The 63566-nt window shown below is 37.7% G+C and overlaps 3 protein-coding genes across 11 annotated transcripts in view; 2 read left to right on the top strand and 1 right to left on the bottom strand.

Moving 5' to 3' along the window:
* LOC122094126 (exocyst complex component EXO84C) overlaps positions 1-7138 on the bottom strand; it is a 15097-nt gene extending 7959 nt beyond the window's left edge. The window contains exons 1-3 of the mRNA XM_042664818.1: positions 6882-7138; positions 4590-4684; positions 1-635 (exon numbers count right to left, since the gene is read on the bottom strand). The exon at positions 1-635 is cut by the window's left edge and continues 410 nt beyond it. Coding sequence (XP_042520752.1) covers positions 1-635; positions 4590-4684; positions 6882-6977 — 826 coding nt within the window. The 5' untranslated portion in view covers positions 6978-7138. The remainder of the gene's footprint in view (positions 636-4589; positions 4685-6881) is intronic.
* Positions 7139-17258: 10120 nt separating this feature from the next.
* LOC122093578 (UDP-glycosyltransferase 82A1-like) lies at positions 17259-20695 on the top strand. The gene is made up of 2 exons (XM_042663932.1): positions 17259-17786; positions 19735-20695. Exons 1-2 carry the CDS (start codon positions 17309-17311, stop codon positions 20619-20621), a joined length of 1365 nt encoding a protein of 454 aa, XP_042519866.1. The 5' UTR covers positions 17259-17308; the 3' UTR covers positions 20622-20695.
* Positions 20696-27893: 7198 nt separating this feature from the next.
* Positions 27894-60151, top strand: LOC122093737 (disease resistance protein L6-like). Of its 9 annotated transcripts, none has more exons than XM_042664190.1 (10): positions 27895-28513; positions 40529-41624; positions 41749-42036; positions 42162-42248; positions 43774-44681; positions 49089-49259; positions 49524-49588; positions 49796-50001; positions 50792-51217; positions 51459-52806. In XM_042664190.1, exons 1-5 carry the CDS (start codon positions 28023-28025, stop codon positions 43921-43923), a joined length of 2112 nt encoding a protein of 703 aa, XP_042520124.1. In that variant the 5' UTR covers positions 27895-28022; the 3' UTR covers positions 43924-44681; positions 49089-49259; positions 49524-49588; positions 49796-50001; positions 50792-51217; positions 51459-52806. The 9 variants fall into 9 exon arrangements, with proteins under 9 accessions (XP_042520121.1, XP_042520124.1, XP_042520123.1 ...); XM_042664189.1 differs by having other exon boundaries at positions 50792-51211; XM_042664192.1 differs by lacking the exons at positions 50792-51217; positions 51459-52806 and adding an exon at positions 59305-60151.
* Positions 60152-63566: the final 3415 nt, after the last annotated feature.

The following is a 63566-nucleotide window of genomic DNA, read 5'->3' on the forward strand; positions in this document are numbered from 1 at the left end:
ATTCTTTTGTAGTCAGTGAGATTGCAGAAAACACAAGTTTAGACAATGTTGCAGAGCATGTTTCAGGGTAGATGGAACAAGAAGGCAGAAAAGCCTCAATGTTCTTTAGAAGGCGAGACCCACAGGCTTTCAAAAATAGCTGATGTGCCAAAGGACCTTTCCCCAATCTTAATAAACCAGAAAAAGTTTTCTTGAGTTCAACAATACTAGCTGATGGTTGTCCAGCAATCTCTATAAGCTGATCCTCAAGCATCGCCTTCCTTTTCAGAAAAGCAGACTTATATGAAGAAGTTTTGTTAGATGAAGCATCCCCGGCATCATTGAGCTCGGGGCAGCTTCTTTCTTCTGACACTAGAGCTTCTATAGATTCTTCCAGTTTATGCTCGGCCATGAGAATGTCAAGATTCTCCAAAAATGTCTGCTTCTGATCCTCCATTTCATTAGGCAAGGAATCCTGAACTTCTAAGACTTTCTGGTCTTGCTCTGATTCATTCATATCGCGGTTAGATTGGCTCCATTCTTCTAATTCACGACACACACCGCTCATCAAATCCTGCACAAGAATCCCTTGAGCAGATATATGCTTTTGTAGTTCAATCAGTTCTTGCTCCATTTCAACAACCTCTTCTGATATCCTGTAAACGGTTATATATTAGTGAAGAGACTTGTAAAAACTAACAGAAACACTTATTTACATAGGCACCCATAGAGAGGAATCTATACATGTATACCTCTGGGCACCTTTATATGCCAAGTGGCAGATTGATTGGTGCTCAAACTTTGTGGGATATTGGTGGCATCACCCTCTGTTTATGAGGTAAAGTTCAGCCCAAAATCCCATGACACAATCGATGAGTCAAATTTTACTCCAAAAGAAAAGGGAGGGGGGCACCCAATACACAATTTGTTCAATGGATGAAATAGAAGGAAATAAAGTTCTACAAGTAGATGCAACATGGTTAAGATTGCCCATGAAATTTGACATATGGGTAGTCCAAGGGTGTCCAAATATTTAACAATGGGGCCAACCAAGCCAGTTCACCACATGGCAGAAATAGTCTGTCTGTGTAGGGATTCCTCTCATCTGTGCCAATGAAGAAAAGCACTCACCAAAAGAAAAATTATTTGAATCATTAATAGTAAATTAAACAACAAAAGAAATTCGACGAATCAAGTTTGCAGAGCCTGAAGCAAGAAACACCTTTTCGCAGCATATCCTCGGCAGAAAATGAGAGAGATAAACAACAGTGTCAGAATGCTCCAGTAATAATTTCTCCAGCTAATGCTTGGTAATGGCTCTTTTTAAATGGAGTTTTAAAAATAAATCTTGGAATGGTATTTAAATACATGAGGTTCTAGTATTACTAATATACTCCCATAGATGCCTTTACATGATCTTTTTGAAGGCAATAGCAGGGGAAGTGCCAGAAGAGGAAGCAGACCCAAAGCAACCACATGGCACTACATCCATATCACATTATTGCTGTAAAGCATTAAAACATATTAGAGATGGGAGGTAACTTGGAATAGAAGTTGACTAAAATATAACGCTCACCAAAAACCTATTGAAGGAGATGCAAGCAACACACAAAATAGATATATCAAAAAAAAACTAAAATAAGAAACAGAATAAGACTTCCTAACCTCAAACTAGACCAACCAAAATGTACAAAATTCCTCATTCTGACCTTATATTCTCTACAAAAAATAGTAAAAACTACAAATGAACAAGTGAGCAGAAATGATCACGGGATTACCATACTGCTAATCAAAGGAAATCTGCCTCCAAGAGATAATGGTGTTTTCTTCTCTATAGGCTTCATATAGATAACAACTAATTTGAACTCATATTGCACCAATTTGGTATCAAAATAGCATTATACACTAAAAACTAAACATACAGACACAAATCCATTGGAAATTACGTTTTTCCTGTAGGCAATCATCTCTGTTAAACAATAGTAATATTCCTCTTCCAGCTTGCCCTTTATTCCTGTAGGTGATCTCTCTCCATTCCTCCATCACCCTCTCAATGTTTCCCACTCTTATAAAAGCAAAATGAAACATTGAGCATCCAGCACTGTTGACTTGATGTCAGCTAATAACCATACCACCAGAAAATGAAATATGTATTTTCTTTTTACATAACTATCCATCTTTGGAAGGTTGCTCCATTCCGACCAAGTGCTGCAGGTTCAAGTCGGGAAACAGCCTCCCTGCAGGTAAGGCTGCGTACATTATGACCCTCCCCGGACCTTGCGATGGCAGGAGCCTCATGCACTGGGTACACCATTATAACTAGCCATCTTTGGATGGTAGTTGATCTACATGACGCTAATTGTCGCTTAAAGTGTTACACTTCCATATCCTAAAGTAATTGACTGATATTCCAAGACACACCTAAGATCCAAAGGAATCTACCCAAACAAATATGAAAATTTCACCTTAGACAATTGATGTATCATGTGAAACCACCATGAAAATCTGATTCAGATAGAAGGATCTAAGAGAGCTAGGGGCAGGCCTAAAATGACTATAGGAGAAGTAGTGAGGAAAGACATGCATAGTTTAGGTCTGGCCCCATGTATGACCTCGGACAAAACTTTTTGGAGGCAGGAATCCATGTTCCTGACCCTTTTTAGGCGTGTTTTTTTTATTTTATTTTCTGTTTTTTTGTTATGGCATGCTCCTTTCCTTTCACTTTTACTTTTCTGTTGTTGCCTTTGATCGGATCCATGTAGCCGACCACATTTAGTTGGGAAAAGGCTGAGTTGTTGTTGCAGAAACCACCATGAAACATCTCAAGGTGTATCTTAATTAACTGAATAGGCATGCCTTTCAAAATCATAATTCCATCAAACTATAATAAGGAAAACTTTGAGCAATCACCTCCCTCTACAAAACCGTCCAACATAGCCCCCATCCAAGCTTTTTGTTAGCAGCTTTTAGGACCTCATGAACGAACTTAATAAAAAATGATAGCTGATGATCCTTGATTTCCAATACAAAAGCAATGCTCAATTAATTAGAAACCAAAAGAACATCTTCAACATGCATAACTTTATTCAACTTCTCATGATCCCCTATATCCATTCTCCTTGTTAATCAGTCTAAGGACCCAATTAAAGTTAATCAAAAATGTTCTCAACAAGGTGTAGACATTGAAATTTAGCCATCCCTAATTCCCCTCCTAAAGCTGGTCAGCCGCCCGAACAGTAAAGGTGGGTGACATCAGCAAGGGATAAACCGAGGTGACGAGGGCTTGGGCTGGGAAAACTGGATCACATCCCACACAAGGGCATACCTAGTGCACGAGGCTCCTGCCATTTTGGGTCTGGGGTGGTATAATGTAAGCGGCCTTACCCCTGCTTCATGGAGAGGCTGTTTCACGACTAGTACCCGTGACCATTAGGTCACAATGGAGCAACCTCACCGTTGCGCCAAGATCTGCCAAGAGTCCACAAATTCTACAGAAAATCCTATTCTCCTTTCCTAGACCCTGAGTCCACGCATTCTTTCACTATGTGTTCCATGTAGAAATTTTTCCATTGAATGACAGCCCCTTAATACCAAAGTTCCAAAAAAATAAATCACTAGAACAGCCGATGTCCCACATGGTTGTGTGACAATATCAGAATCGAAAACTAGTAACCATATTCAAGACGAGAGAGAGAGAGAAAGAGAGAGACTGAGGAAGAAGAGGCTGATAAGAGAGTAGCAATCGGTACTCACAGTAGTCTCCCTCCAACATATTTATATATCTCCACTTAATTACAAGTATACAATGAAGGTGATTCCTTGTCCAACAAGAAGAATAAAAATAGAAGTTCAAACTCACTAGGAAACAATGATCTAACCTCATTAGGAAAGAAATAAACTAAAACAAAGAAATTAAAACACAGCCCTGATAGGGAGTAGGGACACTCCTCCGATTGTAGTACATATTTTCATATGTTGAAATTGAAATATTGTCTAAGTATGCATATAGGGCTCAAGATTTTAATTTAAAATCAACAGAAATGCGAGAGATCCTAAGATATTTGCAATGAAACTTCAGGGGATGCTTATTTAAGCATACAGACACATCTAGGAATTATTAGAAAAAATCATTCCTCGAGAAATGATCCTAATGAGTTCGGTAAGCATCTAGATGGGGATGTAGTTACAGGTATGGATCCTCTCCAGGGAGCAGAGCCCAGGGAGCCGTCACATGGCCGGGAGGACCCGGGCATGTACCCCAACACATGGGCGCTTGCCCCAAGGTCGCCCCAGCTGCGGGATGACTCACTGGGCTGCATAGTCCCTAGAGAGGATCTTTCTGTTGCAGTTACATCAGTGAGTTTATCTCCAAGGAGGACCAATGCAGACGATAGAGAGAATTTGACATGAAACTATTCTCAAAAGAAAATCAGGTGCGTGATCATTTTGAGATGCTGAAGAGAAGTTTGGCCCTTGTCAACACCTTGGGTCGCCTAGATGCCGTGAAAACTATCTTTTATGGTAAAACCACAGATTTTTTTTTCTTGATAAATAACCACATGGAATTTGTAGGTGATTAATGGTGAAGAGAGAACTCCAACAATTAATACCTGAGGAAAGCTAAGTACTTTGATTGCATATTGCCACATAAATTGTCCACCGCATCCTTTAGGTCCAAGAGTTCACAGCATAGTTTTCTGATCCCCTGCATAAACATGGATACTCATAATTTTAAAACTTGCAGCTATCATCTAAAATATGAGAAGGATCAGTTACGAAATGCAATTAATGACCACCAAAGAAATGAATTTAGGTCAAAACCCTGTAAATATTGAAAGAAGAACAACCAGAACATTATACTATTATTTCAAAACAAAACAGTGAACTAAATCCAAACAGTATCTGAATGCAATTTGCAGAAATATACTTAGATACTTAAAGCATCAATTCAAACTTCCGCAAGAACTGAAACATATTTGTTAGTGTAAGCAACATGTTGTGCATTCAGGTGACAGTACTAGGAGACAACAGAAAAACTGAGTAATTGACCACATAATAATAAAGGGCAGGGCTTCTTATTTCTTCCTTTGTGTCCTCGATCTTCTTACCCTCTGGCTGGTCATCTTCTCCTTCCTCTCCTCCTCTAGACGACTTATGGTCCTGTCTCCCTCCCCCACCCCTGGGCCACCATGGAAGGGAAGGTAAATGTATTTGGCTTCCCTCCTCCAACGGGATGTTTTCAGCTGCCTCTGCTTGGTCTTATGTCAGATCTTCTGGGCCTCTAGCTCCCTGGCGCAAAATTGTTTGGTTCAAACGCCATTTCTCTCACCACAGCTTTACAGTTTGGCGCACCTTATCCAACTGTCTTCCTACGCAGTCCTTCCTCATCCATCGTCAAATTCCTGTTTCTCCCTCCTGCTGCCTCTACCCTCATGGCTCCGAGGACACTACTCACCTCTTCTTCTCCTGCCCCCTCCTCTCCTCCTCGGTTTGAAAAAGAGTCCTCTAGTTGTTGGCCCTCCAGAAGATCCATTCTTCCTCTAGATAGGGAATGGGTCTGGATTGATATGACCTTTGGTAGCTCTTCCATTTGTGACACTGTTGAAAAATTGGCTTTCTGTGCTACCATTAACCGCATCTGGATGGAGTGTAACATTCATAGATGGTCCTCCAATTCTCGTTCTACGGACAAGATTTGGAAAGCCATCTACTTCGATGTCTCCGCAAAAATTAGATCTCTTCACCCTCGGCCGATTCCTAATACCCCTATGAATAGACATATCACAGCTTCCTAGAGACTACCGGTTGACATCATTTCCCCTCCCCCTTGATGTTCTCCCCCTTCCTTTCTTCTGGGTTTTTTTCTCTTCCCCCTTGGTTTTATTTGTTGCTCTTTGCTCTGGGGTTAGTTTTGTTGTCACCCTCTCGTGTTTGATTTCTGTTGAGGTTATGCCTCCTTCCCCCCCTCTCCCCTTGGATATTCTTTCTTCTTGATTATGAATTTATTTATTCATCCATAAAATAAAAAAAAAATAAAGGGCATGGGACTCTACAATGTCCTGCACATAAATTTCTTGCCACATGGCAAGTCAGATGCGGCTAAAATTTTGTGGACAGGTAGACCCCAAGGTCTCCTGCTCATGAGTCATGAGTTAAGTTTCAGCCCAAATGGAGTTGGCCAAGTGGCAAATAGAGCTTTCAAAAAGTATAAGAGGGTGCATAACAATACGCAAACTGCTGAAAAATACAAGGATGGATGGCCATACATGGGATAGTACACAATTGAATCTTATTCCAGTATTTGACATGGGGACAACCCATGAGTTCCTAGATATCCAACTGTTCAAATTTTCAGGTCGCTATTCCATGCGACACAACTAGGAGTAGATAATTCGCCTTTCCAGATTAGAAAACCTTTTGCCTCCATAGTAAAATATGCACCTCAAGGTTCAAACACAAAACTGAAAATAAGGCAGCAAACCCATTTAAGGAAACAGAAGTTCATCACATTCTTCCATTAAAAATCTTATCTTAAGCATGTTTTCCTCAATTCCACATTTGAATTGACCTTCTTGGTTAATTATACATCAGCAATCAGCATACAAGTAAATCTAAAGAACCACGCCTACAATGCTGCCTAAGGGACAGGGAAAAGACCGTATAAGACGTCTAGATTTCACAGATTAAACTTGAAACCGACAGAACCCTACAGGAACAGAACAACCTAGAGAAAACATATTAAACATAATGTTGTCAAAGTGCCATCTCTCCACCGATTCAGCTTGAACTAAAAAGGATCCACACTGGAAAATGGATTTCCCTCAGAGATTAAGCTCGAAGATAAGTATGTTCACACCAGTCTATTAGAAATTAAAAAGAAAAAAAAAAAATAGAGGAGGAACCTTTTCAGTGTTGGATTGGTAAATGGCGTCGATCTTCGATTGTGGAGTGATCCACTCGTGAACTGGGAAATCGTCGTCTTCTTCGCTGCTCTCCATATTCCACCTCCCCTATCTGACAGAGTAACGCCTTCTTCAGTTCTTCCTTCTGTTTCTTCGTTCACAGCGTGAAGACGAGGGAGGAGAGAAGTCCACAGGATGCCATTGTAGGCTTGCACCTGTGCTATCGTGTGGGATGGGATCTTTTAACTTATGAGACCGATTTGGACGAACAAATTTTGAAAACTGTGTACGGCCCGTTTGTAAGAAGACTGAAACTCGACTTAATGTAAGCTTTATTTACGCTTGTGTCCTCTGATTTAACATTTTTCCTTCTCGTCTCTAGTTGGGGTCACGCAGGTGAGCCAGCTAACTCCCCCCATTTTTGTATTATATGGTGTGGAAAGAAGATAACAACGTTATACCTCCGTTTGTTTACATATAAAAAAGTGAGGAACGCTACCGGGTGACCACTGGGGCTTTTTCCGTTTTTTTCACCATCAGAATGGATAGAGGAATACAGAGTATGTTAAGTTTACAGTGAAGATCATGAGATGATAATGGATGAGGAATAGAGAGTATGTTGAGTTTACAGTGAGGATCATGAGATGATGAAATCCATGCGGATGGGTTCGGGTTTAACAGAAGATATGTGGGTTGAATAATTAATTTCAGCTGAGTTTTTTTTTATCTTTCGAGTCCCATCACACTAACAAACTTCAATGAATGCTCTGGAAAATCAATATCCATCTTAAATTTAAGTTGTTCTTTCGGAGAATGATCAATGATAAACTACCAATAAAGGACATTTTGATGAAATGGGTGTATATTGATCCTCCGTGTAGCCTATGTCTTACCCAGAAGGAATCTATTTTCCATCTTTTGGTTGGATGTGAATTTACAAGGAAGATATGGGCTTTAGGCCCATTGGGTTTCAAATTAGATCATCTTCCATTCGGTTCTGTTAAAAAATTAGTCTCTTTTTTGCTTTAGCTTTGGTTTTATCCCCAAAAAAGACTTAGGTGGGTTTTTCTCTGTATTTATAATCACTAGTTATTTCCTCTGAATCACAGAAATAAAACAATTTTTTGTCACAAAAACCGGATTCCCTTACCATCCTTAAGCACATTGATTGCGAATGGAATCACTCACAATAGTCTGGAGGCACAGGTGATATCTAACTCAAATCAAAATCTCACATTTACACCATTGACGCCAAGCACAATCACCCTTATCATTACAAGTGGCACTAATAAGAAGAAGACATTGCCTGCATGGGCAATAGCTTTTTTTTCTTTTAAAATCAATGTATCTTATGTGAAGCGAATTATGTTTTGACAAGAAAAAGTGGTGAGGCAGAGGCTCTAGGCCTTATGAATGGGATGATATGGGCAAGGACCAAGAAGTGGACTGTGTATGTGGTGTGAAGTGATGCAGACAACCTTAAGCTGTTTTTTGATAAATAATATGACAAACTTTTAACCTTATGGCCAAGGACTCTAATTATGCTAAGTTGTGAGATGGATAACCATCCCATGTCTCTTAGATTTTGCAGTATAACTGGACAGATTTTTAGGAGAACTAAAATCTATAGCTTATGCAACTCTTAGTCCCTTACTACTAGGAATCCCATATATAGAGAGGATATGGTATGCAATGTAAAATATTTCTACGTAATGGACCTGTTTTCTTTTGGCTGATTAAAAAAAAAAAAAAAAGAGTATAATGGATTAAGCAGTAACTAATCTAGGGCCAAAGAAGCAATGGTTGAGCCCTTATTTGTAAGGAGTGTGAAAGCCGTTAATCTACGATCACCATGGGTAAAGCTTTTTTTGTTAAATTGAAACATTGTTCATGGTAGAGTTGGTTCTATAAACGTGTGAGCCAAGATTAGTGTGGTGTGCTGGTGTAGTAATAAGCACTTCTAGGCCCTTTCTTGGCTATTGGATCACTCCAACGCTTTGGGTACTATAAACCCTCTGCCATCCATTGTAGTAGAGTTGTTTCATGAGCACACATGTGGGGGGTTAAGCGTAATTTCTTGGAATCAAACAAACTTAACACCTCGGCCAATGAGACAATGCATTTCATAAGCCCCTGTGAGAGGGCGTAGGGCATATGTCCAGGTATTGTTCTTTTTCCTTTTTATTACTTCGCCACACAAGAAAGAAAAGGAGAGCCATCAATAATTGTCAATGTCTACCCCCCTCTTTACGAATGGTTGGAATTACCCCCTAGTTTTGTAATACCCTATGGACACTATTCAAACTCCTTGACCATCGGTGGGGAAAAACTCAGTCATTTACTTTAACGTAAAACGTGAGAAAAGGTATTGAAAAAATAACAAAATTTTTATATAGAGAAAAAATTTCATGTAAAATATCATTTGGACTAAATTTTTTATGATGAAACAATTTAAGGGGAAAAGAAATTCTCATTCTATACTCTTAACTAATGCACACTCCATTGCCCATAGGATTATTATTTTTTATTCGTTTATCTCTCCTCCCTCACCATTGTGGATCCCTTATACGTGTGCCATTGGTGTGGTGTGGGAGATTCCTCCCACATCAGCAACTCGGGGAGCCTCTCTCATTGAAGGAAATTGGTGTAGTCCCTAATATTTATCTATTTTCTACTAATAAAATTTGATAAGGTGAATGAATCATGTTCTAGGTCATTTTTGGGGGTCAAGTTACATAAATGAGGCTATCCGGCGATCCAGGGCGGAGGTCAAGCGCAAGGGAAGTTCTTTCACCATTTTCAGTTCAATGTTTGTGGCAAGGCAAGGGTTTTCCAGTTTCTTTTCTAACCAATCACCATTGGAAAGCACCACAGAGAGAAAGCAAACTGAAAAAGGAAAGACATCAATCAATCAATCAAATCTTATGCCAAGGTAGAAGTAAAGGTTCTCTACTCACATATAAAGTTTCAGCATAAGGTCATGTATTAAACAAAACATTAAAAATTCTATGGGTACCAACTACCAGAAAGTTACTTGGACAACCGAGGGAAGCCTGGACATACATGGTAAGTTATTCCATTGCGTGGGATGGTAAATAGTTGAATTTGAGATGTGGGGATTGAGTGGGTTTTCTTCAATCCTTTTACAAGTATCTCAAGACCTACCTCCATTCATTGTGCATGTATATGTAGTTCCATTATGCTTACATGTGAATGGAGTTGGGAGAATAATCCTACATTGATTATCCCTAAGGCCTTCCATCCCCTCATATACCTATGAGTTCCTCCATCCAATAGTTTGAGGTTTTAAGATGGATATTTGAATGGATTACCAAGGGGATGTCTAGACATACATGATAAGGTATGTCATTTGGTGGAATTGCATTAATTACATAAAGACTCTATCACCCATCACTACCCCTAGTGACCACCAAGGGATCCTAGCTTGCCATATGAAAGTACATGTGTGTGGGTCTACGTTATCAAGGATCCCTCACCCAAAATACCAAGGAAAGTGACTCAAATATTTAATTACTAAGTTTTAGAAACTGAAAAGTCTTGTTGTAATCAAACTTGGTGAAAAAATCGTAACCTTTTATATATATATATACATATATATATTCCTTTAGTATAATACATTCTTTTTTCAATGAAGGTAAATTCTTATAATTTCACATGTGAACTTAAAAATCTTGTAAGATAATGGCAACTTCTTAGTAATGGTATAATGGTAAAATTCTCTTTTTTATCCATGATTGAAAAAAAAAAAAAAAAAAATAGAAATGAGATGAAGGATAATCAAAAGAAGGTAACAACTTTTAAGTTCACCAATTTGGTGACAACGAGGAGCTCCCTTTAGAAAATTATAAAATTGCTGCAAGGGAAAAATTAATAATAACTACAAATAGCAATGTTGCAAATATTAAGCCACTTCATTGGTTCATTTTGGGCTAAAATTGTATGAGTGCACGGGACAGTTCCAAGTTTCTTTATCATACGAACCTACCCATGTCTTGCCACGTGGTGGGTTATAACTCAAACTTTTTAAACTAAAACATATTGGATATTGAGACTCCCCTTTGTTGTCTGGTTGTGGTGGAGAGTAAAGGGTGGAAAATTATCATAAGTTTTGGAATTCTCTCTCTCTCAACCAAAGTTTGACTTGGAAGAGTTTGGTTAAGAAAAGCAAGGCCTAAATAGGAATAATTCCTCGTCTTCAGGATCTGCCATTCAAAGAGTCCATATTTGAATGTAGTGTCTTCCTAAACCTTTGGGTGGATTAGGATTTAGAGGTTGTTCTCTCCATAGTATGGCTCTTTCTGTCAAGTTAGCTTGGAGGCTTTCAAATAATTCTGGTTATTTGTGGGCTGAAGTTCTTGAGGCTAAGTATTATCAGATTCTTCCTTGTTCGACAATAATATGATGAAGAAATCTCTTGAATTGGTTTGTTGAATAATATCTGCTCAATCTTCTTTTTCCATTTGTGCTGAACCTTAGATGCCTGTATTACAAGGCATTTTGCACTCCTATGAGGTACCAATCCCCTATTACTATAAAGAGTGTGAATGAATTTATGTTTGGTGGTCACTGGAATGTTGGTCTCCCTTACTCCCTTTCCCTCCTTGTATTGCTTAGGCCATGTGTAAAATTCCAATAGTATCCCTGTTTTGGCCAGAATTTGAGTCCCCCCGCCCTTTTGGCCAGGTTAGTTGTTATGTATTCAGGCTGAATTAGGGATTGCCTATTCCCAAGAAAGAACGAAAATTTGGAGTCTCCTATGGAAACTTCGATTACAGCCAAAGTTTAGGATGTGTTTGGTTACATAATTTATTGGAGTTTTATTTCGGATTTGGCAATGAGTCCATAGAGAGTGTTTCTATTGAATGATATTTATTTTAGGATTTTTTGGAAAATTATTGGGTTACCCATCCCGATTTTTGTGATTCTTTTGAATCACTACTTAACATGGACTATTTATATGAGGGTTAGAAATTATGTGTTTCAAAAATGAGTTTTGCTATTTACCTTATTTCTCAAATGAACCACATTCAGCTTTACAAGTTTCAAATGAATTAGTATTTCTAAGTACAACCAACTCAAAAAATACCAACAATCAAAAAAAAAGAAAAAAAAAAAAGAAGAGAGAATCTCGTTTCACTAGAAAGACTTACTAATGAATTAGGTAACCAAACACATCTTTAAGGATTCTTTTTTGGAGAGTTCTATATTATGGCCAATTAGCTACTAAAGACCGTCTTGTGAATATTTTTTTTATCTACCATTTAGGGGTCATCTAATCATTATTTGTGATGGTTGTTAGATCTCCTCAATCATAGTAGTGGTTGGGCTTCTATTATCTTATTCCATTCAAAGTTTCACTATATAGGCTCCGTTTGTTTCAGCATGTAAAATTTTATAGTAAAATTGAATTTTCCAGCGTTTGTTTTTCAGTTGGAAAAATTTTCATGATGGAAAATTTTAACAATATAGATGCATTTACCGGAAAATGCCCCAACAAATTTTACGTTTATAAGGCTCTATTTGTTTCAATGTAAAATGTTACGCGTAAAATTTTACATGTGAAAATTTTACATGAGTGACAATTTTCCAATGTTTGTTTTCAACAGGTAAAATATAAAGTAAAATATCATTGAACCATATAGGGGAGGGGAGATGCTATAACTATGGTTGTCCAAACTTGCTAATCATCTTTCATTGAAGATTGTAGTCCATGACCACATAGGTGGGATGCAATTTTCGTGCAAGCTATGACGTATTAACAATGGGCAGAGCATCTAACGTGGAGATGTTACTGATTCAAATTTTGGATCAAAAAGTCAGGTCTCTTAAGGCATGAATAATATTTTCTACATTTGCACCTCCAAGCTTCTGAATAATACTATATTGTCACAGGTGTTCTTGATAGGACCGGTACATGAACTAGCTTGCAGGTGTACACTTGCTGCATTTCAAAATACTTTGAGCCTTTGAGGCAACAATGACCGAACACCTCTTAGATATCTTCTCGTCAAGCTAATCAAAGAAGGCTCCCATTTTCCTTCACTTTCTTTCATGACTATTCTACTGTCAAATTTCTGTTTGGCATTTAATCAAACAGTTAACGTATGATAAGATGTTATGTAACTTTACTCTCGAGCATTCTATCGAATATCAGGCGGGCATAATCTGCAACTACAAATGGGCGGCTTATAGTCGTTGTAAGAACCTGTCTCTTCTTTGAATACAACAGTAGATAGGACGATTCCAAGCTCCAACATCATAACCCTTTTCATTTCAGTTTCTTCATAAACCTCTTCCTTGGTGGGAGTACTGACTATTTCTTTTGCAAATCGATCCAGAGTATCTTACCTTGATAAATCATTCCTTCACTAGGGCTCCCCTCCGTCTCTGATAGTTTCTTCTGATCTTTCTCCTCTCTGAAGTTAATAATACTAACGAGTACAATTAGATCTGTCTTATAGATGAAGAGTTTGAATGGGAATTTCAAATTACAAAGTTGTGACTAAGAGAAGGGGATCACGAGAGGGAGAAGGAGAGAAGAAGAGATGAAGAGAGCAAGAGAGGATAGCCTTGCAACGGGTCGCCAACACACTATTGGGGTAGATGATGGTAGAGAAGCCTTCAGGGAAGATAATGGAAGAGATGTCCTTGATTCTTTTTCTTTCGGTTTTATCGAGTATTTCAATTTTATTGGGCAGAGTTGTAGTGTTTTACGAGCATTTTACGTCCATTTTATGTTTCTTTAAGTTGTGACTTTTCACTACCTAAGTATCAGGCAAGGTTTGCTCCAAATTATGTCAAAAGGGTTCAAGCAGGTAGAGATGTGGCTTGGATAATGATGAACTTTGAACTTAGGATTCCCACACTATTCATTCCTACCTCCACCAACTCCCAAATAACCAGCACAACCTTGAAGATAGGTGGCTTTAGCCATTACCTTTGTTTGAGAATGTGAGGTGCCTAGATCCATCATTTTTTTGTTTTCGCTAACGAGGAACCCTTTGAACCTGTTTGGCTTTGCGGTTTAGGCCCAAGGGTAAACCCCGGTTACATGCAGCCATATCCAACCTGTGTAACAAATCAGTTGCGAGAAAACTCGAACTAAAGAAGTCTGTTAAAACACAATGTCTTTGGACCAGTAGAGCAATGTGTAGCCTAGAACCACCATAGACACAAGATAGTGAAAAGATACCCCCTTAGCTGGTCTAGCACATGCATGAGCTTGTTAGATCGTTATCAATCTCTCTTCCATAGTATCTTTTCCCAATTGCAAAAGTTTTACTTTCTATATTACATGAATTGTGCTGCAGGATTTGTTCTGCTTGTTTTAGGGACCTCTCTTCCTTTCTTTTGATTAGTAAAAAAAGGTTGTGGTGGTTGCTTAGCTTTGATCCCTATACTCCCATTGTAGGAACCGGAGTGATTTCAAAAAATGGTATCGAGATTGATAATGGCATTGATCAAGTTGTCAGACGGTTTTGTTTTCTAATGTTGATTAAAAATGTAGTTTTTAAATAAATTTATTTTTAATTACAACCAATCCACCGATATAAGATTTGCGTAAGTATTGATATTGGGCAATGACTGTTTTTAAATCATGGATGAAAATGTCGATATCAAGCTCCCATTAATTTGGTAAGTTATGTTATCCCTACTCAATTTTCTAGAATCATTAATGTCTCTTCCTCAGAGTGTCAAGAATCGGTGAATTGAATTTGGTAACTGCTGATTCGGATCCGAATCAGAAGAACTAATCCCAGTTTTTGACAAGTGAATCCGATTAATTCTTGAATAAAAACATCAGAATCATTAGAATATTCTCTGAATATATTGATTCTAGGGAAGGATGTGAGTTTGAAATCGAAATTGTCTATCAAAATCAAATCGAACAATTTACATCAAAACCATTTACATCTGTTTCATTAAAATTTTTAAAGATAAAGAAGTTGTTTGAATAAAAAGTTTAAAAACATAAGAAAACCATTTAAAGCCATGATCTCCACTTAAATTAGAGATGCAGAGATGGAGGATCAAACCTGAAATCATGTGTTTATCCACATAATTTCCAATTCGTCCTAACCAACTGGACAACCATGAAAGAGGGATTAACACCCCTTAATTTTAAGATTTTTTTTTTAGATTGATTCAAGCGGATTCCAACACGTTTTTAAGCCCTGCTCATTCTCCTCAGTGTCCTGCCACTAATATACCCAATTGCTTAATCTACAGGTAAAGGTAGTAGGGGCACTTCAAATATATCCATATGGGGGCGGTAGCAGGTAGCAGGTAGCTGCAACTTGCAAGGGTCCCATACTTCCATTTGGTTTGATTTCACGCTAACCACGTGATTTTTTTCCCCCGAGGGAGAAAAGCATTCCATTCCGTGATTTCGTGCGCTTCACTTTCCAAGAAAATCTGGTAACGCACTTCCATTTCTTCCAACTAAACAATATCCAAGATTCCAAAGCTGATACATTAGACGTACGGTTCCACACTTCCTACCAAAAAAAAAAAAATATATATATATATATATAATATGGGACTTAAATTAATTGTGTTTATAAAGTAGTTTCTTGGACCAGTTTAGGAGTTGAACCCTAGATAGACCATGCTGGTTTGACCAGTGTATTGATCTTGACAAGTAGAGATGGCCCTTGCCGACCGGTTTACTGTTAATTAGGTTTAGATACTTTTGTATTCTACCACATTGGTTTTTATCTTAGTTAGTGAATGCTTGAAAGGGCAGGTTAGCATAAGCTGGTAAGGGACTTAGCTGGTTGTAGCTGAGTCTTTGAACAAATCAATTTTGGTATCAAGTTCCTAATCAAAAAGAGTTAATTATCATATCCGATATCTTAGAAGGGCCACAAATAGTATCCACAGAAACCAGAACAAGACCCATATTATTGTCAATCCTACAGAGTTCAACCATCTGAATAAATTTGGTTCAACTCGCTAAGTCCAATTATCTAACACAATTTAGTCTATTGTAACCTATCTTTTCTTAAAATCCTGTTAATATAATACACAATTTATTTCTTCTAATGAGGGTAAAATATGTCGTTTCATATGTATGCAAAAAAGTTTTGTGACAATTTCTTAAAATGTTGTAACAGTAAGTCACTTTCAAAGAATTTTGAAAATCCCTTTTTTAACGACCTAAATATTTCTTAAGAATAAGATAGAATAAGATAAGGAATACCTAAAAATAGATTACATGACATGACACCTACCCGAAGGTATCATTAAATCCTTTAAAACAAGAGGATCAACTTCACTCTAAAGGAGGCGGTGGTACGTTGCTTGCCAATACCTCCACGTATTTGCCTCTTTGATATGGAGGACCACACTCGTATATAGACTTGTTCATCAATTCACTCGTTAGGGTAGCATTGGGTGGGGCCAGCCTATTTTTTCTATCAAGTTTCCTTGGTTGCGGTGTGGCGCTCTCATTTTGTTGTAGTGTCTTGTAGTTCTTGTGGGTGTACCTCTTTCTTGTTTTTAGAGGTATGATTGCGATACTTTGTCAAGTTATTTCGATTCTCTACATATCGGATTCGCGACTTGACCCAACATGGTAAGGAGGAGAATGAAGCGGCTGATCTCAATAACCGGTCGGAACAGCAAGACCAGTGCAAAACTGAAGGTATAGTTTAATCCCACTATTGTACACCAGTATGGTACATATATAAAACGTTCCCAATGGCCTCCAAACCGTACGTATTAGTCTATTATGTGCACTGTGATAGGTGACCCTACCCGTATGCGGCCATCTAAAGGAAGAACCCACTAATACTAAACCATGCGTTTTTCATGCCAGAAGGTGGTGCTTATGGACCTAACTTGGAGAGTTGTCTTACATATATGGTCCTTGGGGTCTACCTTCTAATCATGGATCATCACAATTCTTTTATCTAACAGTGTAAAGCAAAAAAGATGTAAGGCGTGTGGGGACCACCATATGAGGATGAATCCACCATTAATAGAATCTTAAAAGTGATGAGATAATTCCAAATAAATGGTCTTAATCATATATCACTCTTTTCATTTGCTGTCCTTGTACATCAGATATGCTTACAATTCCCATCTCTATTCTGGTAGTAATGCAAAAGATTCTAATCTGACTGTTGATTTCACGGTATTATGGTGCTCCCTTCACTTCTAAGTCATTTCTCTTGATCAAATTTTTAAATTATTTGCCAGACCGGACATGACGGTCGCATTCAAGTGGGGCAACGTGACTCGGCGGTCCAGGCACGTGCAAAGTTGATCAAACCTAGAACGTGTAGAAATCTCTGATTCTCTCAGTATATATAGACCTCACTAGCTTCTTCATTCTCTCATAATTCTTGAGTTGAAGTCAAGGGGAAGAAGAAGGATACTTTGTTTCTAGAGTTTGTCTGAGTATGAAGTGCATAGAGAGGCCAAAGGTTGTTTTGGTTCCCTACCCAGCACAAGGCCATGTCACACCTATGGCTCAGCTTGCCTTGGCCCTCCGTAGCCATGGGTTTGACCCAGTGATCATCGTCCCCGACTTCATTCACCGTCGAATCATGTCTTCACAAATTGGACAAGATGATGGGATTGTGTTCATGTCCATCCCAAGCGGTTTGGACGAGAACGAACCAATCAACTTCTTCACTATTGCATTTGCCATGGAGAGTAACATGCCAATCCATCTAGAGCATATAATCTCTAGGCTTGATGATGATGAAGATGGTGGTGTTGCTTGTGTGATTGTTGATTTGGTAGCTTCATGGGCTATCGAAGTTGCGAACCGTTGTGGTGTCCCTGCAGCGGGGTTTTGGCCTGCCATGCTTGCAACGTACCACTTGATCACCTCAATTCCAGATATGATCAATGTTGGGCTTATTGATGAGTTTGGTAAGATTATCTATCTAACCAAGCTCTCTTATTTTCTCTTTAATTCTTTCCTATTTCATTCTTGTTGAAAGATGCTTTTCATTTACATCTAACAAAGAAATTTCATATGCATGAAATTTCATTCATTTAAAGTTGGAACGAGTTTTCCTTATGTCACAGTGAAGGAGGAATTCCTTCATCAATGACTATCATTCCAGTGGGATAGGTGTATGATGGTACATTTTTTTGGAAAATCCCTTTTCCGCGGGTGAAGGAACACTTTGCCTTTTGAATTAAGTTAATAGCTTTATTTCCACTTTTTCTTCTCCAACCCCCTTACGTAATTAATACAAAATGGAGAAGTGCAATAAAAAAATAGAAAGATTAGAGGGAGATGAGAGGATTTTTCTTTTCTTTGTGGGTAAATAGGGAGATGAACTTTATTTACAGAATAAAAAGGGGGCGGTGGCGGGTAACATGCGTCTGAACTGAATTTTTTTTTTTTTTATTTCTATTTAAAGTAGGTCAACTTAAATCTCATATAAGCCTCTATTTTTATCAAGTTTTAAAATCAGGTAAACTTCTAAGAATGTTATGAGAAGACCTATGGAGTATCCGAATATCCATTGTATCCGAATATCCATTGCATTAAGTTAGAGACATTTTAAATAATAATTATTAGTCTGTAGTCATATACTAGAGGTCGTTGGATATTTAATTTGCATTATATAAATAATTTGGTTTTTCATCAAGAATTTGTTATTCTTAGATACTATCCAATAGAATATTTGTTATTGTAGAGTTGATTTGAAGATATCATTTTATAAAAGCTAATTTGAGAAACTTTGTATATTTGTATAGTATTTTCTTTGATCTTCTCGAAATTTGACTTATCATTAAATCATATACTATATTCAATACCATCTCATGCAATATTGTTGATTAGTCAAAATGGTTCTAATTGGCAGGTTTAACAAAATCATAATTATGAGAAAAAGCAACCTTAAGGGCAGCATCGGCCTGCACCTACACAGAATGGGAGACAAAATGACCTTCTTGCGCCTCCTGAAGAGCGAAAATCCAGCTCATGCTGATTTTTCTATTAGTGCTCCCATTGGCCCTTACACTGTTGTAAGAACCATGTTGTCTTCTAAGAACCCTCTCTCCATAATTAATAATAAGATCTTTCCACTCTCCCTACAGCTAAGCTGTTTAGTTTTAGGACAATTTGATTGGATTATCAGTATCTTCATGGTAACATCCTCTACCAATAACTGGTTCAACCAGAAAATCTGGTATGGTCTGGTCTGTGTAACTGTTGCTTAATCATTGTTCTTTTTTTATGAGATTATAAGGCCCATGTGGAATGCCATGTTATAGTTTAAGAAACATGTGCATCATGATTTGGTCGGAAATATGGATCAGTAAAATATAAGTCTTCAAGGTTGTCAAGGCATTAAATCTTCATTTGTTTAAGCAATCACGGAATCTAATATGACCAATAATGATTTATATTGTTTGATCATGTATAAAAAAATACCAATAACGGTGTCATACACAAGAATTCAAGTTCACAAAATCATTAGTTTTTTCAGTTGCTTATGATATGGATATCAAGGTTGAAGTCAAAGGTTGCAAATCAAATTTAAAAGATGGCAAAGATAAGCCAAATGATGAAACAAAATTAGAAACCAAAACAACCTATCAGGGTTGGTCTAAGACCATCTGATAATAACATGGATCACTATATACTGAACCAGACCAGCCACATTGGCCCGGCTGGTTCAAGAGAGAGGGAGTAAGGTTGAGCTGCAAAGTGCATGCTGAACCTGGTTCGGTCCAAAGTTGGTCACACACTGGTTGGACCACTTAGTATGTTAAAAGTAAACAATCTTTTTATTGTTCCTGATCCAGACATTAGCTGATCTCATTACTTGATGGTTTTTGTGCTGATTTTGTGCTTTGGCAGGAATCCCTCAACATCAAGGTGAAGGATGCTTTCTACCAGGTCAATCTCTATTGAGTACTACAGATCTACCATGGTTAGTGGGAGATTCCGCGTCACAGAAATCGAGGTTCACATTCTGGTTAAGGACTTTTGATAGATTGAGAGCTCTCCAATGGCTCCTTGCAAATACTTTCCCAGAAGGATATGATGATCAGAAACAGAACTACCATTCAATCAAGAGCACCCAAGATTATCCACTTATATTCCAAGTTGGACCCTTAACTAGGTATTCAGGAAACAAGAACCCTAGCTTTTGGGAAGAAGATAGGAGTTGCTTGGATTGGCTAGATAAGCAAAAGCCTGGCTCAGTCATCTATGTGTCATTTGGAAGTTGGGTGGGAACAATTGGGGAAGAAAAAGTTAATGAACTTGCATTGGGGCTTGAAGCCACGCGGAGGCCATTCATTTGGGTTATATCGCCTACGTGGCGAAAAGGGCTACCTATGGGATACTTGGAGAGGGTGGCTAAACAAGGTAAGCTGGTTTCATGGGCTCCTCAAAAAGAGTTGCTTCAACATGAGGCAATAGGATGTTATCTCACACACTGTGGTTGGAATTCTACAATGGAAGCCATAGAATGTGGTAAGTCCCTCCTGTGCTATCCTGTCTCTGGGGACCAATTTGTAAATTGTAAATATATTGTGAAAGTGTGGGGGATTGGAGTGGAAATGCAAGGTGATGGATGGAGAGATGTTGAGGAGGGTGTGAAGAGAGTGATGGAAGAGGTGGAAGAGATGCAGGAAAGGGCCTTGGAATTGAAGGAAAGGGTCTTTGGTGACAAGGGTAGCTCAAGAGCTGCAGCTAGTCTGACAGCCTTTGTAAGTGATCTCTGCAGATCAATATATTGACTAGTACAATTATTGTTTTCATCAAACTTTTGTGAAAATCAAATTAAATATAGTAAAAAGTTTTCCTACACCCATTGAGGATGCTCCATTCACTATTTTAATGCTCACAAATCCCTATAAGGGTTTAGTACCTCCCATTTCCCAATACCACCAGCTCACATTTCAAGCCTCACGGTGAATGGATTAGTGTAGGCGCAGGAAAACTTGGTCCTTCCTTATATAATGAAAGACTATCAAATATGGGTTTTTTAGGGAAAGTGAAATAGGTCTCTTTGTGATCATCAATCCTATCCAATCAATTAAATTTTCTGAAAATCATTAATTATCCCATTCATTTAAATAGTTTGGGTGAAATCATAAAACAAATAATGGAACAATAGGTTAGTCACAAGTCATGTGGGCCACATATAATGAAATACTAAATTCCTATAATAAAAATAAGATTTCCAAAAATTTACAACGTAATATATAGGGATAAAAAGTGTTGCCCGACCGTAACTGCGAGCCCTCTCACATGGGACAGTGAAATGACCACTCGTCCCTCCCCTTGGATGTTTGTGTGTGCTCCCATTGGCCCCCGTGCTAGTGTAGAGGACACACACACACACACACACACACACACACATATATATATATGAATTCCATGTGCTTTGCGGAAAAAGAATGTTTCTCGGTCACGTGTCCCTTGCACCAACGAGGGGGGGGCCAACGAGGGAGGCCATGCGAGGGCTTCCAACAGGAGGGGTGCAATAGTCATTTCATCCCTTTGTGTGTGAACGTAGGGGAATGTGAGTCCATAGTTTAAAAAAAAAAAAAAAAATGTATGAGTTTTAAACAGCTAAAAATTCCAAATGGTATGGTAGAAAAAAAAAAAAGAATAGCAAAAAAACAGATCATACGGTATTAATTTCAAATGTGTAGAAACAAAAATATGGAAAATAAAAATGACAGTATTCTAATATAAATTGGTGAATTATTATATGAGTTCTACATCTAATGTTCAAAACAACTACAAATCCAATATTAATGCATATGTATTTCAATCCCCCCTCCCCCTGCATTATAAGTTTCAAAACATATCATCCAAAATATATTATCCAACATCAATTCCAAATTCATGCACCATAACAAAAAAGCGTCCAAAGTCCTATTGAAAAATGTGGCTTGGCTATGGTGGTGTTCATTGTTGTGAACACAACCAACACATATTTGAAATGATGCATGCTCAGCTGGAGTTGGGAGTCATTGCTTTAGAACCCCTTCTCAGCAGATGCATAAGTTTGTAGGTCAATTTTGAGATCCGTACATTGAAAGTAATTTGAAGGTGATTTCATGAGAAATGTAGCTAATTTGAAGGCATGTTAGAAATAAGTACCCGATGTTGATAGTCATGAAATTGATATTGTTGAGATCCATTCCTTGATTGAAAAAAGATAAATTGTTGAAGATGATCAGCACCGTTTGTTGAAGTCAACGAACTAAACAGGTTGAGTTGTATCGAAAATAGATACTCTCCTTAAGGTTTGAAACGTTCCTTATAGAAGTACAATTGGGGACACTTGCGTTTTGCCTCAAAGATAAACCAACCATTGATCATTGTCTGATTGCACACAGACTTTGACCCTTTGGAAGAGTAAGGTTATGCCTTATAGTTTAGAAAAACAAAACCAAACAATAATGAAAAAAAAAAAAAAAAAAAAAAGCACACACATTTCTGAAGTAGGGATTGTCTCTCTTTATATAGATAAAGAAGGGACACCTCCAATAAGCGTTCCAAAAAGTCATGTCTCTTCCATAAGACATGCTTCCAATAGCCACACCTATAGGCCACTTAAGTGTCTATCAGGAAGAGACAAACATCTCCAACACATTTCTATAAACAAAATAATATTTTGAATCTTTAATTTTTAAAACAATTAAAAGATTCCAATAAGGTGACTTCATGAGTTGGGAGTTGGGGTTTTTAGGTTTTGCTTCTCTTCTTCTTCGCAATTGTCTAGTTTCATGAGGTTTTCACATAGTTTTTAGGGGTTTTAGGAATAGGTTTGTGTTTGTTTATCTATCCATTCCCTCTCTATATCTCTATGTCTTCAATTTTTTGCATTTTGAAGTACTTTCCGATAGAATTGCGACTAGAAATTGTATTTCAAGTAGAGTGCTCTTTCCATTTATCCATTTGTGCTTATGATTAGGAGTTTGCTCCTTTCCGATAGGAGATTACATGCATTCCTTGTGAGGTTTCATTGATATTTTTCCCACTAGCTATGGTTCGTATTCACACTACTCGCTTTATTTTTTAGGAATTGAAGGAGATTTCATTGAATTTTCAGTTTTAGGACCTTCTTGTTTTGAGGTGCTACTCTATTTTTGCTTTAATTGACCATCGTTTTAATTTTATTGAAGATGGTTGAACACCCTTGCGAGTATCATTGACAATGGAAAGTGTCTCTCACTGTTTGCCGATTACATGATGACAAGAAAAATCTTTGAAGTAAGCACAAAGGGCTTTCTCTTTGGGTTAAAACGAGCTCGTAACAATGGATGGAATATGGAAGAAATATAGAATGATTCGGAGGAGCTAAATCACACCATTTTGGATGGTAGAACCAGCTTGTGGCCTTGGAGTGCAATTCCCCTCCTTTTGGATGTCTATGATTTTATGTTTATACCTGTTCTTTGGCTTAGGCCTGCCAACGATGTGGTCCTACTTATGTGTCACTTAGCTTTTAAATAAAAATCTCTCTCACCTATAAGTGACTGATTTGAACATTGATGTACCTAATTATCTAACTTCTCAACCAATTTTCTTTTATTCTTCCGAAAAAGAAAAAGTAAGTTAAAGCGGAAGGCATTTCCCATTCAGTGAAGAAAGTTTAAATTGAGACTTTTTCCTTTATTGAAAATAAAATCCATTAAAACATAATTAAAGGAATATTATTTTTTTCCGTCGCACTGAATACTATCTAAAAGTCTAAAAGTAACTGATAAGCAATAAAAATCATATTTCGGTTTTTATTTTTCATATTTAAAATGTTAAATGATGGAATTTATATCATCATAATTCCTAATCATATTAAAGGATCTTGCTAATATACTATGAATCGTTTCAATACAAGAGGAGAAAGCGACATACCGTTCACCGCCGATGACGTGTTGTTTCTAGCAAAGCTTGACGCAGGCATTGATGCCGTCTTTACACGAATGAACAACCTTCTTCTTCTTCTTTAATGGAGGTAGGTTTCTCTCCTTAGTATTTACTCAATGCACTCTTCTAATGGATGAGATTAGTATGTGACCAAGGGGACTTAGTCTCCTTTAATAACATAATGCTCATCTCCCATTAAGGTAGACTAATCAAAGAGCAAGTCTTCCCTATTTACAGCCAAACTAATATGGTGGGTAACCTTAATAGAATCCAAGATATTTTCAAACGTTTTGACACAATAGATAAAATATTTTCCTTTGAGGGGAGGGGAGTGAAATATTTGAAAAAATACGGGAGAACTTGATATGGGAGGGAAGTGATAATTCCTCTCTATATAATAACCCATTCCCATCATTTTACTCGTTTAAGCGTTTCATACTCCTCCATATATAACACCTCGTATTCGTCATCATCCAAGAGTGGTAGAGATCATCAATTCTTTACCAGCAGCTGCATAACTTCTCACACCTGTTCTTTTTCCTGTGTAAACAAGAAGCAATTGCGATCAATTAAGTAGAAATCAAGTCAGAAGAAGAATAAAGCATAAACTACACACACAAAACACATAGAGTAGTTGATGTTGGCAATAAAAAATAAAGAACTAATAAGAGGAAAGGAAGTACAGGATGGGTGAGTGCCGAATCGATCAATCAATCACTCCTTGCAACTCTTGATTCGAAGAAAAGAATAAAAGTAAAGCAATACTCCTTGATTATAACTTGTATCTAAGAAAAGAATAAAAGCAAAGCACATCCCAAATGATGGCTTGCCAGTATTACTTGTCCAATGTGGTTAAAGAATAGAATATGCATAGACTAGATAGATGTTGCCACTTAAAAATAAAGAAAAAAGGGTATTATTGAAGACATGGATTCTTATAGAGTAAATCATTCACTCCTTCTGCATCAACAATAGAATAAAAATTATTCACTCCATGGTCTTGAACAAGTAATCCTTCCTCCAAGAAAATAATTAAAAATAAAGCACTCCATCACAAAGTGAGAGATTCCAACTTCAACAACTTGCAAAACAGAAAAACTTTAAACCTCAGGTGATCGTCGTCGTCTTTCGGGTCGTCGCTGATGGTTAATCGCAATCCGCAAGTGAAGATGATCGTCATTATCGTCGGAGATTAATCGAAATATTTATCCACAATATTACATGGAAGGGTAAATTTCCTTCTTCAAGGGTAAACTTGTCATTTAGAAAATACTAATCACACCATATCATCACTTAATGCTTTTCGTTTAACAGAATGGATTTAAGTTTAATTTTATTTTCAAAATGAGGGATGTACTCAATATATATAAAGTTTAAATTTAGGGGTGCTATAAGAAAAATTTTCTTTTTGTTATGTTTTTACCTTTGGACCATACTTATGTATCAAGATCAGAGAGATTAGGATCAGGAATCGATCAAGGTGAATAACTATTTGATCCGGCCAATACTGACTGATCCAATCACAGTTTTAAAACTATTTTAGGAAATGATTTGGATTCAACGATCATGTGTAATAATTTCATGCCTAAAACATCTTTGGAGCTGTTTTACAAATAATCAAAACATACCCTTACCATTATGCGATTCCCTCTATTGTCCATTCAAAAGCCATAATCAAGAGATTTTCCTACACTCTACAAGGTTTGAAAAAAGCAAGGGTAGAACGGGTTGAAATCGTCTGCAATTCCGATCTTGTACAATTCCGTGCAATACCACTTTCAGGGGGTGACACGTGTATTGATACTAATACAATGGTCCAGATCTGGTGCAACTAATAAAACATTAAATCAGTGAAGAGGCATTTAAATCAGATCTGGATCATTGCATTGGTATCAATACACGTGTTACCCCTTGAAGGTGGTATTTCATGGGATTGTACGAGATCGGAATTACAGACGATTTTTTTCTGGGTAGAACACTGGAATGTTCATGAAGTATGGATCTCCAACAAGAAATTACTTCATCTCCTTCCACATCCGAGTGAGGGTGTTTGACCACTTCTATATTGTTACTTTCTATAAAATACAGGAATTATCTAAGCCCAACAAGTATGTCTATAGAAGGGAAGATAATTGTGCTATGGAAATTATATGGGGGATGGCTTGTAATATTACTAATGAAAGTAGGGGAGGTGGTAATATAGACTTAGGTGATGTACATACCCTTGTTTAATATTACTTGGTTTGCTTCATAACAAATAAATAAAAAAAAATGGATTTTCCTACACTGATCATGGCCTAAGGAAAACTTGATCCAATATTTTGGTCGGAACTAGATATGCAACCAAGTGAATCCAATTGACATAATAGGGTAACCAAACAATTTCTAGGACTGATTCTACAGAATCCAACTCAACGATTTAGGTTAACCAAACAATTTTTAGGTAGATTTGCGTAACAGATTTATGGGTAACCAAACAGTTTTCCAAAAAATCTTAAAAAATAAAACAAATCAACAGAAACACTCTCTATGGACTCATTGCCAAAACCGAAATAAAACTCCAAGGAATTATGTAACCAAACACATCCTTAGGTGACCTATGCTTTCCCATATTAAATGGGAGAAGGATAGGTATGCCGTCGATATCAAGTATGTTAGTGGATAGCACCAATAGGATCACATGTTGTGGTATCATTCATAAAGGATATGAGAGTCATTTCAAAAAAAGGGAAGAGAGAGATAGACACAATGGGTGCTAATATACTTGACATCGGCGGCATACGCCGCATACCCAACCTTTTCCCATATTTAAATATAAAAATAAAAATAAAAGGGCTATTTCAGCCAATAAAAAAAAAGGGAAAATGACAGGTATGCTAGCATAACACCTAGGAATAAGGTATACTAGCGGGATTTTAACCGTTAGATGAAACATAAAAAATCTGATCCGTTCATGTGGCGAGGTCTTACAAAACCTGTCCAATACCGCTGCTCCACGGTACTACTCCCCCAATCAGCCCCTTCTCCAGCCAGTGTGCTTGGAGCATCACCGTCGTTTCTCCGGCCAATGTGCTCGAAGCATCATCGCCAAGTTCAAATGTTCCTGCAAATCGATAGAAAAAGAATAAAACAAAAACCACTCTTGTCGATGTTCACGCCGCTGTCTGCAAATCTATAGAAGGACCAAAAAAAAAAAAAAAATGTTGCCGAAGAAACCAGGAGAAAAAAAAGTTCAAAACTTGGTGGAGAAAAAGTTCAAAACTCGGGGAAAGTAGCAGCGGGGAAGCGGCGGTAGCAGCGACTCAAACAAGAGTAGTCGGTGGAGAAACTCTTCAGCTTGTAGCAGCGAGTCATGGAGAGCAACCTCTCCTGCTTACAGTAGCGGCGACAAAGTGGTGAGATAGCAGCAGCAACGGTGATAGCAACGGCGGCGGTAGCAGCAGCTCAAACTAGAGGAGTCAGTGGAACAGCGGCAGTAGCAGCGGCTCTCTACAAATCGGTGGAAGAAAGGGAAAAAACTTGTTGGCGATGCACACGCCTCTGTTTGCAAATTGATAGAAAGAAAGGAAAAAAAAAAAAAACAACTGTTGCCGGCAAGTTCATGTGAAAACAACTCCTTTTGCCGCAGCAACGGCGGTGGCGGCGGCGGCAATAGAGATGTGCGAGCTCCCTTCCCTCCTCCACCTCTGGCCATGGTTTTCTCTCCCTCTTTCCTCCTGCACCTGATGATTTATCTCCAATACGTTCTCTCTCATGCTTTGCTTCGATTTGAGAAAACGAAAATAGATCCAACTTTCTTCGTCTGATCTAATAAAAGATCTCACCGTAGTTTGCTTTCTCCCGACTGGATCCACTAAAATGAATGTTTTTTCCGACTAGAAGAGAGAGAAAGAGTGAGAGAAAAGGTGTTGCAACCGTGGAAAAAGTTGTAAATTTGTATATCTTCTTTCCATCCAATGGTTCAATTCAAGTTGACCAAATCCTATGATCAAAATCTCGCTAGCATTCTTAATTCCTAGGTACTACGCTAGCATACTTATCCCTCTCAAAAAAAAAAAGAAAAAAAAAAAAAAGAAAAAAAAAAGAAGAGGAAAATAAAATATAACAAGTAAAGTGGCTGGAACGCTGCCGAAGACGCCGGTTTGACTCTCATTCCTTGCTTGGAGGGCTAAGATGCTGTCGAGGGGTACGATATAAAAATGGAAGAATGTGCATAGAGCATTCACTTTTGTAAAGATATCAAGCAATTTGATAGAATGGCAGTTGATCATGAGGCCTCTTCTTCTTCATCCTCTTCTGGTTGGAGTTTTGAAGTGTTCTTGAGCTTTCACGGCAAAGACGTTCGCACCAATTTCGCCGATTACCTCTTCCAGGACTTGGTTGGGGCTGGAATTCGAACGTTCAGAGACGATGAGGAGCTTAGCAAGGGAAATGAAATTGGGCCGGATCTACTCGCTGCAATCCAGCAGTCAATAATCTCCATTCCCATATTCTCGAAGAACTATGCTTCGAGTAAATGGTGTCTCAATGAGGTAAAGGAGATATCTGAATGCAAAACTACAAGGAATCAGATCGTCTACCCCATTTTCTACAAAGTTGAACCGACGGATGTGCGAAACCAGACCGGCGGATATGCGAAGGCCTTTAAGGTACACCACAAGCGCTTCGACAAGACAACGGTCCAAAAATGGCGAGATGCTCTGAAAGATGTTGGAAAATTGGATGGATGGCATTCGAAGGAAGACACGTAAGTCCAACACAGTTTCATTTTGGTTCCATATTTAAGGGTTTATGTCTTCTATATTTTGGTTATATTTCGCATATATTCTTGGATTGCATTTAATTGAGGATCAAACGTAATCTTTGATTACCAAAAAATTCTGTAATGCCAAGAGGATTAACGGATAGATGATAGGATGCATTGACATGCACGTTGGAATTATTGAAATTTGGGCCGAAATTTGGCGCAAGGCCATTCTAGACCCTTCAATAAATTTCCTCATTGCAGAAGTAGATGCACAAACCAGAAGAATTTCCTCGATATGCCAGTCTAAGAAATCTTTTGGCTTACGAACAACAAGAATTTACCATACTTGATTGCTAATTTATGCCCTGGCTAACAAGCTGATGTAGATTAAACCTAGAAACTAGCCCGTTTGATTTTGTTTCCGCCACTTCTGTGTCTAGAAACAGTAGAAACGGAAAAAACCGTTTCCGTTTCTGTTCTAAGAAACAATTTCTTTTTACCTCAAAAAAGTGTTTGATTTTTCCGTTTCAGAAAACATTTTCAGTAGATAAATGGTGTTTGATTTCACATGTTTCTAGAAACGGTTTCTTATGCATGTATCATTAATTACAGTTATGCCATTAGAATTTTGACAAAAGGGAAGACATCTAATAGAGGATTAAAAATGAAAAACACAATGTGATAGAGATTCAATAGGGAATGTCTTTTTAAATGTGACATAAGTAAATGGAGCATAGAGTTGTCTATTGCATAACATATACTCTAACAACTAACATAAAATCATTAATGGTAGCAACTAACATAAAGTCATTAAAATCAAAACATCAAGGCCCTTCAATAAGAATCATAGGCATTCCCTTCGATATAGCCATTTGATTTGTTATATTTATCCTCAAAATTGACATCTGTCTTGCTCCTCTCTGATTTGTACTTGTAGTTGGAGCAGTGAAGCCTTGATGATTAGGATTTAGTTGATCAATTACAATCTGTTCACAGCCATATTTGTCAAAAAGATCATCTTTAATAGCTTGTTCTTTGATGTAGTTGTGAAGCCCATAACTTCAACTATGATGTTGGCTTGGTCCTCGATACGGTAACCCTTCATTTTTTGTAAGATTTGGAATCTATTCTTCAATACGCCAAAGGTTCTTTCAATAACATTTTGTAAGGAGGAATGTCTGTGGTTGAACAACTCCTTTGGCATTCTTGCACCCATTCTCTCCCCATTAAAATCTGGTAAGTGATACCTTTCTCCTCGAAAGGGTATCAAATACCCAAGTTGGCTTGCATAACCTGAGTCCATAGCATAATACTTTTTTTTTTGGGTGAATAAGAGAAGAAAATACATACAAGCCCTAAGAAGGGGAGGGAGAGAAAGAGAAGGGGGGGAGACTCAGTGAGAGACCGGGCTTCTAATCACAGATCTAGGAAGCTCTTAGGAATCCACAATGTGAGAGTTTCTAGGTGAAGGGGGGACAAGAGGATGAAACTTTTGAGATCTTGGCTTTGACATCAAAGAAGATGGAGTGCCAAATCTTTCCTATAGGCCGAGAGTTGGATGTCCATTTACTAAGGTTTCTTTCTGTCCAAATTTGGTTATTGGTTGTGCAAAATGCAAGCTTGGCCAAAATATCACAGATGGTCTTCCCATGGAAAGTCATATCCATCTAGATCCACTCTCGATGAAGGAGGAGGATTCTTCTGTTGGCTGACCAGCACTTGGATAAGACCAAAGCCCAGATAGAGGAGGAGACAGGGTAAGCAAAGAAAAGATGCTCAATGTCTTCTGGATCAAAGCCACAGAGAGAGTAAGCTGGGGGAGCAAGGATCCTTCTCTGAGATAGAAAAACTTGCGTGGGCAGGCAATTCGTGAAAGCTCTCCAAACCATAAAGCTTTATCTAGGGATATGATGCCTGAACTAGATGAGCCTGTGCCAAGGGGTTAGGGAGCCCTGAACACGGACAAATTCCCAAGCTGCTTTGGCTGAAAAGGATCCGTTTGGGGAAGGAGTCCAAAGAAGGGAGTCTCTTCTCGGAATGCCATTTGGAAGGATGGAAGGCAGGGAATTCCAGATGGCAGTGAACAATGGAGAGGAAGGAGCAGGAGGGCACCATGTTTTTTGAGGAAATGATATCAGCTACCTTGGCAAGCCTAGGCAGACCTGAGTTACAGATACATTTAGCATTGAGAATACTGGAGAGGAGACCCATTGGGTGCCAGGGGTCGAGCCAGAGGAAGGTGGAAGAGCCATCACCTATCCGGGCTAAGATAGCTCTAAAGGCAATAGTTTTGAGGGAGAGCATCTTGCGCCACACCCAGGGTGCATCTGAGGGAATGCGCACAAACCAGAAGGAGTCTTGCTTGAGAATGTTGGAGTAGACCCAATTCACCCAAATGCTTTTCCTTTTGGAGACCACTTTTTAGATCAATTTGAGGGTTCCTGCATTGTTCACATCCTTGATCCTTCTCAACCTCAACCCTCCTTCCTTCTTTGGGAGACAGACCGCTACCCAACTAAGAGGCCGAAGAAATTTGGGGGATTCACACCTTTCCAAAGGAAGGCAGCAAAGATCGATTTCAATTTTGAAGAAATGGGCTTTGGCAGCCCATAGATCCCCAACCAATAAATATAAGAGGATTTTAGGACAGATCTTATAAGCTCAAGGCGCCCAACAAATGATAGAAGCTTTCCTTTCCAAAGCTGCAACTGCTTACGGATGAGATCCAACATGGGAGAGCAATGATGAGTAGTGAGTCTCGCAGGAATTAGAGGAAAGCCCAAATACTGACTGGGAGGGATCCAAGATAAAATCTAGTTTCCTCAACAAAAGAGGCTTTGGTCTCCTCAGAAACCCCGGATAGGAATAAGAGGGATTTTCTTGGATTAATGTGAAGACCAGACATCATAGCAAATTGATCCAGGCAAGCTATAATGACATTAGTAGAAATGCTATGCGCTTTGGAAAATATCATCAGATCATCAGCAAAAGCGAGGTGGGTGAGCTTTAAGGCTTTACACTTTGGGATAGGGGTGATGAGATTTATGTTCGTGGCAGATTGAAGGCTTCTAGAGAGAACTTCCATGGCCAGGCAGAAGATGTAAGGGGAAAGAGGGCATCCCTGTCTAATACCAGCTGAGGAGGTGAAATATCCGGTGGGGCTACCATTAACCAAGAAAGGGAACCTTGGGGAAGCAATGCAATGGAAGATCCAATTAGTCAAAGTAGGAGGGAACCCCATCTTGTTGAGAACAAAAGTGATAAAGTCCCATCTTAGAGAATCAAATGCCTTGTGGATGTCAATCTTCATGAGAGCAGCAGGGGGATGGCCTTTCCTATCAAAACCTCTAACTATCTCATGGCAAAGGAGAATGTTATCACCAATACTTCTTCCAAGGATGAAAGCAGATTGAATGTCACTAATAAGAGAGTCTACCACTTTCTTCAGGCGGAGGGCACGGATCTTAGCAATGAACTTGTACTTGCTTTCAAGTATTATGGATAATGTTTACACAAGTGAGTATATTAGTCCAAAAAGACACATAACGTACAAGTGATTTGTTTGTTGTGAATTACTTGGAGGAGGATGAGGAAAATCTAAGGTATCATTTGATCTTGGCTCTTCAAAAACCCGAGCATCATGTGCACTGCCTTCCCAGTCTGCGTACACAAATGTGTAGCGTATGTCGAAAGAACAAGCACACATAGCATTCTGTGTAATCAATGCCTTCCGATTTCTGTATCGGGTTTGCTCTTATCTGAGTACTATGGCACTAATATGAGTGCCATCAATAGCACCAATGCAATCCTAAATGAAACACACAATATGGATATCTTTTAAAATTCACTCATTAACTAGTAACTGATAGTATTTGCACTTAGCATAAGTCATACAAGGTTACCTGAAAGAAAAGGGCTAAACTTTAGTTTATGTTGAATCTTTGACGGGACCACATCAAAATTAGGTGGCCTGATTGTTTCATTTGCTAGTTGAATCATAGCGTGCAACACTTTCTAAAATACAACACTAATTGTCTGTCCAGATCCTAAAATTTCTTTGCAACCTGTCTATTACTACTGCTATGTGCTACTATCACAATAAAAATTGCAAGTTGTTCATCTACCCGTATGTAACAACTATCATCTAACCATCCTCTATGTATCATCATATCATGTAGATTAAGGAATACATGTCTCTCATTCTAAAGTCATTGTAACAGAGATTTGAATGCCCATTCAATGTCTCTGCGACCATGACAACTCCTGTGTAGTTAATATCCATACGTGGTTTCCTAATCCGAAGGTAATCTAAAAATGTTTCGAACATATATAGGATGATGTCATCATCACTGGATGAATCATCTTCGAAGTTGGTTGTGTTCATTGCCATACCTGTATGGCTATATATAAATGAATATGGATAACAAAATACTATATATGTAAGAACTAAAAAATGCATTCATCATTAAGACAATAACAAATATCCATGTCATCCTTTAAAAAATCATGTAAACAAATCAACATATGGAAGAAACACCCATATCCTACTTTTAAATCAAACCATCTATAAAAATGAACCATCCATCAAAATCAAACAAACAGATATCCATGTCATCCTCAAATTTAAAAAGAAACCTATTGTTTTCAAGAAACTCCCAAATCCTACTTCAATGCTCTAATCATCCACATCCTTTTTCAGCAACAACTTCTACAAATGATATTCTCCAAGCAACACTCCTGTGTATCTTTTGTTGAGCCTTCACCCACATCTCTTCTGTTAACTCTGTCATGTTGTTCAACAATACCTAACATGCTTTGATACTGTACATTCCATCCACCAGATTATTGACAGTTGGAAGAACTGTTCTGGAAGTGGGAGTGCTACTAACCCCCCTTTCCATTTCCAGGCCACATATGAGCTGAAGTCATATGCAGATTTGGTAATGACTTGTGTAGTACTCTTCTTCCTTTGGTCTGTGGGAGTTCTATCAAGCTTCCGCTTTGTTGTAGAATGGCTGACCACTTCGTCAACATCTGTAGGATCTATATCATCGAACCCTACTACATCTTCAGGGGAATCATGTGTATCGTTCTCATCCTCAAAGTCAAGATCAATGTCGATGGACTTTTGCTTCCAACAGTACATTGATATACTCCTCTATCTCCTCGAGCATTTGAGTCTGAGAAGACCTCTAACAACTCTGGCCACCATAGAAGTCCACTCTTTTGGAATTTGGCCCAAGTTGGATTTGCCTATAATCCACAATAATCCAATATTATACATGGTTGGAAAAAAAAATAGTATTTATCCATTAACTATTGCTTCAAGGAATGGATTACCTTTATAGCATTTTCCCGAACAGAATCTTCAACTGTAGCAGTCTTGGTATTTGAATCCCAACCAAATCCGTTGGTGTCGAGCAACTGCCTGAAACTATTGTAGTCACCTCGTTGCTTAGTCATCTTATCACGCAGCTGCTCTTTTCTAAATGGACGCTGGAAAGTTGCTTCTAGTCCTACTTTAATGTTATTCCACCCAACCTTACTGAATGTGGAGTTGGAATTTTGACCATTCCTTACAGTGTCAACTATTAATTTGATGAATTTGTTCAACTCAGTAGCATTCCAAAGGATTGTGGTTGGAGTAGGAGTAGGGTTTCCACTATATGACATATTGTCTTTGTCTACACAAAGGAAACATTAATCATGTAGAAGTTAAGAATCATCAGCTCACAATCATGTATGTATATTGAACATTCACAGATTGGCATTCAACAATGACAAAAGAAAATCTCTCAAAAGAAACAACCAAAATTTCCAAAGTGAGTGTAAACAGTAGCAATAAAATATTCTACTAAGAAGATCCAAAACCTTTCTTAACTAAGCAACAAACCAGGACGAGTGAACAAGAAAGTTTGCCATCTAAAATTTAATTTACCAATTTTGTATGACTGATGCTTGTTGAAATCTTTTGATTCCTTTCACAAATAGTGAAGCTATTATAGAACCAACAAAATGGGAGAATTCATATCCAGGCCAGTGAAAACAGAAAATCAAACAGTAATACTTCGTAGATTCAAATTTTAAATCTATATAACCCTCCTTTCCCTCACCCAAATAGGATATATCCTTTCATATTTACAACCATACATTTCTATAAATATGAGTACGCATTTCTGACCTTCCTTCCTAAAGGTGATTCTTTGTGTTAAATCTTATAGAACCCTATTATCTTTAGATACATTTTGCGAAGCACTAAATTCTTTCCCCTCATTGTATTCTTCCTGCCCCTTATACCTGTAATTCTTCTATAGCATTGGTTCTATTCAACCAAATTCCCATGTTTATGATCCAATTTCACCCAAAAAAAAAAAAAATCTATTGTTGACTGATTGCAAGCTTTGACCTTCAATTTTTCCCTTCTGCCCCCCCCCCCCCCCCTTTTCATTTTCTTCTGAAGAAATACCAAAGAAACAGAAGCACAACAAAATGGTAGAAAGCTGTCATTATGGCTCATATTCATGTTTGATCAAAACCTCTGTCCAAGTTCTTATGGGTCTAAATTTGCCTAAAACGGACTGACTAAATTTTCAAGAAAATGCAACTCAAAATTATACAGGACCTACATGTGTTCAATTGCCTCCTGAATTCTTGGACAAAGTTTCACCAAATGTTTTATCTACCATAGTTGGGTCTCCATGGCCAGTCACAACCCCACAGCCAAGTGCCTATACAGGGTGGAAATGAATAGGCTTGAAAGGAATCTGATTAGAGAAATACTACACACACAGAAACACATAGAAGACTATGAACAAAGGTCCTCTTCAATCAGAACGCAATAGAATCAAAGTTTGAACTCAAATTAGAATGTATTCTGCATAACCCAGTTGATTCTAAGCTGTAAACATACCTGAAAACAAGAGACACTGAATAGTTCAAAGTTTAATCCTCAGCAACGAAATGGGTTTGAAGTTTTGGAGAAGGGATCGTAGGGAAAGCCAAAAAATTAATGGGGGAAAATGGGAAGCTATTCCAAGTTCTTGAAGATGAAACAAAAACCAGGATAAAGAGGGAAAAAAAACTAAACATACCTGAAAACAAGAGAAACTAAATAGTAAGGTTCAATCCTCAGCAACGAAAATGAAATGGGTCAAGTTCTTGGAGATGAAGCAAAAAAACCAGAGAAAAAAGAAAGCTCACACAAACACTGATACCCTAAACCCCAAGCCCTCTGCTAACCTTTATTACATCTCCCCTATTACTTGTCACATAGAATTAAACACTGATACCCTAAACGTTCTAGTAGGAGAGCACGGGCAAACACCACAGAGTTCGCTGAGAAAAAACCCCAGATCCCACCATTACAGAGCTGGAATCAGTGAAGAAATTAGGGTTTATCGAAATTTTACCTTGCAAGAACTTTGGAATACATTGAACGATGAGAGGGGAGTTGCAAGGGACCGTAAGGAGCTTGAGACACCTTCGAGCTTGACGACTTGAACCACGATGGAGGAGCTTCACCCTGAACAGAGAAGTTGCAGAGAACCTTCAGATTTGCAGCGACAGTAGCAGGGAGAGATCATTCCCTTGGAGTCGCTGATCATTGGAGAGTTTCAGCGAGAGTTGCAGAGAGTTGAGCGCCAGATATGGAGGAATACCCTTTCTATTGGGTTTTTTGTGGGAAGGGTTTTGGGAAGTCACAAAACCATCGGGGTTTTCATATTTTTTCCCCTCACTTTTTGTTTCAAGAAACAGACAAGCAAATCAGAGGTGTTTCTTCATTCCTGTTTTTGGAAACAAAAGTAGACATAAATTTCTTCTTTTTTTATTAAATAAATGAAACGGAACAGAAAAATCAAATGGAGAAGGGGTGTTTTTCCATTTCTAAGCACAGAAAAACGGAAAAACCGTTTTTGGAAACAAGATCAAACGGGCCCTAAGTTTCCCTACGAAGATAACAATGCTAACTTACGGTAGACACCAATTACACCTAAAGGCTGTCTAGTTAGGGAGGCAGCAGCATACATGAGGCGAATACACATGGGGAGCAATGATAACAGTGAGCAGTGAACAATAGAAATCATAGGCTACATGCATTAAACAAAACAATATTCAATTATATGCTATGAGGTCAGAAATCAGGCATTACTTAATCAAATACTAGCATGCAAGAGCTTTCAAGAATCCCAAAATTATAAGACTAAGCCATAGTAAGGCTGCGTTTGGTAATGTTTCTGTTCCAGAAATGACGTTTCGTGTAAAAAATGGAAATTTCAGTTTCTGTGTCAAAATGCTCTTTTTTTTCGGAACGAAACTGGAACGACTCCGTCAATTCTCGTTTCTAGTATTCTTTTTTCACTTTTTGTTCAAAAAACGAAACACACCATAAATGCACTAAACGCCTTATTCCGTTTAACGCCTTATTCCGTTTTTTCATTCCCATAGAACGAAAAAACTCCATAAATGTTTTTCTGGAATGTTACCAAACATAGCAAAAGTGGTAGCCAACATCTATGCTAGAAAAATAACAAACTCAATGTAAAGTGCTATGATGGACAATTGGTAGATGTATACTTAAGGGAAAGTGGGTAGAAGTACTTAAACACCAACCAGATTTAGGGGATACACCTAGTGACCAGCTTCCATATATAGGGTAGATCTGTCCATTAGAATCCATTGTACTACAGAGAGAAGAAAAAAGAATAAGGAGAGCAATACCATGGGGTGTGGGGGAGAAAAAGACAACAAAATAAAAGGGAGGGGACAGGTCTTGTGGGGGAAAAAGAAGAAAGAGAACAGAGAGAGTAGAATGTTGGTGTGCGATGTCTTGTATACCGCCGCAGTTTAATCCAGGGAGTACTGGTGCAGGCTCCTCGACAGAATGACGGTCCTGCTTGCCGGTAAGCAGGCCGTGGGGGTTGAAAGGGGGGCAGGAGGCCCCCTTGCATAGCAGGGGTGTAGTAGCCCCCCGCCCGAATTTTTTATTTGTACTTTCCGATATTAGGGTTTTTCGCTATATATTTGTAGCGATAGTTACTTTCTTTGTAAGCAATTCTTCCCAGATACTAATGACAATGTTGTAGTACTAAAAAACTGATCCTATCTTTTTACTTCATTGTAATGACCTTCTGAAGTAGTTGATTGACCTTAGCTAAGTCACCCACTCGGTCAAAATTTTTGGCAATACTGTCTCAAATGTCCTTGGCAGTCTCTTTTCTCATAAAACTCCTTCGAATTTCAGGTTTTATAGAGAATATCAGCCAAGTCATGACAATAGAGTTCTCAGTCTTTCATTTTGGATACGTTGGGTCATCTTAGTTAGGAGCTTGGAAGGTACTTGTAACATACCCTGGCTTTCCCCTACTCCACAAGGAAAGCTTCATAAAGTGAGCCCAATCTAAAAAGTTGGTGTTGTCCAGCTTCACAATAGAAATATGAGTATTTGGATTCTCAAAAGTCATCTGAGTAGGATGAGCACTACTCGATTCACTGGTAGAAACTTCACCAAGTCCATTGTCAATAGACATATTCTATAAAAGAAACCTTACACAAGATGGGGACTAGACACTCTACCCAAGTCTTCCTTTCCAATACTCATAAACAAACCCAACAAGGGGGGCAACTACACCACACAAAAAAATCTAACTCAAATGCACATTTCAAGATGAACCATTACTCCATAATACTTCAATAGTCCAAACAATACATCTCATCAACCCAAGATTGTTGGAATCGACCACAAATTTCATTTCAGATTCCCAAACACCACAACACAGGGGAGGCGGTACCTTGAAAGAGAGCAAGATTTGAGTTGTGAAGTCACAACTCTATTCTCCTAGAACCGAGGGCATACATGGGTGTTAGGTATGCCTTGGGCGATCCAAAAGAGCCATACACCACCTCCAATGGTGGTTGGATGAGAGAGAGAGAAGAAGAAGTTGGCGGTGGACTTGTAGAACCTAATTTTTGTTGATGTGAGCTCCAAACAGCTCCAATCTTTTATGCCTTCACATATAACTTTTTCTTAGGGTTGTTTGACCTTCTTATAAGCTCATTTAATGAGTTCTTCAAGTTTTTCTCATAATGGTCTCTTCCTTGGAACCCCTTTGCAATTTAGGGTTCTAAAGAGAGGAAATGGAAGTAAGAACCTTAAAGAGTGACAACTAAGATTGTAGAGCTTTGATACCAAGTTAGAATATAGAGATTAGAAAGAGAACAAGAGAATAAGAGAGGAGAAGAGAAGGTTAGGGACGAAGGTGGAAGGACATTAAGGAGAAGAAGGAGAAGAAGAGATATGGAGGTAGAATGTTGTGTTATGAGAGAATAATCTCGCCAACACGTACTTCACTAATATATTATATGGAATTACATACACCTCCCTAGGGAGGTAAAAGGGAAAAAAGAAGAATTATAAATTATAATATAAGGGTACAAGTGACATAATTAATTCCCAAACTACCCTTAGTACACACACTCTAACATGCTAATAATGTTTATAGGGCTGCAGTGACTTCGAGTATTACTTCCTGCATACAATGACATGGCCAGCCTTTGTGATTCAATCAAAGCAAAACATGCTTTGACATCAACATCAACAATATGGTAGCTATATAATATAAACCGGCACTCATTTCAGTACTAAGAGCCTACGTCTCTAGGATAAGTCTAATATATCTACATGTGTTATGTAATATGTACTATATGACCTATGTTGTTATGTGGCTTATCTTATGTCATTTCAAATTTCAATGTATGTTAATGTGACTCATCAGTCATTAATGTTAATCGTTAAACAATTAAGTAATTATCTATGATGGCTTTTAAATTCTTATGATTATGTTGTGTCATCTGTTAATCGTGGAATGTGGATTGTGGAATAGAGCATACTAGCCTAGGGTCCGAAGAGTCGGAGACTAGTTACATAGGGTACGAAGTCAAAGTACCATTTTATGTTTGATTTAAAAAAAAAAAACTAATGTTTCCATTGTGTTTAGAAGGCCTAAAATATGGTAAGTGGCAAGTTTCAGGGGCGACAAAGACCATATGGCCACCGAGACCAACCACTGAATCGACTAGGGAAAAAAATGTATGATCTCAGATCTCGCTTTTTTGGATCAATGAGATTGGGGGTGAGATCAAGATCTTAAACCTTGCGTAGAGGATGATGTTTCACAGAGAATTTAAGTTGGATAGATGAAGTGGAGAGGTGCATTTGGAGTGTTGTGTGACAAGCATATACCTTCAAAGCTTAAGGGAAAATTCTTTAGGACTATTGCGCGTCTAGCTGTGATATATGGGGTGGAATGTGGGGAAGTTAAGTTCATATAGAGAACTGTGTAGTTGAGATGAAGATGTTAAGATGGATAAGCGGAAAAACTAGGAAGGATAACGTAAGTAATGAGCATATGAGAGATGGGAGTTGCCCCAATCAATGACAAGCTCCATGAAAGTCGTTTGAGATGGTATGACCATGTTCAAAGGAGGCCCGAGGATGTCCCAATTAGTAGTGATTTGATTTAGATTGAAGGAGCTAAAAGAGCTAGGGGCAGGCTGAAAATGACCATTGGCGAAGTGATGAGGAATGACATTGCATAGTCTCGGCCTTGTCTCAAGTTTGACCTTGGATAGAGCCTATTGGAGGGCAAAGATCCATGTAACTGACCCCATTTAGCTGAGATTCTCCTGTCTTGTTGGGTTGTGCCTCTTTCCTCTTATTGTTATCTATCTACTCTCATATTTTCATGTCCTCCCCCCCACCACCCATTTTTTTTTTCCATGGATCCATGTAGCCGATCCCATTAAGTTGGGATAAGGTTGAGTTTGTTGTTGTTGTTGTTGTGGATATGATAAAATCCTTTAGTTCTTTCCATATTTGTCTTTTGCAGATAGTTTTCTAGGAGTGCTGAATGTCCTTGATCTATGTTTTACATACCTTAATTTGATTTTTTTTTATCCTTTTCTTATGTGCATTATTCATCACCCAATATTTCTCCTTGTTTTATTTGAATTATGCAGGTATGAAGGGAAATTGGTAAAAGAAGTTGTCAAAAAAGTTTGGAATACATTGAACAAGAGACTTTTGCATGTTTCTAACAAGCTAGTTGGAATCCAATCTCATATAGAAGAAATGGTAACGCTATTAGATATTAAATCTGGCACCAAAAAAATTGTGGGGATCCACGGCCTCGGCGGAATCGGAAAGACAACAATCGCTAGGGTTGTCTACAACACAATGCTTGCTCACTTTGAAGGATATACATTTATTGAAAATATTCGAGAGAATGCTGAAAAACATGGGATTCATTATCTGCAAAACCAACTCATCAAAGATGTTCTGAAACAAGAAAATCCAAATATTACTAATGTGGATACTGGAATTAAAGTGATTCAGCAAAGATTCCACAAAAAAAAAGTTCTTCTTGTTCTTGATGACGTGGAGCAAGATATTCAAGTAAAGTATTTGGCTGGGGACCGTGAATGGTTTGGTATTGGAAGTAGGATCATTATCACGAGCAGAAATAAGGATATTATAATTGCTCCAAAATCGGATGCGATTTATGAGCCCAAGGTAATGGCTCCAAAAGATTCTCTTAAACTTTTTAGTCGTTATGCGTTTGGAAGGGACTGGCCTCTAGAAGATTATTTGGATCTCTCAAAAGCTATAGTAAAAACTACTGGAGGACTTCCCTTGGCTCTTCAGGTTATAGGTTCATCTTTATTTAAGAAGGAAATATCAATATGGAAATGCATGTTAAAGAAGTTGCAAAAATTTCCCAATAATGATGTTATGAAAAGCTTGAAAATAAGTTATGATGGATTAGAAGATGCGCAGCAACAAATGTTTCTTGATACTGCTTGTTTTTTCATCGGAATGAATAAAGAAATTGCATGTCATATATGGGAAGGGTGTGGTTTTTATTCTCAAGTAGAACTTGATGTTCTTTGTGTGAAGTCTTTGATAATGATAAGTGAAGATGGTAAGCTAAGGATGCATGATATTCTTCGGGATCTTGGAAGGGATATTGTTCGTCAAGAGAGCATAAAAAAGCCAGGGGAGCGTAGTCGAATATGGTTTCAAGAGGAAGTCTTGGATGTATTGGTTAACCAGATGGTAGGTTTGGATACACATTTGTTATTTTTTGTGTAGAGAGTGTGAATTAGGTCTTTCATGGCTTTGTATTGGCTTATTAGAACAACCTTAGTTTGGTATTTAATCAAGGTTATCTATTTTATAGGGAACAAGTAAATGTGAAGGACTCAGTATTGACTTCAGCAGTGGATCAAGGAGCCAATGTTTGATGAGTGATGGATTTGCTGCAATGACTGAACTAAGGTTACTCCAACTTGATCATGTACAATCTTCTGGGAACATCACCAACTCTTTTTCAGAACTAAGATGGCTTAGTTGGAGAGGATGCCCTGACCAATTTGCGCTAACCAATTTTTGTCCACAAAATCTGGCTGTTCTTGATCTATCAAATAGTGAGATTACAGAAAACTGGATGGGTTGGAACTGCATCAAGGTCTTGAAGAACCTCTCTCTTTTATTTACTTTGATTGTTTCATATAAGTCTTTTAAAAATAAAAGAGTCAAATTTTATTTTAATTAGTCCTTCTTAAGCTAATTAAATGAGTTTCTATTTTGCAGAAGGCAGGAAAACTAAAAGTTCTAAATCTGACATCTTGTCATCAACTTTCAAGTATTCCTGACATTTCAAAAAATGAACTTTTGGAGGTATTGATTCTTGAAGACTCTGAAAATTTGGTTTGGCTTGACGCATCTATTGGTTATCTTAGGAACTTAGTCACATTAAATATGAGTGACTGCAAGAGACTAGTGGATCTCCCAATTGAAATTTGTCAGCTGACTTCTCTCGAAAAATTCTATTTAATGGGATGCGTAAGTCTAAATAAGCTGCCGAAGAAATTGGGCTGCATGATCTCCTTGACAACACTCCATATAAGTTCCTGTTTCAATCTTAAATTGCTTCCAAATCTTCCTTCAAGTTTAAAATGTTTTGGTGCTTCTGGGTGCACATTGCTAAGATCATTCCCGATCCTTTCAAACCTAAAAAATTTAGAGCTAGTGTACCTTGACCAATTCATGGAGCTTGTAGACTTCTCAAGTCTTCCCTCAAGTTTGACAAGCCTTAATATCAGTCGGTGCGATTCAATTAAAGACATCTCAGGCCTTCCCTCAAGTTTGACCAGCCTTGATATTAGTGAGTGCGTTTCAATTCGAAACATCTCAGGTCTTCCCTCAAGTTTGACCAGCCTTAATATTAATCGCTGCGATTCAATTCAAGACATCTCAGGTCTTCCCTCAAGTTTGACCAGCCTTAATATTAGTGAGTGCATTTCAATTCAAGGCGTCTCATGTCTTTCCTCAAGTTTTGCCAGCCTTAATATTAGTGAGTGCATTTCAATTCAAGAAATCTCAGGTCTTTCCTCAAGTTTGACCAGCCTTAATACTAGTGAGTGCACTTCAATTCTAGACATCTCAGGTCTTCCCTCAAGTTTGAAGAGTTTTAATATTAGCAGGTGTGATTCAATTCAAGGCATCTCAGGTCTTCCCTCAAGTTTGAAGAGTTTTAATATTAGTCGGTGTGATTCAATTGAAGACATTTCAGGTCTTCCCTCAAGTTTGACCAGCCTTAATATTATGGAGTGCAATTCAATTCAAAACATCTCAGGTCTTCCCTCAAGTTTGACCATCCTTAATATTAGTGGGTGCGTTTCAATTCGAGACATCTCATGTCTTTCCTCAAGTTTTACCAGCCTTAATATTAGTGAGTGCATTTCAATTCGAGACATCTCAGGTCTTCCCTCAAGTTTGGCCAGCCTTAACACTAGTGAGTGCACTTCAATTCTAGACATCTCAGGTCTTCCCTCAAGTTTGAAGAGTTTTAATATTAGCAGGTGTGATTCAATTCAAGGCATCTCAGGTCTTCCCTCAAGTTTGAAGAGTTTTAATATTAGTCGGTGTGATTCAATTCTAGACATTTCAGGTCTTCCCTCAAGTTTGACCAGCCTTAATATTATGGAGTGCAATTCAATTGGAGACATCTCATGTCTTTCCTCAACTTTGACCACCCTTAATATTAATCGGTGCAATTCAATTGAAAACATCTGATGTCTTTCCCTCAAGTTTCACCAGGCTTGATGCCAATAAATGCTCCTCAATTCGAAATATCTCGTCTTTCCTCAAGTTTTGACCAGCCTTGAAGTTCGTTACTGCACTTCACTTTGACACATCTCAGGTCTTCCCTCAACTTCAACACATCTCAGGTTGCAAGTCAATGGTAAAACTATCAAGTTCATCAGGAGGCTTAAGATATTTGGAGTCATTACATCTTCATCAATGCTATAGACTAGAAGAAATTGGACTCCCTGGAGGACTTCAACATTGATGGGCTCAATAGAGCTAAAGACTTTAAAGCTTTATTGTAGCAGTGTCATATCCGATTTTGAAGGTGAGGGGCTGGACCCTTTGGAGGTGTTGGAGACACAGCATTGTGAATCATTAAGAAAAATACCAAATCTGCCAGATTCGAAAAGGCTGAGGAAACTGAAAATCAGTTATTGTGGGGAATTATCTGAGATTGAGTACCTTGAAGATCATGAATCCCTACAAAAATGATCAATTACAGGGACCACATCATTAAAAACATTATCAGATATCTCAATCCTGAAGAACATGAGCTATTTAGGAATCATTGAGTTCCACTCGATGGAAAGATTACCTGATCTTTCAAATTTAAAAGAGTTGTGGGAATTAGAGATTGTGGATTATGGGAAGTTAACCGAAATTTCAGGCCTTGACAGATTGGAATCCTTGGGGAAATTGAAAATTGAAAGATGCATATCCATATAAAGATTACTGGATCTGTCAGATGTAAGAAATTTAAAGGAGCTAAATATTGAATACTACAAGAAGCTAATTGAGATCAAGCTTGTAATGGATTGAAATTTTTGGAACACTTGGATGTTTATGGGTGTATATCCTTGGAAAAAATATCATCGGATCTGACAAAGTCAAAGAAATTGTTGATAATAAAGGATGAAATAGTAGCTGCACTGTGGCGCTGGTGCACCCAACGGGAGATCTAACAATTATCAAACCTTCCACACAATATCATATAATTGTACATGATAGATTTTATTCAAGGTACCTCTCTCTCTTTGCAAATGAATATGATTTTTTTTGCTTTTAAAATTGAGTCTCATTTTCCAGTATGTGTTCTTTTTGCCATGTGGAAAAGTCAAATAAGGTGAAAATTTTGTGGACATGTTATGTGAATTTTAAAGTCAAATGGAGTTTGCCAAATGGAAAAAGTAAGTATTGAATTAAAAGAATGCCTCGACATACACATAAGGGGAAGGGTATATGATTATTAAATGATAAAATTTGGGTTTAAAATTTTACATGTGGTCAATACAAACCATTCCTTACATATCTGATGATCATAATTGTCAAATCACCCTTCCACGTGGCAAATTAGCCATGCTCATCCTAAAAACTCTTTAGATGTGTACCTCCATAGATATTTTTGCCATTAAAAAATGGTAAATGTACTAATCAGCACACTTCTCATATTGTTAGGACTCCTTAGCCATATACATATTCCCAAGAGGGTTTCATTCTATCTTGAAAATTTGAGACAAGAAGATTTCAAAACTATGTTGATCAACGCCGTATCTTTTTTCTCATATGAGCAAGCTTACACTTTTTGGAGGAACAATTGTTCTTACATGTGGGAATTTTTTCAATACACAATTTTTTGTAATGTGGACGAGATGATTTGATAGTCTCACTATAGCATAGATAGTACATTCCCTAGATATGTTGTTATGTGTCAAATTTGGCAGTCCAATCAATTGTACTCCCCACCATATGTAGAGCTTATTCCCTTGATCTTTCTTCATTGAGATCACACCTATTAAATTTCTGTCATTTGTGGTTATGGCATTCTAAAACCAATTAATTTTTTTCGTGGTGGGGGTTGGGGACCTCTTTAGGACCTATCAGGTTCCAAAACTTTATCTTGAAAGAAACCTAATCCTAAATATTCTGTCAATAATTCAAACCTAACTTCCTGATCATCTTACTATTTATGGGACCCACCACGCTTCCGCTGCGCACTTTGGTCGATTTCATCAAATATATATAAAATCTAATATACTCAAATATACAAATCAAATCTCCATAAATCAAATCATACACATCATGTACCCTATATACAAAATACAATAAAATACGTTTAATCCTACAAAAATACTAAACCTCTACCCTGCTCAATTGATCTTTCCTCTATACCAAGCCACACCTAATCTGTGAGACATAAAACTATAGTGGGGTGAGCTAAAGGAATTAGCTCAGTAAGATGGAACATGACATAGTCACACTTAGTACAATAATAGATATACTTAAACTTTCATTCATTTCTCATACATGCATAAAAACATCCTTCATAACATATTAATATCTCTTATTCATATTACCTCACCGGGTAGTTTATTGACCTGTCTCAACTCCTCTCTCTTATCTTGCTTTTGAGCTCAAATGGTTTGGGTAGTATCTTGACCTGGGGTCTCACCTCCATGTTTCTTGGCGGACATGAAACTATGCTTAAAACCTCTTTTCATGAAATGTGCTTTAAAATTGCTTTTCATACATGAAAATACATACATACTAGAGAATTTCATGCATATCAGATGAATCATGGCAATAGTCCACTTACACTGGGTACAATTACTTGTACACTAACCTTCCCTAATCACTGCTTCCTGGCTCTCGGTCTCTCTTCCATCTCCTTCCCGTAGCTCCTTCTGACTCTCGTCTTTCCTTTTGTTCATTCTTTTCTTTCCCTTCTTTCTTATAGACCTTTCTTTTTCTCCCTCCACCTCTCCCTCTTTCTTCCTCCTTATGCCTCTTTCTTTGTCTCCTCTCTTTTGTCCTTATCTCTCTCTCTTCTATCAGTTTCCTTTTTCTTATGTGAAGAATTCACCCCCCACTTCATTTTTCTTCCTCCCCCACTTTCTCTTTTTTGACTTTTGTTAATTTTGTTTGTCTTTACCTCCATCCCACTTGCACACACATCACTCTCATCTCTTTCTCCTTTCTTTTATTTTTCTTTTGTATATTTATCAATAAATGAGGGAGGTGAGGGAACAAGTGGGTTCCACCTCACCTTTCTCCCTCTCTCCTTTAATTTCACAATCAATATGAGGGCAAGCCTACTCACGTAACCCTCTCCTTTTTTTTTTCTTCCTCCCTCATTTTCTCTCTTCACCTCATGAGGTAATTACGTGGGATAATTTTGGGGTGGGATATTACATTCTCCCCTCCAATAAATTTTGTTCTTGAAATTTGCAATTATCATCAACCTCAAAATGATCATTTATCATCAACTAGCTAACCGACCCACTAGCTAGGATCTTTCCCCTAATCAATGTGGGACCAAAAATCATACCCACATGGTGTCGAGTTTCGCTTTAATACTATTTTCTAATGCCCCCAAATTCGGGTGAGATTGGGTGCAGGCCCTTGCGGGCCCCCATTAAATAACGCTATAAAAACAACCGATCAACTTTAAAACCTCAAAACTTTGGTCAATTAATTAGGCCCACCTCTATTATTCATATTACTATTTATGGGACCCACCGCGCTTCCGCTGCGCACTTTGATCAATTTCATCAAATATACATAAAATATAACAAACTCATATACAAATCAAATCATACACATCATGTACCCTGTGTATAAAATACAATAAAATACGTTTAATCCTCATAAAATACAAAACCTCTATTCTGCTCAAAGGAATTCGCTTAGTAAGATGGAACATGTCATAATCACACTTAGTACAATTATACATATATTGAAACTTTCATTCCTTTCTCATATATGCATAAAAACATCTTTCATAACATGTTAAAATCTCTTGTTCATATCACCTCACCGGGTAGTTTATTGATTTGTCTCAGACTCTTAACTCCTCTCTCTTGTTTTGCTCTTGAGCTCAAAGGATCTGGGTACTATCTTGACGTGGGGTCTCACCTCCACACTTCTTAGTGGACACGAAACTATGCTTAAAAGCTTTTTTCATGAACTGTGCTTTAAAACTAATTTTCATACATGAAAATACATACATACTATAGAGAATCTCATGCATATCGGGTGAATCATGGCATAGTCCACTTACACTGGGTACAACTACTTGTACACAAACCTTCCCTAGCCACTTGCACACACATCACTCTCATCTCTCTCCGTTCTTTTATTTTTCTTTTGTTTGTTTATCAATAAATGAGGGAGGTGAGGGAATAGGTGGGTTCCACCTCACCTTCCTCTCTCCTTTAATTTCAAAATCAATGTGACGGAAAGCCTACTCACATAACCTCCTTCTCTTCTTTTCATTTTTTTTTCTTCCTTCCTCATTTTCTCTCTTCACCTCATGAGGTAATTACATGGGATAATTTTGTGGTGGGATATAAGGACACTTGATGGGTGCCAGTTATCTAGCCAGAGGGAAGTGGAGAATCCATTCCAGATGGAGGAGGAGATGGCTGTAAGGGCAATGGGTCTGAGACCAAGAATCTTTCTCCATATCCAAGAGGCATCCGGGGAGGGGTGGATAGTTCAGATAGAGTCTTTCTTGAGGAGAGTTGAGTACACCCAAGAAACTCGGATGCTGTTATTTTTGGATATGATCTTCTAGATGAGTTTGAGGATACCCACCGAAATGTTATCCTTAAAGCTTCGGAGACCTAGGCCTCCTTCAGCTTTGGGAAGGTAGACATCAACCGAGCTGATCGGGTGGAGGAATTTTGATTGCTCAGCTCCTTTCCAGAGGAAACAGCAAATGATATATTCAATTGCTTTGGAGTTGGAAGCAGGGAGGGAGGAGATACCAGACCAGTAAAAGGTACATAGATTGAAGCATTGATCGGGCCAGCACAAGGCGACCGGCATAAGAGATAATGATAGCAGTCAAGAACTCAAGGCAGTTTTTCCTTCTCTAGTTTATAGTGCTGGATTTGTGAGTCGTATCGTTTGTATTTCGCTGCCAAATAAATAATTATCCCAATAAAAAAAAGTAGTATTTTTGCATTAAGTTCACTTGTACATTTATGAATACAATTGTTGAATATATGCATCAAAGAGAAGAAATAAATGGGAAGGAAATGTGAGAATGAGTGCATAGTTTACAGTAAGCGTTTTAAGACAGGGAGGGGGGTGTTTCCAAAATGTATTCATCTTATCCTTTAGCACAGATTAAATGCTTTATTTTTAATAATTGCAACTAGGATTTATCTTTATCAAATTCCACCGGTCGGATCAGTCGTAAAGTAGGTTTTTGCAGATAATTTTTGTGATATTTAACAAGGTTAATCTTACGATGTTACATATGTTGAATAATTTGTAGTAAGGTTCATACAGATATCATGTACTCAGGACTGATTTTGGTGTTACCATTGCAAGACCATCGTAATTTTTAAGGTCTTTTTCTTCTTTTTTTTTTTTTTTGAAGTGTCATTGATATCACATTAACTTCACTATAAACCTGTGCAGGCTGTCATGAGCAGAAAAGGGAGAGGCAGTTGCTTTGCTGCTTTCTCCATGCTCTCTATCCAGTGCTGTTGAATTGCCGCCCAAGTGGAAGCCAATTCACCATATTCCTCACTGCTACTCCGCAATCTTTCTGTCACTTGCCTGGTCTTTCAAAAATCTAATTTTGTCATGGTGTGTTAAACTATACCCGATACTGCTTTATGCAAAGCTTTTCTGTCCCTTGTTGGATGTTTCCTTTTCATTCAACCTTCTCCCATCATCTGAAAAAGTGGGGAGCGAGAGTAAAATAACAAGGTTGAGCAGTTGTTTTCCTTATCATTAAATGATAGGGGATCAACATTGGCAGCATCAGACACACTTGATCCAGCTTGGGCTCAAGTCTCTTTCTATGTGTTTTTATTTCCCTCTAAAAGCAGTTTATGGTATGTTTTGCAGTTGGGTTTTGTTTCAAGGTTGATTCTCTCTGTTGTCCTTGGAGTTGGCTTGCAATTTGCATCAAGGTATTTACCAAGGACATCAATGTTCTTCACCTTACAAGTACAGTCATGGAATCTTAACTGACCCAACATATTCTTTTTCCATACTTGATTTAACTGCTCCAAAATTTCCTTTGAATGCGATTCATTTCATTTGCGACACATCCTTGATTTGCCCACAATGACTATATATGTTACAATAGTAGAGCTAACACTGTACTGACCATTCAGATTACAGAACTTTAATGGCAGTGGGACTTACATTCTTCAGTCATCACCAAAGAAAGAAGTCAATACATCGAAATTCATTGCTGAATACTTATATCGCAGTTGCTAAGAAGCCCTAGAAGAAAGGTTCACAAAGCAATGGGGAGTCGAATTCATCCGCAGCAAATTGAGGGTAGCCTTCTTTGTCGTTGGTCCTGTATGTATATGAGGTTCTGTTCTACCCACAATCCTTTGCTTCTTTCTTATATAAGAAGAAATGATTAAAAAGAAGAAGAAAAAAAAAAAAAAAAAAATATATATATATATACAAATCTTGATTTTTAGCCATAATCTCTGTTAGATCAAACACCAAGAAACACGAATAATAAAGAGACAATAGATCCGTACGACACAGAGATTTAACGAGGTTCACACACCAAGGTGGTGTGCTACGTCCTCGGGCGAAGAAGAAGATGATTCACTATGTAGAAGAGAAATTACACCCAAGCAGCGGCGAGAAAAAAAAACTCGCCCTGAAACCCTAGCTCGAAAAACCCCAAAATTCAATGAATTTCTCAACAAGCAACAATACATTATATATACTCCAAATCATGGGTCGACCCATCCGGTCGTAGTTGATCTGGTCGAACCCCTCTGCTTCCATCACAGATTTCAGAAAATTTCCCATTCGGGTCGCCACCAAAATATGTCGGATCGGGTCAATCTTCAAAACGGGTCAAGAATTCGAGACAAACTTAACAATCTCGTAGTGGAAAGATTTAATACTGGTTTTTAGTTTTAGTCTGATCTGAAGCTAAGGTTTTTGAATTTATCTGTTTACTCGTTGCAATCATCAAGACTAGCTTGGTTATTGTTTAGGGTAGTTGTTAACCTCCATGCTCCATTTCCCTCCAATATATATATATATATATATATACATATATACATATATATATATATATATATTTTTTTTTTTTCATTCCTAAATTAGAAAATCAAACCCTGATTTTGCTTTTGCAGGTTCATGTCTCGTTTATCTCATGATTACTGGGTATTTTGTATCTGAAATGGCCAGCGGGTCATATTTTGCTTCCATGTTTATTGTTAATTTGCTCCATCAGTTCTTTAGCCACTGGGTCTTTCAATGGGAATGTTAAGACATGTGACGGAAGGTTGCACACAACTTGTGCTCCTAGTTTCCCCCCGTGTCGTTCTATTGGTAATCTACATATTCTGAAAGAATGCATGAAACTCAATAGTTGCAGATTTAACGATATTTTTGAATTTAAAGCCATAGGTAAACTGAGATGTACATAATCAAAACTAGCATGTGCAACTGTTTGAGTTACAACACCAGAAGATACGAAGTACATCTGGTTGGCGGTTTCTTCTTGATCCCTTTTCATATTTGGCAAGGGCGGAATCAGAGAAGATACGAAGGTAAAGGTAGAACTTCTAAGCTAGTTATCTTTTTTCTCAAACGTGACTTCCAAGAAGCTAGTATCTTAATGGCCTCCAAAGTGAAATCAGTTGATGACCTGTTAATTTCAAAGTATCTTGGTGCAGTAATCCACCCTTTCCCTCCGCAAAGAATTATAGAAGTTCATTGGTGTTAGCCTGAATTGGGATGGACCAAGCTTAATATTGATTGTTGTTCTCTTGGGGATTTCGTGCCATGCTTGTGCAGGTGGGATTTTCAGAAATTCAGCGGGTTCCCCCCAAGGTTGTTTCTCAAATTCTTTAGGAGTTTAAAACTAATTTCTCTGCTGAATTCAGTGTTTTCTTCATTGGGTTACAAATAGCGAGGGAGATTGATATTCAAAACTTAGGAATTGAATTGGATTCCCATGCAATTGTGATTTGTATCTTGAATCTCTGTCTCATGGAGGTTTCTTCAACAATGGAATCACTCTGCTGAGTTTCTTTCTTCCATCTCTTGGAATATATCACATTGCTTTAGGGAAGCAAATTCAGCTTCTGATTTGCTAGCAAAGAAAGGAGAAGAAAATCAAGTTTTTTCAGTTTACTGGCCGATGCACCCTCTGTATATTAGTCATGAAATCAGTTGGGATGCCCAACTTCCATTTTGATAATTAGTGGATTTTTTCAAGATGTTTGCATATTAGCTTCTTTCTAAGGTTTTCTGCTGATGGCCATGCCGAAGGTGGAACCTTATTTAGAAGTTCTTTGATCTTGTGCTCTGTTGATGGCTATGCCGAAGGTGGAATCTTAGGATCTAGTCTCTGTAATTTTTTTATTTTTTTCGTCTTGGTATGCCTAGACATTATCCATGTACATCCAATTTGTTTTATTTATTTATTTATTTTTAATTTTTTAAATTTTAAATTTTATTTATTTATTATTATTATTATTTTTAATATATTATTTTGCTGATTTTTAGAAAAAAGAAAAGAAAAGAAAAGAGTTACAATACCATAATTGAGTAACAAAATTACATCTGGAAAATTGTGGAAGCCTGTTATGATCTTTTGACATTGGCATGGTATGTTTCTGAATAAGTGAGCTCTAAGCTAAGTATTGGATTTGTGTCCTTACTCGTAACATGTGTTTCTTGAGTTTACACATGGTAAGAATGGGTGCATATTTTTATTTGGGGAATTGAGATTGCAATCCATAAATAATTCAGCTGAATCATTTGTCTTTTAAGGTGTCTGTGGAAAGTATAATCTCCACTTTACTGTTATTGATGGTGCAGTGCATCTTACTCTAATCATATATTTGTAATTCATCAAGCTCCAAAAATCATTATTCAAGAATGTAAGTCATCAGGAAAGATGTGAAGGTTGTTCCTCCTTTGTGAGAAGTATTGCAAACTACTGTAGATTGGAAATAGGTTCCATATATGCATATGCAGCTTAAAATTTCAAACAAATCTTACTGGAAAAGCTTAGAATAGTGGTGAGTTATACTAACATGAGTTGTATCCAATATGTTTCATCAACTTGTATTGTTCATTATTAAAAATTGAATGCACTAATTATGTACATTTTAGTATTCATTTTTTTTCATGTTCACATGTTTCCCTCAAGGACTAATATATGTTTATATATTTGTTCTCTTACAAAGTTTCTTTCTGATGATAATTTAGTTCTTTTACTTTGTTAGAAATATCTCGTGAGAGGGGAGGAGTCCTGTGCAAGTCGAAGACTCCTCCTATGGGGTTTTCCTAGTCCCATTAGGATTGTCCTAGTCCTATTAGGATTGAGTCTTACTAGTAATTTGCAGCTGGTATTAGTTTCCTATTCTGTTTTGGTCTGTCCTATTTCTAGTGTTAAGTTTGTCTCGAATTCTTGACCCGTTTTGAAGATTGACCTGCTCTGACATATTTTGGCGGCTACCCGAATGAGAAATTTTCTGAGATCTGTGATGGAAGCAGAGGGGTTGACCTGCAACTTGGTGTGTATAATGTACTATCGTCTTGTTGAGCAAGTCATTGTAATTTGGAGGGTTTTTCGAGCTAGGGTTTCAGGGCGAGTTTTCTCACAGCTGGTTGGGTGTAATCTCTCTTTTGCATAGTGAAACATCTTCTTCTTCGCTCGAGGACGTAGCACACCATATCTGTGTGTGAACCTTGTTAAATCTCTGTGTTGTGTGGATATGGTTTTGTTTATTTTTTCGCATTTCTTGATGTTTGATCCTAACACCTAGTAGGACTTGTAATGGCTGATCTATTTAATGAATGTAGGTTGGCAGCCCCAATCTAATTGATTGGGACTCCCTTGCTCAAATCACATGACTCTCTCTCTCTCTCTCTCTCTTCTATTTACATGATATTAGAGCCTTGATCTCCAAAGAAGAAATCGATCAAAACTCCTTCCTCTTCTATCAGTGAGGACTCCTCTCTTTATTGTAGGTTGTTACTGGTCCTTACTAAGTTCTACGATTTTTAGATAGGGTGGTTTCATCCCCTAGTTTGCTGGTTTTTTGAATGAAGGATCAATTAACTATATTCAATCATATGGTATGAAGGATTTGTTGTAACCCGGCAGTCACTGAGAGGGGGGGTGAATCAGTGAGTCCAATTCCGATCCTTAAAAACTTGTCCGATGTTTGGCCAAGAAAAACCTGATATTCCTGTCCCTGTTTGCACACAGTCGTATGCACACTCAGCCTCTCATAGGCACTTCCAAGTGTGCACACCCATTCTACATTCCACGCACTTCAATATAAAATGCAAACAACAAGCACCCACAACACAGAGTTTTTATGAGGTTCGGCAATTTGCCTACATCCTCGGAGTAGTGCCTGTAAAGGCTTCGTACCTACTCAATACACTACTTTTGACTGCACCAACAGTCGGGAGCACCCACACCCAATTTTCTCAAGCCGAAGCTGAGATGACACTCATAGTGCCGATACAATGTGTAGCACCCACTACACGGGAGCACCCACTCCCAGTGCTTAGCACCCACTAAGCACACAATAAATAATACAGTAAATTGGGGTTTATATCAATGCCCTACAGTTAAGCCTTGCCTAGCAAATACATCCACAACTAGCTAGCATGCTTACAGTTCATCCACAACTAACCTAGCATGTATACATTCATCCATAACTAACCCTAGCATACATACATGCATATATGTAAAATCAAAGGTTAGGGAATCTCACAACCGATTGCCTGGGATGACTGGAAACTTGTAATGACAAGTTTGGTGATCACACATTCTCTCTCCTTGGATTCTTGCTCTTCAAAGCAAACACATCCTTGCTTTCTTCTCTTCCTCCTTGGCTTTGAGTTAATGTACCATTAACACACTTCAACCACCTCTTTTTCCTCCTTTAATGGCCTAAGAACATTTATCATCAAGTATTCATGTTCATTCAAGGACCAACAAAGAGGGAGAAGTTTCTCCTGCCAAAACCGTAGCCTTCCTTCACTCAAAACTCATTTTTCTTGCTTCCATGATGTAAGGCTTGAAAAAACGAAGAAGCTGCAACTTGGTTCACCCAAATCCGAGTTAAAATGAGGGAGATATGACCATTTGAAGTTGGAGCAATGAGATACCCTGAAATGGAATCTTCGTAGGAGTGGCGTAGGCTACACTGGTGGCGCGCGCAACAGTGGCGCAAATCTGGCCGTAGATCTCATCAAGGAGAATCTCTTAATATAGACCGTCCGATTAAAAAAACGGATAGTAAATCTCAACCACAAGATTCGAATAAAATAGTCAGCTAATGACGTCAGCGGTCAGCATGCACTTTTTGTTGTCGATCTATGATTGGTTGCTTTTCTGGATTTTAAGGGAGCTTGTCTCCCACTCACAAAAGAGAAAAGGCTTATTGACTGTTGGATCAGAATCCTCCATGATGGCTTTAATCAGATTTCATGAGATCATTAAGATTGGAATCTTTTTTATATATTCTATACACGAGCGAAACACACCAACATGCCTTGATAAGGTGTAGCGTCAGTGCATCAAGAATTATGCACCTAACCAATCAAATCCTACGCGCAAGCATCTATCTCGTCCATGTCAGCACACAAAATCTCAGCAGCCTTTGGATGGGCATCAAGCCTACGTGGTCGAATCTTGGCCATCCATTTCACTTCCCTTTACTCCTCTTTATTACAATCAAGCCCTTGCCTCCATATATTTCAGTGCTTAAAGACCCCTTGCAACTCAGACCTTCAAAATATTGAAATTACACAAAAGCCCTTCAAATTTCAAAAATAAATTCTGAAAAATCCACCCAACACCGAGAGCAACTGATGGATTTTCGGTTTGGATTTTCGAACCGACTTTACGGAAACACTTATAACTTTTTCATACGATATCCGATCGAGATGAAACGAAGTGCGTTGGAATCGTAACTGGATGCTCTACGACTTTTCAGAAGACTCAATCATCTGAATCATCCATGTAAAAGGACCAAAATACCCCTACACCTTTCCAATGACGTATCTTTCTCATACGGAATCGGAACGCGATGAAATCAGAACCGTTAGAAAAAATTGTATTTTTGTCTTATTGTTACATGGAGAGCACTTCCTTTAAAAAATTCATCTTCAATGTCGAAACTGCCCTCGACTGCCACAAATGCCGTAACTTCTTCATACGGTATCGGAATGCGACAAAATCAGATGCACTGGACTAGATAAATTACAATCTATATTTTTTATGAAGAAATGATCTTCCAAAAATGTCATTTTTATTGCCGAAAATGCCCCCGATCGTAAATAGACCAATTTTGCTAGTTTTGAGTCAGAAACCCGCACCACCTATTAATGATGTATTAAACCACTCCATGCATACCAAGATGCTCTGTTATCTCATCGGTTACATTGGACACTGCCATGTCATCATTTTCATCCACGTCACCCAAACTGGCCACGTGGCCGAGTTGCCAACAAGGACAACCATAAAACAACAGGATTAACTCAAAGTACTTGCTATTGGTTTCTAGTTTGGTTTTTTGCTTTGAAGATTGAATTTTTCAAGGAGTGGAAAAATCGATCAAAGCTGTCAAGGTTTTGTCACTTTGTCAAAATCGATTTAGGTCATATCTTCTTATTCGGAGCTCAGATTGAAAAATCCTTTGGTGGTTGTCTTCCTCACCATCCCAACAACATTCGATCCAGGTTTAAGCTCCATTGGAGCCCTATAGCTTGAATTGCAGCTAACCCTAGATTTGCCCTAGTTAGGGTTTTGCGATTGGGTAATTCTTCATGAATTGGTGATTTGGTTGAATTTTTTTTGAAGATTAAGTTGTTCTCCTACTAGGATTGATCAGTTGCATAAGATCAATCAATTGTGTAATTAGTTCTCTGATTCTCTGTTCTCTGTGAATCAACCTTTTGTTCTTTGGTAATTCTCTGTTAAACTTGCATCAATAGCTAACACTGAGCCAAAGAATGTTATTGCTGAGGTGATATCCTTATCAGCTCATAGAATTATAGAGAAGAAGTTTGTAGGAACTGCCAATTTCCAACAATGGAAGAAAATTGTGCAGTTGATTTTGATTGGTCGAGACCAGCAGAATCATCTTACAAAGATGAAGTTTGCAATTGATACTATGTGGGATACTGTTGATGCATGTATTTTGGGCCAACTGTTGAACTCGATGGATAACTCCACCGTTCATATTGTTACTCACATTGATATTATGAAGGAGTTATGAGATTATCTGAACGTTATGTATTTTTAATAGAACAACCTTTCTCACATCTATGAGCAATCTCATGATTTTTATAAGGTTGATTGGAAGGGTCAACCTTTGACTTAATACTTTGTTGATTTCAAGAGGATGTATGAGGAGTTGAACTCTCTACTTCCTCTTAGTAATGATATTAAGAAGATGCATAACCAGCAAGAATAGCTTGCAGTTCTGAGTTTTTTGGGTGGACTTGGACAAGAGTATGATGTTGTCAGGTCTCAGATTCTTGGAGGTGATAAAGTGGTAGCTCGAAAGAATTCTCATGATCCTACACCTACACCAGTGGATAGCTCCGCTCTTGTGTCATAGAATAATAATCGAGGTGGGGTTCGTAATACTGGTAGTGGAAGTAGTAAATCCGGACATATCCAATGCTTTATGGTTCAAGTACAACACGAACATGCAACCATTGTGGTAAATCAGGACATATCCAATGCTCTTGTTGGAAACTTCATGGCAAACCCCTTTAGAAACAAATTTCCAATTTAACAGTAGTTACTAAGTCTTCTTAGCCTTCTCAGCCTGTACAATCTGAAGGAAAAAGGGTCAAGATGACAAATGAAGAATTTTCACAACATACTCAAACTCCGTCTCCTCTATCAGATGTCTGTACTTGAAGTTAAATGCATTACTAATATATGTCTTAACTCTTCTTTGTTGTTGTTGCCTGTTCTTCTGTTACCCAATCTTCCTTTTAATTTTTTATCTGTAAATTTACTCTTACAACTGCTCTGTAACTTTTTCTCCTAATTCATGCGTTTTTGTGGATCTTACGACGAAGAAGATGATTGGGAGAGGTCGTAGAGTTGGGGGGTTTTATCTTTTTTTAGGACAATTCTACTTCCGTTGCATGTTCAAATATTCTCAATCCCCCATCAGATCCATCTTCAACTAGGTCCTTCGTCTTTGCAAAATTTATAGAAGATTGATCCTCGTTTCTGATCTATTTCCAATTTAGATTGTGAGTCGTTTCAGTTTGGAAAGTTTCACCGTGTAAGCTATCCATTTAGAGTCAATAAACGGTCTGCACACCCTTTTTATTTGGTTAATTCGAATGTATGGGGTCCTTGTCCCATTACTTCCAAATTAGGTTTTCGACATTTTGTTACTTTTATTAATGACTATTTTAGAATTACCTGGATTTATTTAATGAAGCATCATTTTGAGTTGTTTTATACTTTTGGTGCATTTGTTGCTAAAATTCGGAGTCAATTTAATTTAACTATCAAGTTTTTACAAAGTGATAATGCCAAAGAATACTTTTCTGGTCTTTTCTCTCAGTTTATGACTGATTGTGGTATATTACATCAATCTTCTTGCTAAGGTACACCCCAACAAAAATAGTGTTGCTGAGAGGAAAAAATAAGCATTTGATAGAGGTTGCTCGATCTCTTTTATTTGAGATGAATGTGCCTAAACTATATTTGTCTGATGCTGTTTTAACTGCTTGTTATCTTATTAATCGAATGCCTTCATCGTTGTTACATGGTGCTATTCCCCATTCTCTACTGTTTCCTTCTGAACCTTTGTTTATCCTTCCTCCTCGTATTTTTGGTTGTATTCGTTTTATTTGTAATCATCGTCCAGGTTTGTCCAAGTTGGATCCATGTGCTCTTAAATGTATCTTTTTGGGTTATTTACATACTCAAAAAGGTTATCGTTGTTATTTCCTAACGCTTCAGAAATATTTTGTTATTGTTGATGTTTCCTTCTTTGAGTCCGTGTCTTATCTGGATGAGTCCGTTGTTGTGTTTGAAATAGATGATGATCTTCCCCTTTATGTTGTTCAACATTATTCTTTACAAGTTCTCGTAGATGTAGTGTTGCCACCACTATCTCCACCAGTGGTGCCCTTGCCTTCCGCAGTAGTGCCCCCACCACTCGTTGGTCCAATCGTCTATACTCTTCATCCTTGTGAGGAATCAACACCCCCTGTCTCTACGGTCCCGACCTTGTCATCTTCGCCTACAGTCCCTGATCCAAGTCTGTCTTCCTCTTTTCATACTTGTCTCTCTATTTTGTCTTGTCATCTTGTTCCTAAGTTTGTTGTAGAGGCATTGTCTAATCTTGGCTGGAAGACAACTATGGAAGAGGAATTACTGGCATTGGATGCAAATTATACTTGGGATCTTGTACTAACCTTAGGTAAGTCTGCTATTGGTTGTCGATTGGTTTCTATTGTTAAGGTAAACCCTGATGGTTCTCTTACTCGGTTTAAGGTTCGGTTAGTGGCCAAGGGCTATGTATTGGTGTATGGGGTTGATTATGTGGACACTCTTTCTCCTTTGGCCAAGTTGGCTTCTGTTCATGTTCTTATATCTCTTACTGCTTCTTCTCATTGGCCGTTGTATCAGCTCAATGTGAAGAATGTTTACTCAATGGTGATTTACATGAAGAGGTCTATATGGAGCAACCACCAGGGTTTGTTGCTCAGAGGGAGTCTGGAATGGTGTGCAAACTGAAGAAATCTTTATATGGTTTGAAGCAATCTCCTCGGGCATGGTTTGATAGGGTCACTGATGTGGTTCGTGAATTCAAGCTGATCAGGTGTGACAGCGATCATGCAGTGTTTTATCGAAAGTCTGAAATAAGAAGGATATTTTTGGTTGTTTATGTTGATGATATTGAAGGAATCTAAAGTCTAAAAACACATCTACAACAGAAATTTTAGACCAAAGATCTAAGGCAGTTGAAAGAAGTTGCTCAGTCGAGAAAAGGATAAACTTGATTTGTACTCCTCAAACTTTGATACACATGAAGATGAGAAGGATATAGAAAAGCTCGATAACCCTTCTTCGATTTCATCAGTCCATAATTAACATAGGGGGTTGCTGCAATGTATTGTTATTAGTTGATCTAATAAAAGTGCGCTTCCCAAATCCTTCTGCCAAAGAGTAGAAGAGACTACCTCACCAATCAATTTTAAGGGGCTTGGTTTGAGCATTTCAGCGTTTTGTTCATATCCAAAAAAGAAGTACGTGGTTGTCGGAATTGTCTGGTATAATTTATCCGGTCTTTCATTGATATACTTTGTAGAGTTTTATTTTCAATGTTCCATTAGTATATCACGTAGCTCTTGCCTTAGTTATTGCCTGGAAAGAGTTGTTCCAGCCCAGATTTTGGTACTGTAATATCTTAAACTATCCTTCGACCTTTGTTTTAAGTTGATCCAAAGGCAGAACTTGCTATTTTGGACCTCTACTTTTTTATTTCATTACATCGGTATATTCCAGTATTTAACCATCCAATGAGGCTGCAATTTTGAAAAGTTGTTCAGGCTAGAAAAATCCTACTCTTTATGGGGGGTTCAGTCCCAAAAGGACTATATCTAGTTTCTAATTCTGGAACCTCCAGTCTTCCTTGGTTAAAAGTCTATTTTTTTTCTGCCAACCGATTGGTCAATCCTTGCCCCATCTTGTTTTTAACGAGTGTGGATCAGGTTCTCGTACGAGAATCATTCTCACGGGTGGGTTCACACAAATGAAATCCAACACAAAGTTGGTTGTTAGGTAAACTCCATCTGTGCGGATTAGCCCCGTACGAGAACCATTCTCGTACGAGGATTTGATCTCATTTTTAATGTCCTGTTTATCAGTTCCTATGATCCTCTTGTAGGTTAGTAATTTGACTTACAAACGAGCCTTGCATATATATATATATATATATATATCTTGGGCACATCATCATCCAAGTGGCACAATAAAGATGAGTTATTTGATAAACTTATCTCGTGATAATGAGTTTTAATATTTTCCATTGAAAAAGTTTAACACTTGAAAGAGAGCCTCTGCCATACCCTAAATGAACAATTTATAAATTTGTAATCCGATCCATCATAACATTTGATTAGATGGGATAAAGTAAAACAGAGCCACTTCAAATAACATATACGCATAAAAGTACTCAAGAGGAACAAATATCATATTATCCCCAATAATGTTAGCTATAAGACATCATATACCCCATCTTAATAACCGCCCCAATACCCCCTCACCCTTTCTACTAGGAAATTTGTGTGAACCAGATGGGTGGAGAAAAAAATGAATTCAAATAATCTGAAACAAAATATGCAATGCTATCATCTTCTAAATGAAAGTCACACAACCTGTAGCAAGTATTCATTCCAGGATAGAAGAAATAACCAGCATATTGGGCGCTAGTAGGGCCAAGCGTCATGACAAGGTTCGGTCCAATGACCTCCTTTGGGAAATGACTCTTCATGCTAAAGCTGCCACCACTAGGCCAAGTTAGTATTCATTAGTTATCAGACATCTCAGTTTTGACAAAACGATTGCAAATAACCACAGATACCACACTAACAAGTTGTACTTGGCAATCCTTAGTAGAGCTTATTTACGATTTCATGCCGGACCCGATAAACGAACAAGTAGGTGGTCTTTCTGAAAATGATAAACAAAAGTTTTCCCTATCTCGGTCACTTTTACTTTTTCGTTATTTCGTAATCCCCAAGGTATGATACCTTATAGCTCCATAATAAGTCATTTTCTAAATCTCTGATTACCGATTTTTATTGTCATTACCATTGTGGGATTTTCAAAGAAATGGGCTTTCATTTTCTAAGCTTCACATTACCCGCAGGAGTCCGACTGCCGTTGGCATCTATTTTAGGTGTGAGGCCTACGGTGCACTACATGGTTATTAATTCATGGTTTATTATGATAGGTGTAGCCATTATTTATGATATGTGAACTTTGTCACATCATGGTTTGCTACAATGGAAAACGAATTCTTGAAAAAATGTATTGAAAATGAGTTTAAAGGTGTAGAAAAATTATAAGAAAACTACTAAGGTGTGTTGAGTTTAGTTGTATTATTTAATTTTCTTTGTCAAAGTAGAAATTCATTTCAGTGGTCAAAATAAAATACTTGTTACACCAAAGTTGTATTTTTGACCAAGGCAAATGTCACTAATAGTAGCTTGATACAAGCCATACAGGGTTATGATGATATATAAAGGATGTAAATGCCACTATATAAAGCTGTTTGACCATGTTTTATCATTTGACCATTTCTTCATTTGGTGAGTTTATGCCCCTATCCATTTTAGGAAGGTAATGAAAGCTTTAAAAAATGCATGTAGGAGAGGAGTAGAAGACAAAGGCCAGACGACATTCGAACCCCATTGATCTAGAGAAAGGGTCTAACTTTACCTGTTGAGCTTTGATGAAGGTGTATTAATCTCATAGACTTCAGTTCCAGTTGTGAGTTTAAAGTTGTGGTAGCAATGAATTTTGGGTTGAATCCATGGAGGTTTACATGGAATCTTTTCAGTAGGTTCTAGGTTCCCACTGTCTTAGACCATTTTTTTTTTCTTCGTTTACTTAGACTCTCATTTCAGTCAAGAGTTGTAAAATTAAAATGGGTTCCCTTAATGGCTAATTGCATGCAAAGGTTCATACAAAAAAAAAAAAAAAAGGAATAGGTTTTTTTTTACCATAAGTGAATTGACGAAAGTATAGCCATCGAAGAATGTATTTCTGTCATAGGTTGCACACATGATTATCATTTTTAATAAATTCACTTTCGATAAAAAAAAAAAAAAGGATGTATTTCTCTATCCCTTATTTAGGAATGGTCCACACTACCATTACACGTATGGTATCCTATGGACACCATTCGAATCCCTTAATCAAGGCAGAAACCCCAGATGTAGAAAAACTTGGTCCAATAAATAAATAATAAATCTCTTGATTCTTTGTGTGAAAAAACTCAGTCCAATAAATTAATAAATAAATAACTTGGCATGCAAAGTCTTTAACCCAAAAAAAAAAAAAAAATTGTTATGTAGAGACCCAGATATTCTGGTACTAATTTAGTTAAATCATAAATATGTTGACCATTACCTAATGACCATTGAATTAAATACTTTAGGCCAGAGAATATTTTTCACCTTTCACACCATCACATGGCATATGGAGAATATTTTCACTCTTTCAACTGATTTTGAGTGTAAGAACAAATAAGATGAGCAATCATCTAGTTTAGCCCAAGATGGTTCTAATTGTATCTTTTATATTCTTTCACTTATCATTATTAATGTCACATTGGATAAGGACATAAAAAGTCTTTGCATTATATTAATGATGTAAGATTAATATATTAACACGTTAATAAGAAATATATAATATTTTGTTTCTGGTTTAAAAAGTATATAATACTTCAAGTTGCAACATTAGTGTTGCTTTAGCAAAAAAAAAAAAAAACATTAGTTTTGGGATAAATTTAAAATTAATATAATTCAATTAGTGATATATAAAAACCAATGTCACCAGATAATATCTTACATTTATTTTTAATTATTGCTATGGATAGCCAAAATTTATGATAACTGAAACTTCATGGGATAAAAAACCTAACAACTATTTATTTAGTTAAGATTCAGTCGAAAACAACTTCTAGAATTGTGATGAAAATAAGTCAGGTTATACAAATTACAAGAAGACTGTTAAAGTGTGTAAAATCTTAGTTATGAACTCCATTTTTTTTTTTTTTATTACACTAAAATTTTAGTTGGGATTTACAAAAAAAGAAATAAAAAATTATTTAATTGGGTAAAATTTGGGCCTTTTATTATAACTTTTTTTTTTTTTTTTTT

The sequence above is a fragment of the Macadamia integrifolia genome, chromosome 11, assembly GCF_013358625.1.
Source record: "Macadamia integrifolia cultivar HAES 741 chromosome 11, SCU_Mint_v3, whole genome shotgun sequence".
Taxonomy (NCBI): Eukaryota; Viridiplantae; Streptophyta; class Magnoliopsida; order Proteales; family Proteaceae; genus Macadamia; species Macadamia integrifolia.

Bases quoted from the DNA above. Each gene is read 5' to 3' on its own strand.
- LOC122093578 (XM_042663932.1), top strand. From the start codon at position 17,309: ATGAAGTGCATAGAGAGGCCAAAGGTTGTTTTGGTTCCCTACCCAGCA. The intron at 17,787-19,734 runs GTAAGATTATCT...GTGCTTTGGCAG, and splicing joins TGGGCTTATTGATGAGTTTG to GAATCCCTCAACATCAAGGT.
- LOC122093737 (XM_042664187.1), top strand. From the start codon at position 28,023: ATGGCAGTTGATCATGAGGCCTCTTCTTCTTCATCCTCTTCTGGTTGG. The intron at 28,514-40,528 runs GTAAGTCCAACA...TGAATTATGCAG, and splicing joins TGGCATTCGAAGGAAGACAC to GTATGAAGGGAAATTGGTAA. The intron at 42,037-42,161 runs GTCTTGAAGAAC...TCTATTTTGCAG, and splicing joins TGGGTTGGAACTGCATCAAG to AAGGCAGGAAAACTAAAAGT.